At 32.0% G+C, this 72,089-nt stretch overlaps 3 protein-coding genes across 4 annotated transcripts in view; 1 reads left to right on the forward strand and 2 right to left on the reverse strand.

Annotated features, from left to right (window-relative positions):
* Positions 1-54, forward strand: part of LOC107954884 (kanadaptin) — a 6,797-nt gene extending 6,743 nt beyond the window's left edge. For both annotated transcript variants that reach the window (XM_016890568.2, XM_016890569.2), the window contains exon 12: positions 1-54. This exon is cut by the window's left edge and continues 469 nt beyond it. The gene's annotated coding sequence lies outside the window, so the exon portion shown is untranslated.
* Positions 55-4,428: 4,374 nt separating this feature from the next.
* LOC107954885 (rhamnogalacturonan I rhamnosyltransferase 1) lies at positions 4,429-8,639 on the reverse strand. The gene is made up of 8 exons (XM_016890570.2): positions 7,401-8,639; positions 6,958-7,025; positions 6,745-6,833; positions 6,484-6,649; positions 6,096-6,385; positions 5,807-6,011; positions 5,574-5,731; positions 4,429-4,750 (listed from the first exon to the last, which is right to left on the reverse strand). Exons 1-8 carry the CDS (start codon positions 7,720-7,722, stop codon positions 4,510-4,512), a joined length of 1,539 nt encoding a protein of 512 aa, XP_016746059.1. The 5' UTR covers positions 7,723-8,639; the 3' UTR covers positions 4,429-4,509.
* Positions 8,640-33,131: 24,492 nt separating this feature from the next.
* On the reverse strand, positions 33,132-38,756 carry LOC121219498 (uncharacterized). Its single transcript, XM_041097767.1, has 2 exons — positions 38,512-38,756; positions 33,132-37,957 (listed from the first exon to the last, which is right to left on the reverse strand). Exon 2 carries the CDS (start codon positions 37,917-37,919, stop codon positions 36,507-36,509), a length of 1,413 nt encoding a protein of 470 aa, XP_040953701.1. The 5' UTR covers positions 37,920-37,957; positions 38,512-38,756; the 3' UTR covers positions 33,132-36,506.
* Between the last annotated feature and the right edge of the window lie 33,333 nt (positions 38,757-72,089).

Genomic DNA, 72,089 nt, shown 5'->3' on the forward strand with positions numbered 1-72,089 from the left:
CTTGCCAATTTTCTAATGATATTGATATATTAATATAAATACCCAAATTTGTTATGATACTGGTATATCTATATAAATAGGCAATAGTTGTGGGTTTATTGATTTTTTTTAAAATTTTTATATACATTTATAGTTTATTTTATTTTTAAATAAAGTACATATTATACGCAAATGAGTTATATGTATACAAGTGTGCTTATATAAAAAAAGTAAAAAAATTTAATATTTACTATTAAGAAAGTTGTAAATTTTGAACATTAAATGAGTAAATAAAAAATTACTGTATTGAATTTTGGTGCAAGACCTTTTGGCATTTAGTATTCAGAGTTGAATTTAGTGATTATATTTCATATTATAAATTATTCCCTCGAGCATGTGAATGATTTGATAAGCAAGCAGGTGTTGGGTGATGAGTTATTTGCGGTAGAAGTTATGAAATTGAATGAGCATTGTCCTTCAAAAGCTACCTTGCTTTGTCTGTTTGGAGTTGCATGAGCTGGAAATTTAGATTCCCGACTTCCAACACTAAATGGCCGCATAGTCATTATGATGATGTGAACATTTGGTAACACAGCGTAGCTCATGCTCTTTTCTTCACTCTAATCCCCATATCTCCAATTTTGCTCCATTTACTTTTTCATCATGTTCTATGTTATATTAATTTCTAAAACTAAGATCAACAAATTGTAACTAAAATTTACAAATATATATATTGACAGGTTTGGAATATATCTTATACATTATTAATTATAAAAACCGAACCCTGACCTCGAAACCCACCTAAGTCCAAAATTTCAAGAACTTGGTTATCTATTAAAAATAGAGATATATTCTGAAAAAATTACCTTCCTAAAACGAAGAGATGCAGCTTTGGGTTAAGAATGTTTTAGCATAAAAATCACTTTACCTAATCATAATTACAAAGTTAGTATTGAGAAAAACGAGGAAAAGCGAATGAGAACTAAATTCTGTACTTACCCCGTCTTACCTTCTCTTCTATATTTTACCCAAACTGCTCCGATTTTTAGGATTACAAATTACTAATGACTTATCCTTTTAACATTATAAAAAATTATCTTTATCTTTTTTATTTAATTTTTCATCCTTTTTAGTTCTTAAAATTATATCTTTTGTCAAATCACGCTAAAAAGTTAACTCTTGTTAATTTTGCTGACGTGACACACATGTAGATTTCACGTAGATGACATGTCAACATTTAATTAATTTCTTAAAATTTAAAAAAAATATTTTTTATAATCTTTAATAATTTTAATGGATATTAATTTTTAAAAATAATTTTTTGAATTTTTTAAATTTTAAAAAATTAATTAAAACTTGATGTGTTATCTATCCACGTGGAAATCCACATGTATGTAATATTTGTAAAGTAAAAAAACGTTAACTTTTCCATTTATTTTAAATTAATTTGACAAAAATACAAATTTAACGATTAAAAAAATAAAAAAATTAAATAAAGAGCTAAAACAACTTTCTTTCTTTCTTTTTATAAAATTGAAGGGCTAAATAAATAGTTATGCAAAAATTGCTACAATGGTAGAAAAATAACATAATAAAAGTTTCTGATGGGGCACTTTCGAGGGTTTAAGATAAGACTAATAAGCATCACATGACACAATTTTAAACATCATTATTATTTTAATTAGTTATATCTAATTATAGATTGTATTCGTGTTTAAAAATTATTATATTTAAGGTTAATATGTAAATTTGTCAAATTTACCGCTATACTTTATTTTCATTGATATTTGCCATTGTTCTTATGAATTAGAGATAAATTTACCACTATACTTTTAACTCTATATTAAATTTTGTGAATTTTCTTTTATTTGATTGAATTTTGTGACTAGAGTTAATTTTTTTATTAAAATTTTCTATTCAATTTTAATTTTATTAATTTGAAGAAAAAATTTAATAAGTTTACTTTAATATTTAACAATAATAAGTTAACTAATAGAATCTTAAATTTAAATAAAAATGGTTATTTATAAAAATAAACTTAATTCTTTTCTTTTATGATATATGTATTTTTATTTTTGAAGTTTTTATTTTATTAAATAGATATTCTAATTTACTTTATTATTTTTTAATATTTATAAGTTAAATTATTATTACTATTAAAATAAAATATTTGAAATAATTTTTCTTACCTTTTCAAATCATCAAAATTAATTTTAAATGATAAATTTTAATTTAAAAAATCAAAGTTGGTAGCAAAATTTAATAAAATTTAAATTTTAGTGGTAAAATTCAATCACATAAAAATTGAATGACAAATTTACTCATAATTTAAAAATATAAAATATCAATGAAAACAAAATATAATAACTAAATTTACAATTTAATTCTTATATTTAAGTCTACTAAGGGTGGGTTTGGATTAGACCTGTTCATGGGCCGGGCGGCCCGGCCCGGCCCGACGGCCCGCCCGAAATATGGGAGGGTTTGGGTAAAAATATAGGCCCGAAATATGGGCTTGGGCAAAATTTTAGGCCCGTTTAAAAAATGGGCCAGGCCTCGGGCAAAATTTTTTTGGCCCGGGCCCGGCCCGAAAAATATTAAATATATATTTTTTATTTTTAAAATATAATAGTTTTTTATTTTAAGTTTATTTACTTTCATTTCCTTGACTAGTGTTACAAAATAATAATAATAAAACATCAAGTTTGTTTTACTAATCAAATGTTAGATTTTGTTACAACAATTAATACAATTAATACAATTAATACAATTAATAATTTGATAAATTTACTAATCAAATGTTAGATTTTGTTACAACAATTAATACAATTAATACAATTAATAATTTGATAAATTTACTAATCAAATGTTAGATTTTATTACAACAATTAATACAATTAACAATTAATAATTTGATAATTTTACTAACAATTAATTTTAATAACAATTATTTTTAATTTTATTAAAAAAATAATTTTAATTTTAATTTTAATTAAAAACGGGCCGGGCCGGGCTGGGCTCGGGCCCCATATTTTTTCTTCGGGCCGGGCCTGGGAAAAATCTCAAGCCCATATTTTGGGCCGGGCCGGGCTCGGGCCTAGTAAATGGGCTGAAAATTTTTGTGGGCCCGGCCCGGCCCATGGACAGGTCTAGTTTGGATGGGTAGTGCATTACATGCAATTAATGTAAAAACAGTGGTGGCGGTGAGATTAGATACTGTAGCGTGAGACAAAAAGTAAGTTAAACACACCGCACCGCACCTAATCGCCCATCCAAAGCCACCCTAAATATTAATTCAACCCACATTAATATTATTAATAAATTGATGGAAGATGTGGATTTGAAAAGGATTTTGATATATAATTTCCATTTTAAAGAGTTGGTGAGATTATGAATTATTAAAAAAATATATTAAATACTTTATGTTAGGTTCTTATTTTTGGTGATTGACCAGAAAAAACCCTACCATTTAAGAATTCATTGGGCTGCTAACTATGAAACAATCATTTTCATTTTCATCTTTATCTTTATCTTTATCTTTTCCATCATTAAACCTTGAAAAAGAATGAGAGATGTAAGAGGTTAGAGATGGAGGAGATTCTGGTCTAGAAATAGAGAAGAAGTCGATTCATCCTCTTAGGATTTCTATAGAATTTTATTATATAAGGTTGGACCCTAAGTCAAATTCCAAGTCAAGCCATTTAAATTATAATTATATAACAAAACCCAAGGTAAAAATAGGAATAGTAACCATCTCTTATTTGCATATTAATTTTAATTTATGGGTGGTTGGATATTGATGAGAAGTTTGAAAGTTTATAGAAAAATAGGGCACTTTATTGGCATGGAATATATAAATGGTTTAGTGTGGGGAGAGAAAGGTACATTAAGGGGATAGAACTGCCACACTTATTTAGGTAAGTGGTGCAAAATCAAATATTTAGTAGCTATATGACACTTGAGTGGAAAGTGGGTGATTTCTTGGATCACCCCCCACATTATGCCATTTTTCTCCCCTTGGATCACTCCCCACCTCTATTTCCTCAACTCAAACCCCATTTTCTTATTTGCTGCTTCTAGGGATCCAATATGGAATTTCTTGGTGCATGAGTCATTTTTTGGATTTCTTTTCTTAATGGGAGATTAAGTTTGACCAATGTATTATTATTATTATTTTATTAGTCACATTTATTTTTAATCATTTTATTCACTAATAATGGGATATAAAAAGTTGATGTATTCACACGTGCCTTTTAAAATAAAATTTTGTCATAATTGAATTGGTCATGGGATGAATCTGATGAGATAAAACGAATTGAGACAAAAAAACCAATTGAGCTGGCTTTTATAATTTTTTAAAAATTTTAATAATTTATTTACTTGAACCGCCGGATAAAAAATCTCATTGATTTAATTTTCAATTCATTTAAAAGAAAAGAAAAATATAAATTGGGATTTGAATATTTCCATTATTTTGGAATTATGACTAATAATAAAATATGTATTTTAAGTACAGAGTGTAATTGAAGATCAACTCAAAGGTTCATCCAACAGTTGTACACATTCATGTGGATTAGAATAAAAATAATCTTCTTCTTTTGGTCTATCCGGAATGACCACCCGTTTCTTCGGGTTTCCCATTCTATCCGAATGTACTTCCTTCACGGTTTCTGAGAACTCGTCCCAGCTTAACGACCCGCTCTGGTATTCATCTATTAACTTAACCAGAAGTTTTCTGTCTAATAAGATCGTTTTCTTGAACCCCAAGAATCTGGAACGTGTTAAACAAGCAATTATCGATATAAATCAAATTCAAGTTCGAACAGCTACAGAAGAGAATTGACGCGAGTGTCAGATATGTTTACCTCCGATGGCCTTCGACAACCTTGGCCATGTTTATTATTTTAAATTTTAAATTTTTGTACATTAAATAAAAAAATTTTAAATTTTAGCAAAGGATCATATTTACTTTAAATTATAAAAATATTATTAGAGTAAAATAAACATAAACATAAATTATAAAAATATTATTAGAGTAAAAATTTAAAATTTTTTTATTTCATAAACTATTCTCATCAAATTCACATAAACATAAAATGCGAATTAGTTTATACTTTTTTAAATAGCTTTATTTTAAGTAAAATATATTTACTTTAATAATAAAATAAAAGGCTTTTATGAGTAAAAATCATAGATTAAGAGCTTATTTAACTACAAAAATAGGTTGAGGGCTTGTTTATTAAATAAAAAAGTGAGTTGAAGGGGAATAAAAAGAAAATAATAAATAAGGATGGCTTAGAAGGCAATTAGCCACTTTTCAAGTTTAGTGCCGGAGCGGCACCATTTCACTTTCTTTTCTCAAAATGGTAAATTTGCGTATCAGGTCCTTGAATACTTTAGATCATTACATTTCAGTCCTGTGCCGCCTGTGGCAGGCCCTCCACCAGGCTATCATGTTTTTTTTTTGTATTATTTTGGTAAATAAAAAAAATTAATATTCTTTTGGTATTTTTTTTTATTTTTTTTGTAATATTTTTGTAAAAGATCCGAATTGTAAGTACAAGAATTGATGCGAGAGTGTCAGATGTGTTTACCTCCGATGGCCTTCGACAACCTTGGCCATGTTTCCGTCATATGTAGGAACGAATATATCACTTTCTAAGGAAACTAGATAATCCAACGCTGCCATTTGGGATGAGTGGTTTTGGAAGAACTTCAAGTCCGATCGAACTAGCAGAGTCTCCTTTCTGACCTGTTGTGCAAGAAAAGCCGACTGTTAGATCACATATAACATGCATTGTAGATGCCGAACATACATCTTACTGACCAAATTAGGAAATGCTTCTGCCAACGGAGCCATCCGTCTCTCTCCACCATATATTTCTCCAGCGGCAATGTAAATTTGAACATTGCGGTCAATACCGAGCGCTCTTAATACTAGAGCAGTTTCTTCGGGTGTCAAAGGGCACAAACCTTCTTTCCTTTTCATTTCTGAATTTATTACTTTTTCCTTCCACCAGGGATAAGCATACCTAATAATACCGGATTTGCTGTAATTAGTAAAGAGATGACATAATTTATTGTTGTGGGAATGACAAAAAAGGCTTACAGCATACCTCATCCTTGTAAGTTCTTCCTCTTCATCGCTGTTGCAACCATGAGTGCAGCCGGAAAAAGCCAACATGTCCATTTCATATCGGAGATGAAGCACGAGAAAAGGGCCTTTTTCCCTCAAAATCTTGACAACCCTTCTACCCAATTCCTCGATTTGAGAAGTAAATTTAAGCGCATTGAAATTTACACGGCAGCGCAACTTCTGAATCTCGGGTGGTAGGTTATTATTTGCAAGCCGAGCATCAGTTTTATTCAACTGTACAACTTTGTGCTTTTGCACAAGAGGAAGAATCTGGTAACAATGACTCCAGAATTAGATGCAATACAACGAATTGCAAACAATACCAGGACAGCAAAGCTTATTCCATCTTTAATCGATAGGCAACTAACCTGATGAGCATAATAAGAAATATCGGACCAACTAATCGGTTGCATAGAGAGGAACATTCCTTGGTCAACTCGATGCTGAACTCGGGGTGGTAATTCCTTCAATATCCGAACCTCATCTCTCAAGGAAGTAATGAAGTGATCAACATCGAAAATGTCCTTAAACTCACTGATCATAATTTATAAACAATCAATTTGAGGATCATCTTGAATTGCAGCTCATAATTCGAATCCAAAAACAAAGATTAAATAGATAGTATGTACCTAGGGTCATTCCAGAAAGAGGTTTTATCTAGTTCAGGAACAATAAGTGTGACATTTAGGTATCTGGCAATGGCAACCATGTCGCAAATCTGCAGAACAGAAGCCGGAAAAGACATGAAATGGTTAGCATCTGAACAGGAAAGTTATGAGCTAAAAAACAGACAGTGAAACAAGGAAATTCCAAATGATGCTGAGATGAAAAAATCAACTTACCGCAGCTCGCATTTGGTTGAGTCCTCCATTGCAGGAAACCATAAGATAACCATTATTCTTATATAACCCTGTAAAAAAAAACAGTCATCAAATAAGAACAGTAGTCATAGACAACTTGATTGGGGGGGGGGGGGGTTCTTCAATTTCCATCAAAGGGAAAAAGCAGAAAGCCCCATAAAGGCTTTAATAGCTGATAAGGCAAGCAAAAGATTCACAGGTTAATTGACATAAGAAAAAGGGGGAAAAAAGATGATAAAAAGCAAAGTCTTTGTTAAGGACTTAAGAAGGCATCTTTGACAGAAAAAATTGCCTGTTCACAAGAAATACATACAAACAAACAAACAAACAAACACCAAATATTGAAGAAATGGCGATTAATTAAAATCAATCATTGCATACTCAAGAAATCGCAAATAAAAAGAAAGGAACTTTTGAGAACTTACTTTTCGGTGGAAGAATGAGTTTTGGTGGAATAGAAGACAATTCAGGAGCAACCAAAGGCAACTCAGAAGTAGAATGAGTGAAACAAGAAGGCCAGCCTTTGAGCAACTTGGGACCAAAAAATTCGCCTAATGTCATCAAATGAGCAAAGCATGTCCATATCAAAATTGTGGTTAATGCCCTTATCATCCATAGCTTCATTCTAGACCTTGAAACCATTGAATTCTTTAACTTCTCCACTTTCCCTTCCCCAAACATCTTAATTTTCATTTCCCACTGTTTCCTGTAATCACACTTTCCACTTGTCTCTTCTACTCTGCACATTGTAAATTACCCCTTTTCACCTCAAACTTCACCCCCACTTGATCCAAATCTTCAGGCTTTTTTAATCAATTATAATGCAAAAAAAAAAAAACCTCTGAAATTTTGGGTTTTCTTTTCCCAAGATATGGTGATTTCTGAAAATTTTAATAAACTTAACCACCAACTCCTTGAACTCTAAACTTCCCTTGTAACCAAACTTTTGAATTAAGATAATAACAAAAACCTTAGCTAGAAACAACAGCTCCACCAAGCTTACCAAAAGCAAAACTAAAGCTTAAAAAAGACAAACCCAGATTTAAAAAACTTACTTATTTTGGCCAAAACCCCGTAAACTCTCAACATACATTATCCAAATATGCAAAACCCAGAATTCTTATGATTCGGTTTCAGCTAAATCTCCACTAACTACTCCCCAGAAAAGCCTTCTTTTCAAAATGATCCAAAAAAAAAAGAAAAAAGAACCAAGTTCCTTTAGCTTATAAACAGAATGCTGAAAAGGGAAAAGCCTCAATTGAGGTTCATTCTCTTTTTCCGGTGAAACTTCCCGACCAGATCCCGGCGAGGTCGACGCCGGTGAACTGCTCAGAAAAGAAAACCAAAGTTGTGAGCTTGAGAGAGAGAGAGAGAGAGAGGGGGACAGGGACAGGGACAAAAGAGGTGAGAGCTTTGAGTTGTGGTTTGATAGAAGGGAAAGAAAAAGGTTAAAAGCCTGCAATTAAGGCATTAATGTGTTGGGATTTCTTTTGCTGTTAAGGAGTTGGAGGATCTTCACTGCAGCTGTTGATAATTGAGGAAACTATAAAACCTTGTAATTCTGTCAATTATAATTTTTCGTCATAAAGAAAGGAAAATAATTAGCTGTAACATTAAACAAAGATAACAAAACGAGTATTTTCAGTTCCTTTTAGTTTTCTTTCTTCCTTTTTATTAATTAAATTTTCTATTATTAAAATAACAAAATCATCCGCGAAATCAAACCCTTTTTTGTTTCAAAATGTCGGCGTATTTTACACTTCATAGATGTTATAAAAGTTAGGGTTAATTGCACTACAGCTCCCCAAATTATGACCTAAATTATAAATTAATTTTTAAACTTCAAAATATAACATCATATTAGCCTATCCATTAGTTTGGATGTTGTTGATATAATTCCAAGTAATGAATCCAATTTTAACCACGTCACGTGAACAACTTTCATCAATGTGTTAAAAAATTATTACTACTAAATTTTAATGATATTGTGTTTTTTTAGGGATATTAAATTCTTTTAGCCTTCCAACTTTATAAAATATATATTAATTAGTCCTTCATTTAATTTTTCACCTATTTTAACCCTTAAACTTATATTGTTTGTCAAATCACCTTAAAATGTATGAAAAAATTAATATTTGTTAACTTTGTTAACGTGACATACACGTGGATCACTACATGTATGCCATGTAAGTTAAAAAATTAAAAATATTATTTTTAATTTTTAAAATTTTTTTTTTTACATTTTTCAAATTTAAAAAAATTTATTAATGGTTGATATGACATCTACGTTTATCCCACGATAGCTAACTTTTCATCTATTTTGGGGTGATTTGACAAACAACACAAATTTAAAAGCTAAAAAAATGAAAAATTAAATGGAGAGTTAAAATGATTTTTTTTTGTAAAGTTGGAATGACAAATAAATCATTCTGTTTTCTTTTTTTTTAATATGCTAAATTCAAACTACCTTTACAGTTAGCGGTGTTCAAACGGTCAGTTCGATTATTAATCGAATTACCCGAAATGTAAAAATCTTTAATTGCTAATCGAACTAATTTTTTTTCAAATATATTAACCGGACCGAAATATTTTGGTTAATTCAGTCGGTTAATCAAATTAATTGAAATTTATATGTTTTTATCTTTTGGTTAAAATAAGTATAAAACATATAAAAAAATACATTGTTAATGTTCATTTTTTTTAATAGTTCAAAAAATATATTATATGTTATATATTATTTATTTTGATTAATATAAAAAATAATAGTTCGAAAAATACATTGCTAATATAAAAAATATATTATATAATATATTATTTATTTTGATTAATTCGGTTAATTACCCGATTTCGAACCGAAATAACTGATAATCAAAATTTTAAAAAATCATTAACCGATTTTCGACCGAATTAATTCAGCCATCGACCGATTAACCGAATTAAATCGGTTCGGTCAATTAATTCAATTTTAACCGAACAATGAACATCCCTGCCTACAGTAGATATATAAGTACTTAAAATTTGATCCATGTGTTTTAAATATGTTTCATATTAGTCCTAAAGTAGCATTTAACGTCAAAATTGAAGAATCTAATTGATAAGAAAATGATACTTTAAAAACTCAATTACAATGTTTTAAAATCTAAATAATAATTTACAAACGTTTGCTACCATAAACCCTAGAAGTTAATTTTGCATATGGCTTGCATAGACACATTAATTCAAATTAAATCGAATTTAAGATAATTTTTTAATATTTAGAGTTAATTCAGTACGATTCAATTTACTATTTAGATAATAAAAATTATTTAAATTTAATTATTAAAATTTATAAATATCAAAATAAAAAATAATATTCTTGAACTTAAATAAATGCTAGTTTTTTTATTTTGTTCTAACATATTTTTGAAGAGAAGAGATTGTATGAAACCATGATTCCATGTCATCCCTATCCCTTTCCAATAGGAGAATGACAAATTAACTTTTTCTTCTTGATTTTTAGCACTTTTAGTTGGATCTGAATTTTTTCAAGAGGAAAATTTTAATTTGTCATTCTCTTATTAGAAAGGGATAGAGATGCTATGGAATCATAGTTTCATATAATCTTTTCTCATTTTTGAAAGTTTATATACATAAAAGAAAATTAATTTTTTTAATTTTTATAATTGAATGTAAGACTTGGAGTTATTTGAGATTAAACCCAAACCTTTATACCTACAACCTAATACTTTTAACACTAAATCAACAAACTTTTATTTTTCATTAAAATTTTCTCGGTTTAAGTTTTCTTAGTATACCAACTAATTAGGGAGTCCTTTTTCTTTCTTAACTATCATTCAAAACTTAAAATATAACATGATTAAACCATTATTCACAACATCAACTAGATATTTTTTTATATAGTCTAATTATAGATATACATATTATTAGTTACTTTGAGTTAGTTGTTGAGTTAATTTTTCAATTTAGTGTTTATAATGGTCATTTTTAATTGTATATATCATAAAAACAATTATATATATATATATTAGATTACGGTACATTTACAAGTTGAGTGAAAAGTTTATGTAAAAAATATATTTATAAAAAAAACATGTAAAAAATAGATGAGTCTTTCTGCTAAAATGGTAAAATTGAAGCTTTAGAGGTTATGATATTTTAGGTTTAAATCTTACCATATATTTTATTTTTTTAAATTTATTTTGAGTTTAAATTAATTTTTTATAAATTTTATATAAAAATAAAAAAATAATAACAAAAATAAGTACCCTATAATAATATTCATACTTTATAAAAAGAAATATCATTTACCAATTAAATTTATATTTAATTAACTCGAGATATTAACTTAACCAAAATATATTATCTTAATGAAATTTGTGCGTACAATATAAACTCTATCCAATCTAAGTCAAAAGATAAAATATTTTTCAAATATTGCATAGTTGATCGTATAAAATGTAATCTAAGGTTTTTATATACTAGATTTTTTTTTCTTATTATTTCTATTTTGTTTTGAAGTATTAAAGAAATGTTGAAATTTTCATCATAGTTAAATTTAATAATGAGGTAGATTGAGTCTTAACTCGATTGGTATAGATATTGTTGACAATACAGGAGGATGTGAGTTCGAGTGCGTGTTGAAATGCATTATCCTCTTATTTATGAGTTGGGGTGACAAAATTTTCAAAACTGAATTAGTGGTCAAATTGATTAGCTAATATATTTTCAATTCAATAAATTTTTAACCTGATTTAACTTTTTCATACTAATCCAATCCATTTTTGGTCCGTTAAACAGTCAGCTTAACTCATCAATGATATTTTTTACATCATAAATCGTTAATAAACTTCTTTCTTTTTCACTCTACTATTCAACAGTTGACAAAATTAGGAGAAAGATTATATTGTTACATGATATATTTGTATTTTATCTAATTTTTTATTGATTTCATTTTTCTTAATGAATAAACTATTTTTATTTTATTTATAGTTTTACCGAATAACTTGTAATCCAATTTAATAAAAACGTCCATTTTATTTTTTAAGTATGAAATAAGTTTGAACATTCTACGGCCCTTTTCTTTATTAAATTTGTCAGCCACTATTTTATTTTACATTTATACCAACAATTCCAATTGAACCGAATAGAGACTTCTTCTTGTAAAAACCTTGATTTCTTTTTATTAAATTATGTTGAAAATTGTGGATAGTAAATTTAGATATTATTAATGTATCAATTAGTGTGATTCATGAGTACTTATTCAGGTTAAAAAATGATGATTCATTCATCTGATGGATACATTTAATTTTCATTGAACATATTTCTTTTCAAAAGTATGTCCAATACAAAGAGTTATCTCTTCAATAGTGTCCACTGAATGCATATAAATAGAAGAACTATGACACTCAAAATATAATTATTACATTCAATTCAATTTCAGAAATTAAAGTAAAAATTAAGAAATAACTTGATTTTGCTAATCAAAGGAAATCAAAAAACTTAGTTGTATCTTGGGAAGACCTTTGTCTTAACCCTCTAGCAATTTTGTGTAGAGACAAATTGTTCTCTTTAAAAAGCATCACGCACCTCGAAATTTATTGTTTTAATTCCATATCGTCTCCGCTCAAATTCTCCACCAAATTATTCTTCAGAATACATGATTTCTATTAGATAAATATGATTTTCTATCTTCTTAATACCAACCTCCAACTAAATTGATGAGTTTCGAATTGTATATTTTTTCGTGATTTTTTTAAGGTCGGTAGTAAGTTCCCACCTTCATTCTATATATACTTTTTGCTTGTTTTATTTTTTTAATTACATTTAATTGCAAACTATATATTTATATATTTAAAAATATCAAGACAGTAAAAAAATAAAATGAAGATAGAAACTTGTTTTATTAGATTGACGATTGAATTGATCAGCTGCAAATTTCGAAATATTTATAATAAAAAATCATAATTCAAGATTCTTCATCATTAATAAGAGTTAATATTGAGTCAATCACGACAGTGTTTTTTTTTAAGAGTTCATTGGTACAATTATAGGTAAAATCTATAAATTAAAAGTGATACATGTTCAATTAAAATTATAATAATTTTTGAAAAAAATTAATAGACATAAAAATTAAAATATATTTAGATTTAAATTATAATAAATTTAGATAAAATCCAATTAAATCCAAAATTATCTAAAAGAAAATCTATCCATAATAAAACTTGAACAAGATCACAATTTTTTCCTTTATTCGAAATAGTCTTAGTTAAGGTCTAAAAACACTTGAGTTGAAAAATAGACATTGGAACAATAACATCCTAAAACTCATTTTTCTCTCGTTTTGCTCTCTCGAGGTTGGTCTCCATCTAGTGCCTTTGTCGTGTGTGCGGCTAGCAACTAAGTCAACCACTACGCCTTGTCCTTCCCTCATGGTGCCTATTTCTCTTGTCCTAGTCGCCATGGCTGGCGACCTATTGGGGAGATAATCATATTGTTTTGGCATTCTTCCTTGGATTTTCGACGACATCAGAGGCGGGTGCCAATGTTGATGGCTTGTCCTCCTTGGTGCCTTATTCAACAAACTGCAATTTTGGTCTTATGAGAAATAAATGAAGACTTCAAGGTATGTATTAATACTACTTTTTTTAAGGTTTTATTTGCCCCCCCATATTTTGGTGTGCAAAAGAGTTATTAACAAATAAGCCTCGAGGATACAATGAAGCCTAATGACGAAAACAATCTATTAAGCATTAAGTGGAACATAGCAAGAATATCAATTTCTAATAAGCATGGCTCCTATTTTCAGTCGAATTTGAGAAATAATCTTCTAATTAAACTCTGTTTATTTGTTTCAGTCAAACACTGATTAGTTTAGATTATTTTATTATTATTTGACATATGAATTTAGCCTATAAATAGGCTCTTTTACAACCTTAGTAAACACACCCCATTTAGATATTAGAACTCATAACACATTTAGAGAATTTTGTGTTTACGTTTTGAGGGTTCTTTATTTTCGGGGTTTGGGGTTTAATTTTATCTCCATCTTTTGTACTCTTCGTTCTTTTGCCATTATAGTAAAATTATCTTTGTCCGTAGTTTTTTATCCTCTTTGGAGAGATTTTTCCACGTTAAATTTGGGTGTTCAATTTCTCAATTTATTCCGCTATTTTTGTTACTTGTTGCTTAATCGGGTCGATCACTAACAAGTTTTGAAATTGAAAAGTTCGATGGTGAGACAAATTTCAATCTATGGCAAGTTCGGATGATGGCAAGTCTAGTTCAATCCGGTTTGAAAAAGGTTGTTATCGGGAAAAAAACCTGAGAATCTAAATAAACAAGAATGAGAAGAGCTTGATGAAATGGCCTTGTCTACAATCCAGCTATGCCTCGTGAATACGGTATTGCAGGAGGTATTGATGGAGAAGACCTCATCCGCCTTGTGGAAAAGGTTAGAAACTCTTTATGCGACTAAGTCTCTGGCTAACCGTTTAGTGTTGAAACAACGTCTATTTACGTTTTGCATGAACGAATGTGAGCTTCTTAGAGATCACATCAGTCAATTCATTCCTCTTATAAATGATTTAAAGAACGTTGAGGTTCATATTGATGATGAAGATCAAGCTATGCTATTATTGTGCTCTTTAACCCCTTTATATAAGTCTTTCAGGGAGACCCTGATTTATGGCAAAGACAAACTCTCGTTCGAAGATGTGAAGCATCATTTGTTGAGTAGAGACAAACTCGACAATGAGCTTCATTTGGATAGCAAGGTAATGATACGACCTTAGCCCGGGAAATTACTACCAAATCCATTGAGCTGCTACGAGGACCAATAACTCGATCACGAGTTAAGAAATTTTGAAATGCAATAGCAAGCTATGTGGAACGAGCTTGGGGAGAGCAAGTAGCCGAATTCGATAGTCGTGCTTCAAACCGTTTAATAGGCGTCACTTGCAATTTAGTGCAAGCTGAATTTGTTTCTTTTAATTAAACTTATCTTAGTTTAATAAATGAGTTGCTGATCATTTAATTCAACTCATCTTAAGTTTTAATAAATGAGTTAATTATTGAACTTTATTAAATAAGATGCTTCTTAATTGATCTAGTTCCTATGATTATTTATTGATGCATGAATTAAGTTCATTTAATTATGCTTCTTTAATTAAACTAGTTGCTGGAATAATTATTGCATATATGCTTTAGTTCATTTATTTAAGTAAGTCATAATGTGTGTTATGATTAATAAGTGTTTTCATGTGTTTAATAAACTCATTTTAATGTGTTTATTGCAGGTGACTTTTTAGCTCATAGTTGTTACAATTCAAGGCTGTTATACATTGAATTAAGTGGCTGTTCAAGTTATTTTCAGTTACAATGAAAGGGGCTGTTATAAAGGAAGATTAAACATCATTAAAGAAGTTTTTAAAGAGCATTTTATGCCCTTTAAAATTCGGCAGCAACCCTTCTTCTTCCAACAGTTTTTGGAGCTTTCAAGAGAATTTAATCAAGCTTTTAAAATGTCATTAAGGAGCTGGTTAAAAGATGGTGTCTATTCAGCTGGCCAAGGACAACTCAAGAGTCATTTTTAAGCAATTAAAGACATTCGAATCAGCTGAATTGAAGTGATTTTATGGAAGGAGTTATTTGGTTCAAGCATAAGAAAAGACATGAGTTTTTATGGCACAATAAGTTGGATGTTCTTGACCATTCGGTTACCTTGTTCTAGCATTATAAATAGATGTAATCAGCCTTAGAAAAGAGACTTTTTGCTGAATATAGATGAAAAATTTGAATTGTGAGTTATCCAATTCTTTTTGTTCTTTCGGAATTGATTTGACTTATCAAGCATAGCTTGTGGCGTCTACCTTTTCTTTGTTTGCTGAACTTATCACCTTTTGGTGTGGCGTTCAATATACCTTTGGTTCCTATCATAGTTGATAGTGGGTCAAGGTTTCTTGCTGTTTCTTTAAACCGATAAACACCTAAGAACCATTTTGAGACTCGGGTCAACAATCCATTATTTGTTGGTTCATTCTCGGTCTTAGCCAATTAATTCGTTATTGTTTTCTTATCTATTTTGTCTATTACATTTGTTTGAAGCCATTAACTTTATTTTGTTTCTTTTAAACCGAAACGAATCTATCCTATTCAATTCACGATCGAGCAACTCAAATACGACTCGACTCAACACCAAGGCGGTTTATATCAGGCAGATAGGCAAGCTTCCGTTTTGATGGCATCAAAGAAACGAGACAAAAGATGTCGCTATTGTAAAAAGTTAGGTCACATCAAAGCAGATTGTTATAAACTGCGAAATAAAAGAGCTGCTGAAAGTAACGAGGAAGATGTAGCTGGTGCTAATTTGATCGATGAAAGCAGTGATGATTTCTTGTTAGTGTCAACGAGCGATAACTCCAAGCTCATGTCTGAGTGGATCCTAGATTTAGGATGTTCTTTCCACATGTGTCCCAATAGAGAATGGTTCTCCACATACAGTTCGGTTGAAGGTGGAGTTGTGCGCATGGGAAACAATTCATCTAGTAAGGTAATTGGTATTGGTACTGTTAAATTAGGATACACGATGGGACGATTAGGACACTCTCAGATGTTAGGTATGTACCTGATTTACGAAAGAATCTCATCTCCTTGAGTATTTTAGACTTGAAAGGATGCAGAATCAACATCGAGTCGAGCGGTATTAAAGTATCTCGTGGAGCTCTCGCTTTGTTAAAAGGTAAAAGAACTGGCAGTCTTTATATTCTGGAAGGTTCTACAGTGACCGGTGAAATCGGACGTCCCTTATACGTTACAGAGTCGAAGTCAACTCGTTTGGAGCGGAGACAACTTGGTCATAGGAGGGAAAAATGTATGACCGTTTCGTTAAAGAGAGGTTCTCTTTTGGATGCAGGTTTTGAAAAGTTAGGGCACTATGTTCGTGAAAATCAGACCTAGGTTAGTTTTGATTTGACAGTGTACAAGTCGAAGGTTAGAAGTCTTCCAGTTTCTAAGTACAGATTCGACTCAGTTAATTTCTTGCATAGTTCAAGATAGGCTCGTGGCGGGCTTTGGCAAAGATGACGTTGTAGAAATATGAGTCAATGTGGAGATTTGTTAAGTATGACTCCTATTTTCAGTCAAATTTGAGAAATAATCTTTTAGTTAAACTCTGTTTATTTGTTTCGATCAAACACTGATTAGTTTAGATTATTTTATTATTATTTGACATATGAATTTAACCTATAAATAGACTTTATTACAACCTTAGTAAACACACCTCATTTAGAGATTAGAACTCATAACACATTTAGAGAATTTTGTATTTACGTTTTGAGGGTTCTTTATTTTTAGGGTTTGGGGTTTAGTTTTATCTCCATCTTTTGTACTCTTTGTTCTTTTGCCATTATAGTAAAATTATCTTTATCCGTGGTTTTTTATCCTCTTTGGAGGGATTTTTCCACGTTAAATTTGTGTGTTCAATTTCTCAATTTATTCTTTATAGAACAATTTCTATAAAGAATTTATTCTTTATAGAACAATTTAGGAACGTGAAAGATGGCAGGAGAATAGAAAGAAACTTTGTTTCTGTGTTTTTTGGTGTATCATGTAAATGAAATTTCACTCATATTCATAGGAGGCCTCATGTCTCTTTATAGGGACATAACTAATCAAATGGATAACTATATATTTAACAATAAACATAATTATTCAATATATATCTACTTCAATAATTATAACTATTTGTTAATAATCAAATGACATAACTTTTGAATTTAAGAGACATAATTTATCACTATAAATAGTGACAACTTCTGGTTAATAACCAACTACAAAGTTAACTATTCAATTTGGTGTTTATAATTACCGTTTTTAATTGTACTTGTTGATATAGTTGTATTATAAAAAAATATATTTATATATTAGATTATGACACATTCACAAGTTGGGTGAAAAGTTTATATAAAAAATATATTTATAAAAAACATGTAAAAAATAAATGAGTCTTTTGTTGAAATGGTAAAATTGAAGCTTCGAAGACTATGATATTTTATGTTTAATCCCACCATTTTAAACATTTATTTTGGATTTAAATTGATTTTTTTTTATAGATTTTATATAAAAGTATAAAGAAAATAACAAAAATACCCTATACTAATATTTATTCTTTAAAAAAATATATTTTTAATCATTTACCAATTGAATTTATGTTTAATTAACTCGAAACATTAATTTAATCAAAATATATTATCTTAATCAAATTTATACATAGAATATAAACCCTATCCAATTCAAGTCAAATATCAAATAAAATAATTTTGAAATATTGCATAGTTCATCATATCAAATATAATCCAAATTTTTTATGTACTGAATTTTTTTCTTATTATTTCTAATTATTGTTTTGAAGTATGAAAGAAGAAATGTTGAAATTTTATCATAGCTAACATTTAATAATAAGGTGATGTTAAGGGAATGTTTTCAAAATTAAATTGATGGTTGAATTGGTTAGATAATTAATTTTGTTCGATTAATTTATTCAGTTTAATTAAATAAAATATTAAAATACATTAAAAATAAAAAAATCAATTAATAACTTTTTAGCCCGATTTTAAATTTATCTAACTTCTCCATACTAGTACTCCAATCAATTTTTGGTCCAACTAATTTAATTAGTCGCTAGTCCAAATTAAACATAAATCATCAAAGATTCTTTTTATAACTAAAAAAATTAAAAAAAATGGCACATAACTTACATAAATGAGAATCAAATTTAAAATCTCAAAATTTTAATGTCATCATTAAACTAAAACTTTGAAAGAATTTATTTACTCCAAAAAGACGAGGCTGATTATTTAATAAACTTCTTTCTTTTTCACTCTACTATTCAACAGTTGACAAAATTACGAGAAATATAATTTTCTTTTATCTAATATTTTTATTGATTTCATTTTTCTTGATGAATACAATATTTTTATTTTAATTATATATATTTTACAGAATAACTTGTAATTTAATTTAATAAAAATGACCTTTTTATATTTTAAGGCATTCAAAAATACTATGAAATAAGTTTTAACATTCTACGTCATTCTTTTATTAATTTGTCAGCCTCTATTTTATTTACAGCTCGAAAAACTCCAATTAAACCGAATAGAGACCTTTTTTCTATAAAAATTTCAAATTCTTTTTATTTATTGAATTACTATTGGTTAAGAATAGACAGTAGCCCAAATGGTTAAACACACTCGTTTCCCTCTCTCTTGCCCAAGTTTGAACCATCCATTTCCCAATCTCATATCTTTAACTATGGGAGTTAGGTGAGATGACAATAGTTTCTCTTACATTAACTACTAATCGAGAATTTGATTTTCGCCTTAAGTATAGAGCAACTTTAAAACTCGTGACCAACATTTATCCATTAATGAGTCTACAGAATAAACTATGATTTTTATGAGATAAACTATGGTTTTCATCTTCTTAATACCAACCTCCAACTAAATTGATGAGTTTCGAATTATATATTTTTTTCTTAATTTTTTGAAGGTGGGTAGAAAGTTCCCACCTTCATTCTATATATTTTTTACTTGTTTTATTTTTTAATTACATTTAATTGTAGACTATATATTTATTTTATATTTAAAAAATCAAGATAAACCTTAAATAAAAAAAATTAAACGAAAATAGAAAATCGTTTTAATGGATTGACGAATAAATTGATGAGCTCCTGTAACTTTTTATAAAAAAAAAAATCATAATCCAGGATTCACCATCATTGATAAGAGTGACTATTGATAAATAATACTGAATCACCCATGGTGATGTTTTTTCAAGAGTTCATTGGTAGAATCATAGGTAAAAACTACAAATTAAAAGTGATACATGTATGATTAACTAAAATTATAATAAACTTAAAATAAATTATAATATACATAAAAATTAAAATATATTTGGATCTAAATTATAATAAATTTAGATAGAGTACGGTCAAAGTCAAAATAATTTAAAAGATATCGATAGTAAAACTTGAACAAGATCACAATTTTTCCCTTTATTCAAAATGGTCTTAGTTAAGGTCTAAAAATACTTGACTAGAAAAATAGACATCGGAATAATAACATCTTTTATTCTCCCAAGGTTGGTCTCCTTTTGGTGTCTTTGCCGCGTGTGCAACCAGCAACTAAGTCGGCCACTGTGCCTTGTCATTTGCTCATGGTGCCTGTTTCTCTTGTTTAGTCCCCATGGCTGGCGACCTATTTTTATTTTCTTTTTTGTTGCGAAGATAAGCCTACTGTTTTGGCCTTCTTCCTTGGGTGTTTGACGACATCGGAGGCGGGTGCCAATGTTAATGGCTTGTCCTCCTCGATGCCTTGTTCAATAACTGCAATTTTGGTCTTCCCAGTGGAGTTCTTCTCATAGTGAATAGCTTTGAATTTCTAGATCTTTCTTTGTACCTTTTCTAGCTTTTCTTTAGGTCTTTGTATGGTACGAGGTTTTGATCCTGTTAGTGTAGACATATATAATGGATTCACACACACTGAATCATATCCATATTATGGATAAGACTAATTTTTATTTAAAATAAAAAATAAATTACCTAAGGCAGTTACATGTTAACCACTTGAAATGACTTACTCTTAATATTTTGAGAGAGAGTGAATCCACATTCTATACAAAGAAATCCATATTCTTTTGGTTGACACTAAAGAAAATAACAATGGTCATTATTACTATTCTTCTTTAATTTTAAGCATTTGTTAGTTCTATTTTTTGAGAAGATTAATGCTGTGATATGCGAATAATTTTCGCTTGTGATCTTGTTCTTGATCAATATATTGAATGTTGTTACACGACGATCCGATATATACGGTTCCTCTATTATTTGCTCTATTATTACTCGTAATATATATTTACATTAATTATCGTTGATATCAAAGTTAAGTTTGAATTCAATTACTAATTTTGTAACCTGTTTTTTTTTCATGCATTGAAGTATGTTTTTATTATGATGTGTTTTTTCTAATACTTAATTTTTTTTTTAAAAAAAATGACTTTCCAAAATAGGAGTTTGACTTCTTTTTTTAAATGACTCTCGACCATGATTAAAATAGAAAAGAAATGGAGAATTGGCTTATGGCCAATTTTTATGCAAATGGAGATAACCATGTTGAATTAAGAGATGACTTTTATGCCATCGTTAATGGCACGATTTATGTAACAACATATTATTCGGATAATATGTATAAACAATGAATTTAATCGTAGAAATATAAGATTTTTTTGAATATTTATTGTTTTTATTTTATTTATATTTGTTACATATCAGTATAGTGATAACCATCCATACTTTAAGAGTGATTACAATCGAGGAGGACTTAGATCGAATAATAAGTTTGATTGATGATTTGACTCCTTTTTTTAGATGGATCCATCAGATGATTTTATTACCCATGTCATGAAAGTCAATAGCAAAATACAGAAGTTGCTTTGGATGGGTAGTATAACGATGAGAGCTGATGACATGAAAATTCAGGGTTTGACCGACACATTGATGATAACTGATGTTAAAAAAGGTCTCTTAGACGAAATCTGGTTCCCCATGAAGATAAGCCATACGCTGAACTGGTTAAATAGTTTATAAAAAAATAGTGTACGAGTGGGAGCTAGGCGAGCTTCGATTTTCGCCACGAGTTCCACCATTCGTCGAAGGAATCATAGCATGCTCGTCACTTCGTGGATTGCCACGGTAGACATTCAACTTTGGGATTTTATGGATTCCATCCCGGTTATGAGACAAGTGCTTGAGGGTTCTCTAGACATATATTATTATGATGATGATTATGAGATCAAGTATGTGGAGCTCGATGATTAGTGTTTGTTTTAGGTGTTGGTCTTTTTTGATGACTTGTGTTTGTTTTTAGGTGTTGGCTTTTCTATAACTCGTGTTTATTTTATTTTATTGTTATATATTGCACTAGTAACATGTATGGGTACTTTTTTTTGTAAATATGTTATATTTTTCATTCGTATAGTTTGGTTGTTTATTTATTTTATTCTTTATCGTTGGTGTAATATATCAAAAGTGGGCGTTCTACTATTACTAATAACTAAATTTGTAACAACTAGCATATTAATATAAAATTTGACTGTAAATATTGGTTTACACACCACACAAAAATAGGTTTTTAGCGGCGTTTTTTTAGGCTTTTAGCGGCGCTTTTTAGCGCCATTAAAAGTATTTGCGGCACTTACCCCACAAACGCCGCTATAGATCATGACCTTTAGCAGCGCTTTTCCCACAAACGCCGCTATAGATCATGACTTTTAGCGGTACTTTTCCCGCAAATGCTGCTATAGATCATGACTTTTAGCGGCGCTTTTCCCACAAACGCCGCTAAAGGTCATGACTTTTAACGGCGCTTTCCCCAAACGCCGCTATAGATCATGACTTTTAGCGGCGCTTTTTCTATAAACTCCGTTAAATTTAGTGGCATTTTTAAAGAAAAACGCCACTAATTTTGGGATTTTTGTAAAATAAAATTTTTCATATTTTCAGTCCTCCTGTAGCAACAAATCAAAAGCAACCAAATCTAAACTAGCCAAAAGCAATAAATCTATATAATATTTCAAATTAAACGAATAAAATAATATAAATATCAATAAATAAAATATAATTCATATTATTTTTACAAAAATGTTAAAAGTTAAAATGATAAATTTTTTTATACAATACACTATGACGATGGATGTTGCGACTGCTGAAACATCTTCATCATATTCTGAAGCTGCTGTTGGAGTTCGTCGTACTTTCTGCTCTGCTCTGCTTCCCTCGCTGCCGCCCCTGCTTTAAGTTGTAGCTGGAGTTCTTCATATTTCCTTTGAACCTCAACTGTGGTCGCTTGCATCTGAGCCATCTGGTCTTTTAACCTCTGAACTTTAGCTTGAGTCTGACTCCTCGAAGGCATGTATTGCTGCGAGCTGGATCCAAAATATTGGGTTGGGTTAACAAAAGATCCTTGAAATCGAACCTGACCATACCTTTCAGGACCCAAAACATCAGTAATAATCCGATTATCAATGTCTTCAAGATGAACAGAACTATCACTGGAAGCAATCGCTTCATACTCCTCCTTTTTATCCTTTAGTTTTTCCTAATAAATAAATCACATAGTTAGGAACGCAATATATATTAAAAAAACAAATGCAACATAACTTAACAATAGTTGCATTACAAGCAATGAATTAAACCATTAGAAAATAAACACTATAAATAAATAAAACAAGTCAAATTGTATTAAGTAAACGTACCATAATTTCTGCAGCTTCAGGGGTCATAGGAGATCCATATTTCTTCCTATGTGTAATTTCAAAAAGTTGAAGGCGTCCAACTTTTTGACCGGACGACAGTTCCTACAATATAGTAGTAAAAATATTATTTAATGGATAGTAATACATATTTGACAGTATTAAAAAATTAAAAATACCTCGGCCTCAGCTACACAAGCAAAACTTTTCGACCTTGCTGTGTGAGTGAATTTTTGTTTCTGCTTGCTACTTTTTCCAACTCGTTCACGATCCTACGTTATATATTATTAGTACGTAAATAGTAAATACTATAAACCAAAATAATTACAAGAGTTTGGAAGTACGTCATACCTCGCCTTTCTTCGAATGCCAAAATCTAACCGCATCTTCCCATTGGTACCTCAGCATACCCGGCGGGACATTTTGCAATTTCTCTTCAAAGGTTGTTTTTGTCTTATAATAATCTTTCTTTAAAGTACTTTTATGGTCTCTCCATCTTTTTCCCAATGCCTTCTTTACATAAGTATCCGAGACCTCTAAAGCAAACCTCGCCTACAAAAAACACAAGTTAAGAAAGTAAATATAAATGAAACTTAAACCCAAGTATTATAGATGACATAAACGTTTTGTTACCTTAATATTATCGAGGGCTTGATTTTTGTTACTATTGAGCATTTGATGCCATGACTCATAGTTGATAGGCAACATATTTGCATTTCGTGCTAAAATGCCCAAGTATCCTGCTAAAAATCGAGTTTCTGATCCAACAGGCTGACCAAAACTGTTTCTGGATACTTTGACACGCTTGACTGGATCTAACTCGTATAAATCTCTAAGTAGCGTACGTCCTCGACCTCTGCGCGTCCAATCATTTTCAGCTGAAAAATGGTATATTATAATATAAGAATTTGAAAATGTAACAGCCTAATTTTGACCCTAATGGGAATAGTGGTTTCGGGACCACAAATTCGAGTCTGAAAAATATTTTAATATTATTTTGTGTGTTTATGATGTGTGAATTTAAATGCGTGAAAGTTTCGTGAATTAATTTTGTTGTTTATGTGTTTAATTTGGCAAAAGTATCTAATTGCATAAAATGTGAAATTTGCTTATTAAGGTGTGAAGTGTTTATTTGATAGTGGCTTTTAAATATGAGGTTCTTAAAGGGCAATTAGCCCATTTTAAAGGATAGTGGACGGCATGATTGTTAAAATATATAGTTTTTATATATTAAATATAAAATTTAAAATAATAATATTATAATATTAAGTTATTATATCATAAAACATTAAAGAAATAAGCCATGTTCTTCATTTTTTTATCATCGAAACTAGAAAAGAAAATTAGGTTTGAAGCTTTGAAATATTCGGCCATTGAAGACTTTGATTAAGGTATGTTTCTGTTTCGATTTTTGATAATTTTTACGTTTTTGAGATCGTTGTTTTAAATACTTCAAAACCCATGTCTTAATTTTGTGAATTGTTGATGATTTTGAAATGTGCCATTGATGAATGTTTAAGTTTCATGATGTTAGTTGATGAAATATGAAATATAAGTGTTAGATAAACATGTTTTGTCTTTGAATTTTTGGTGAATTTGAGTAATTAGGGATAAATTGAGAAAATAAATTTTTGAGGGACTAAAATGCGAAATAAATGACATGCATAGACTTATATGAGCTTAGTGCATATTCGGCCAAGCTATTTTGCAATGAAAATTTAATTATTTTGTATTTTGTGAAATATGGACTAAATTGTGAAAAATGTGAAATGTCAGGGGCAAAAATGTAATTTTCCCATTTATGTGTTCTTAGACTAAATTAAATGAAAATATGTTTAAATGAGATTTATTTGAATATGTTTAGATCAAGAAACCAAGAAATCAGATTTAGATAGGGGGAAATCGAAAGTAGTTGAGTAGCCAATCTATTAGTCGACGACACCGAGGTAAGTTATTAAGCATATATTTTGTATCGTTTTAAATCATCTTAGTATCTATGTAATTATGCTGAATTGAATGGTATATATGTACATGTAGTGAAAAAAATTTATTGAAATAAGATGGATTGAATTGTTGACTGTTGGCACTAATTGTGCGGGTATAAAAAAATTATGATAATGAGATTAACACTAAGTGTGCAAGTTTAATTGTAAAGCACTAAGTGTGCGAGATTGATTATTAAGCACTAAGTGTGCAAGATTGATTATTAAGCACTAAGTGTGCGAACTTATTAAATATTTTCGAATAACTATTAGTATTGACTGTTCGACTTATTGAGTAATCATGATTAGTATAATGAGTAAATAATTGGAGTTCTTGAGTAATAACCGTTGTGGTTGTATCCAAGGTTGAGCTTTTTAAGTATTAAACTTATGTGGTGATTATATTTGGAATCAAATATATAAGATGATTCTTTATATCACATGATGATGAAATGCATAATGTATTTGGCCTTGTATTTAAATTTGAAGAAATGTTTATGGTTGAGTAATTATATTGATTTTAGTTAAATCATAGTAATAAGTTAATAATTATCTTAAGATACGGTAAGTTAAAGGTAAGATGATTTAGTAGTATGAATTGGTTAAATATTATTCGAGATATCAAGTTAAATTGTAAAGTTTATTGCTTGTAACTTACTAAGCTAAATTAGCTTACAATGTGTTGGATAATTGTTTTGATGTATAGATTTTGGTGATCGCTACGTGTTCGTGGATCATTTGTGAAGCTTGTCACACTATCGTCTATATTTTGGTACTTTACTAAGTTTTTTTTCGAATAAATGGCATGTATAGCGCAGTGGAAATGTTGATTTTGGAACCAATGTATATAGGTCTAATTAATAGCCATGAGAAAATGACTTATCTCTTTTGGTTTGAATTAATGGTCTAAAATGTAGTATATGTTCATGTTATTTTGATGCTTAAATGCTGCCCAATTCGTTGTATTTATGCTGCCTAAATTGTTGTATATATGCTATCCAATTTTGATGTAAAAATGTTGCTCAATTTGGTATATATATGCTGCCTAAATTTTTTTATATATGCTGTCCAATTTTGATGTAAAAATGTTACTCTATTTGGTATATATATACTGCCTAAATTGTTGTATATATGCTGTCCAATTTTGATGTAAAAATGTTGCTCAATTTGTTATATATATGCTGCCTAAATTGTTGTATATATGCTGTCCAGTTTTGATGTAAAAATGTTGCTCAATTTGTTATATATATGCTGCCTAAATTGTTGTATATATGCTGTCCAATTTTGATGTAAAAATGTTGCTCAATTTGGTATATATATGCTGCCCAATTTGTTGTATATATGCTATCCAATTTTTGGTGTAAAAATGCTGTTCAATTTTGTTGTATATATGCTGCCCAAATTGTTGTATATATGCTGTCCAAATTTTGGTGTGAAAATGCTGTCTAGTTTAGTATATAAATGTTGTCCAAATTGATGTATAAGGGTTGTCCAAACAGGGTAGATTACCTATGTTGTAATATGTAGTATAGTTAGTAAATTGAAATGAAATATGTGTACAAATAAATGTTTGGATATATGCTTGGTTTATGATATATAATCATATATGTTTGGAAATGTTTTAAGAATTTGAATGATATTAAATTTTGATTAGGTAAATGATAATGATATGGTTGAATTTTTGAAACATGGTTAGTTTCTGAAATTTGATTAATGATGCATGTTGATTTTAATTGGTTATGTGATTAAACATATATATATGTAATGAAATTTTGTGGTTGAGTTGGTATAATTTGTGAAAAAAAATTTTGAGTTGGGTTTTTGATCGGTAATGCCTCATAACTTTAATCCGGCGACGGACACGGGTCGGGGTGTTACAGAAAAATAAATCAGTTATAAGTCAACACACATGTAAATTAAATGTAAAATCACTTTGAACTTCTGTAGGATCCTCAGGTGTAATCGGAACATTCAAAAATCCAATAGCTGTCTGTTGTTCACTATTTGTTTCTACCGAGTTTGGAGCATTTTGAACAATGCTTAGATCTCGCATTTATCTTCTAGGCATTTTATTTGCAATACACATAAAATAGTTGAAAACTTAGTAACTAATTACAACAATAACAACACATATAAAATAGTTGAAATATATAATAAGACCAAGATTTAAATTATGATATTACATATAATTAAACAATCGTAAAATCTTACTACATCATAATTCGTAAAGATCATCATCCATATCCTGGCGAACCCATTGAAATTGTGTACTAGTACTAGGGATATTTTCATTTAAGTTTTGTTCTGGAAAGGGAAAAGTTTCTAATCTGTCGTCGATGTTATCTCTATTTCCACTGCCCATGTCAAACAAGTCTCTAGGGATGTTACGGAGTACAATGTACCAACCCTCATCAGTTGGATCTTCTGAGTAAAAACTTGTTTGATTTGAGATGAGAATACATACGGCTCATCTATAAGTTGTTTTCCTATGTGAATCAATTGAGCGAAGTTCACCATTGTAAAACCAAATTGATCTTGCTTAATTCCACGAGCAGTATTAACATCGGCCCAATCACCTCGAAATAAGACAACTTTCCATTTGCCGTAGTAATCCAACTCAATTATGTTAGTAAGAAGTTTGAAATATTCCACATTTCCCTCGACAGGATTATTGTCCCTAGCACTAGCATAACTTGTAATTGAGGAATTAACAACTATTCCACAATTTTGCGTTCTCCTCAATCTCTAGCGATATTTTGTATGAAATCTGAATCCGTTGATGAGGAACGCACTATATCTTTTAACCACTCGATTTGGACCTTGAGAAAGCCAGTTAATTCGTCATTGACGTTCTTCCCACTCCAAACCTATTGAATGGAAAGTAAACCGAGTAATTAAAAATGTTATGAGAAGACATTATTATTTGTCAATCTAATTTTGCAATTACATATCGTTTGGCTTAACCATTCATGAAAAGATTCTGTGAACAACTTATTGATATCTCGATGTTGTGTTCTTCGGGAGCGCGAACGAGATCTCAATATTTGTTTGTACTCACTATGTTAAAAAAATGTTCACTTTGTTAGAAGATAAACAATTTTTAACTGATGAATATTTATCAAATTTCTAAAACTTACTTCCGTAATGGTTCCATTGATTCATGGTGAAACAGAACATATCGATGTGCTTGTACCCACGATAAATCATCTAATTCTATAATTTCAACTTTGCCGATTGGTTCTCCAAAACTTTGGAATAAATAAGTATCGGCGAAGTTATGATCCGTGAGTCCAGCATTTCTACTTGGTTTGCTCAACCTTTTTTCAACATCTTTCAAATATCTTGAATAGAAGGTCATACATTCCTCTGCCAAGTAGCCTTCCACAATCGATCCTTCTGGATAACGCTTGTTGCGGCAGTAAAACTTTAATTTGGATAGGAACCTAAACACGATATACAACATTATCAAAAGTTATAACTAAAGGCATATAGGTGAAAGAAGGAAAATTTTAAAAATAAATTAACACTTTTCTATGGGACACAACCATCGATAGAAAACGGATCCGCCAAGAATTGCTTCATGCGGGAGATGGATTATCAAGTGAACCATAATAGTGAAGAAGAAAGGTGGGAAGATTTTCTCCAAGTTGCATAAAGTCAAAGCAGCTCGATCCTGTACCTTCTAAAGTTCTTGAACATCCAAAACTTTGCCACAAATGGCTTTCATTATATTGGATAGTTCAATTATACAAGACGTCACCTTCTTCGACATACAACATCGTAGAGCAACTGGCAGTAAATCTTGCATCAAGATGTGACAGTCATGTGATTTTAGCGAATATAGTCTTCGATATTTAACACTAACACATCGAGATAAATTTGATGCATACACATCTGAAACCTTTATATCCTTCAACACCATGCAGAACACTTCTTTCTCCGTCTTCGACATTGAAAAAATAGAAGGTGACAATAGATATTTCCCATTCGGAAGTGGATTGGGATGAAGATCAGGCCGAATTCCCATGAGGACTAAATCAAGTCGACTCTGAAGACTGTCTTTTGATTTTTCGTTGATATTCAAAATTGTATTGACAATGTTCTCGCAAACACTTTTCTCAATGTGCATAACATCAAGATTGTGTCGTAAAGGTGATGCTCCCAATAAGGCAACTAAAAAAAATACCTCTTTTTTTTCACAAGTCTGCCTCATTAGGATCATCCTCTTCATCAGAGTCATCATCAGCCTCATCATTTGATCTTCTATTTCTTTGCGTGTTTGGCGGTTGATTCATCTTCCCATAACTAAAATTCATATCTTCCAACATGAACAAGATTTCAGATCCACTGGTCTACGAATGAGCTTTTCTGAACTCTTTAGTACTGTCAAATATAGAACTCTGAAATCTAAATCTATGATTTTCCGATAACCACCGATGATGCCCCATGTAAGAGAACTTTTTCCCATTGTATAACCATTGCGAACATGTTTGCGCAGCACAACAAGGACAAGCATAACAACCCTTGGTACTCCAACCAGATAAATTGGCATAAGCGAGGAAGTCATTAATGGTCCACATCAAAGCCGTGCGTAAATTAAAGTTCTCATTTCTCAGTACATCGTATGTCTCAACACCAACCCATAATTGTTTTAACTCTTCAATAAGTGGCTGTAAATAAATGTCGATATCATTCCCGGGCCCTTTCTCTCCAGGGATAATCATAGATAAGATAAGGGAAGATTGCTTCATGCAAATCCACGGAGGTAGATTGTAAGGAACAAGCACTACTGGCCAAGTACTGTAAGCAGTGCTCATGATCTTGTAAGGATTAAATCCATCAGATGCTAGCCCAAGCCTCACACTCCTAGGATCGCTTGCAAAGCTTGGAAATTTACTGTCAAATGATTTCCAAGCTAAAGAATCTACCGGATGCCTTAGTAATCCATCATCGGTTCGTCCATCATGGTGCCACGTCATAGACTCCGCTGTCTTCGATGACATGAAAAGCCTTTGGAGCCTTGGTATCAGCGAAAAATATCGCAAAATCTTGGCTGGCTTCTTCCTTGACTATGTATCATTTTCATCGTCATTCCCATCTTCTGTGTTTCTATTTATCCAACGGGATTGGCCGCATACATGACAGCACTGTTGGTTTTTTCGATCGCCGTAATACAAAATGCAGTCATTCGGGCAACTATGAATTTTGTTATACCCAAGACCTAAATCTTTTATCATTTTCTTCATATCTTTGCATGAGTGAGGGATTTTTGCAAACGGAAACATCTCTCTCAAAAACTCTAACAGCATTGTCAAAGAGCTTCCGGTCCACCCTCCCAAACATTTTAACTGAAAAAGACGAATACAGAAAGACATTTTTGAGAATTTTGATCCCTCATAAAGTTCTTCGTTCATGTCATTAAGTAGGGCGTATAACTTCGCCGCTTCTCCAGTCGGCTCTTCATGAGGTACACTTGTTCCCGGTTAGGTAAAAGCATTTTCACCAGCATTACAGTCATCAGATGCCACAAAGTCGGCTAGGAATGACTGTAAACCATGATTGTGCATATTAAATGCATCCCGCAACATACCTTCCATGTCATCCCCTCTAACGGATTGATGGTAAGTTGTACCAGGATAAGATACATCCATCGTTGAAGAGGAAGTACTAGGCGGACATTCTCCATGAAAAAACCATTTTTTATAACCCCGAACAAACCCATCAACAATTAGATGCTCGTATACAACTTCACGATAATGCCAGTTTATGTTGACACAGTTCTTACACGGGCAAAGAATCATGTTCTCTTGGCTTGCATATTGAAATGCAAAATTTAGAAAAGTCTGTACTCCATTTCGATAACCGTTGCTTAACCTTGACAAATTCATCCAAGACCGGTCCATTTCTTAATTCTTGAAGTCTAAAGTTGACAAAAAATTAGACAAGTAAGTTATTTATTTATAGGTATAAATAAGTTATGTAAGTTATGATATATGTGATATATATTTATTTATGCAAGTTATGTATTATGTAAGTAATGTAAGTTGTGTATTATGTAAGTTATGTAAGTTGTGTAAGTTCTGTATGATGTAAGTTTTGTAAGTTGTGAATACTGTAATTTACGTAATTTGTGTATTATGGAAGTTATGTAAGTAATGTATTATGTAAGTTATGTATTATATAAGTCTTGTAACTTATGTAAGTTATGTAAATTATGTAAGTTATGAAATTTGATCTTTAAATTATGTAAGTTATGTATTATGTAAATTATGTAAATTATGTAAGTTAAAATATTTGATGTTTGAATTATGTAAGTTATATAAATTATGTAAGTTATGAAATTTTATCTTTAAATTATGTAAGTTGTGTATTAAGCGAAGTTATGTAAATATTTTTCGTTATTAAAATAGCATAAAATAAATAGAAGATACAGAAGAAGGAAAACATAAATACGTATGTATTATATTTAAATTATGTAATTTATGAAATTTGAACCGTAAATTATGTAAGTTATGTAAATTTGAACTTTAAAATAAATAAAAATATTGAAGAGGTTTTCCGTGATTAAAATTAAATAAAATATATAACATATAACTTTAAATACATGAAATTAGGTGTTGTAATTAAAATAAAAGAGAAGTAAACAATATATTTTTCGTGATTAAAATAGCATAAAATAAAAAAAGGTAAATAATTAAGAAGGAAAACCTACAAATAGTTTTGTAAAGTTTGGTCCCATTTAACCAAATGTTAATATTATTTACACATTTAAAATTGAGATTTTGGAAATGAATTACTTGACAAATTTTTTACTTGAGAAATGTTAATATTATTTACACATTTATAAGATTATGTAAATAAATTATTTATTATATTTAGGTCCTTAGAATCTTATGCAGTATTTGATGCTGTAATTAACAGCAATGGTGATGGTCGGACATGTGATAACGTTATATTTTAAATTGGTTTCGTAATTTTTAACTAACGTATAATCATTAACTCCCAAATTGTTAAATAAAAAACAAATTATAATCGAAATCCCACTACAATTTATGAATTTGGTTCTATTTTAGTCAACATTTTAGTTACTTAGTGTATGGCTGCTATATTGTCTTTGATTTATGAAGGACGTCGAATCTCAATATAAATAAAAATACATACAAACTGGATGCCAGTTACAGCAGAAAACACAAGGCAGCAGATTAGTAGATGGCAAATTTTAAATCATACAGAATTGTTAAAAAAACTATCAAAATGAATATTTCAATGCTGTTAATAAAAAAAATAAAAAAAATTAAACTTTGAAACTAAAAATGAAATTACAGGGAAAAGATTTCGTTTAAATCTTTGAATGTGATGGGAAAAAGAAACAAAAGCAAATACCTTTACGAAGGGGGAAAAACAAACATGTTAAATGAATATTAATGCAACCATTATAAGCAAAACCCTTTGAAGATTGTCTTTATAAAAACATTCGATTTCTGTAATTCTACAATATCTAGAAAATAGGAATGAAAAACAACCATTATCTCTAGTCTGTACCAGGTATTAAAAAGGATAACGCACAACTTGCATTGGAACAATATTGTTATCTGCCAACTAATGCTGATAACTTAAATGTTTCCACAAACCAAGACCTTGCAAGAAAAGAAAGCAACATTCATAAACCCAGTACAATAGATACACACATAGACTGATAGCAAATATTTACCTAAACCAGCTTACAAATAGAAAACAAAATTAAATAACCTTAACCTCGACGACATAAGAACTGAATTATCACCCACGAACACCACCAAAGTTATTGATAGGACCTAAAAAAAGATCAAGGAAAGAAAACAGAGAAGAAGAAGATCCGAAGAAGAAGAGAAGAGACTGCAATTTTCTTCTAATTCGATAACTGCCAAAAACCATGCAGTACATGCAAATATTAAAGAAAAATAACAAAACAACTGACGTGGCACATTTCAGTTATCACCAAAACGCACCGTTCCACTAATTCCCCAAAACTCTCCGTTTCACTAAAATTATTTTAATTGATTTCTTCCTGCTAACATTTTGGCTCGTAACAGTATTTCCCTCCCGCAAAGGCTTCCTTGTCCTCAAGGAAGAATCCAAGAAAATTGGTCTGAATTACAGGAAGTGGTTCCCACGTTGCATCCTCTGGAAAAGAATTAACCCACTCTACTAACACTTCTGTTACAGCATGATTTCCTCTCTTGACCATCCTTCTATCTAAAATGCGAACTGGTTCTTTTGGCAAGACACCTTGATCATCCACCAAGGGCAATTGATCTTGTGTAGGAGCCGAACCAACATGTTTCTTAAGTTGAGAAACATGAAAAGTAGGATGAATCTGCGAATTTGGCGGCAGTCGGAGAGTATAAGCCACAGCTCCTACCTTCCCAATAACCGGAAAAGGGCCATAGTACTTGGGAGATAGTTTCTGATTAATAACCCTTCGAAGAGACTGCTGTCTATAGGGTTGCAGCCTTAGGTAAAATAAATCACCAATTTGGAAGCTTCTTTCTGAGCGGCGCTTGTCAGCAAAATGTTTCATGCGGTTCTGAGCTTTTTTGAGACAAGAATGAAGCAACTTTCGTGCGGCCTCCCTAGCTTGTAGGCTGCGATCTACCACGGCCACAAAAGATGCACCTACTAGATAAGGCACGTGTGTAGGTGGAGGTTGCCGTACAAGGCCTCATACGGGGAGAGTTGGATAGAAGAATGGAATGACGAGTTGTACCACCATTCAGTAAGTGGCAACCAGTAGGACCATTGAGTTGGTGTTTCCCTCGACATGCAACGTAAATAATTTTTAAGACACCAGTTTAAGACTTCCGTCTGGTCATCGGTTTGGGGGTGATAGGCCGTTGAAAGGAGGAGTCGAGTCCCTGATTGTTTGAAGAGCTCTTGCCAAAAATGGTTGACAAAAATCTTGTCTCTATCTGATATAATGGACTCGGGCATACCATGGAGTTTGTATATATGCACCATATACTCGTTAGCGACATCCTTGGCCGTATATGGATGAGACAAAGGTAGAAAATGGCCGTATTTGGTAAGGTGATCAACCACTACTAAAATGAAGTTCTTTTTGTTGCAAGAGGGAAGTCCTTCGATAAAATCCATGCTGATTACCAACCAAGCACGATTCGGAACAGGTAACGGTTGTAACAACCCAGGAGAAGTTACTGTTTCTCCTTTACATCTTTGACAAACAACACATTCCCGAATCCATTTCTTAACGTCAGTGGTGAGACCCTTCCAATATATTAGACTAGAAAGCCGCTTCCTAGTGACCTGAACCCCCGAATGGCCCCCTATCACACTGTCATGAAAATGAGAAAACAATTCCTGACGCAGAGACGGAACCTGTCCAACCACAATCTTTCCTCTCTGAATCAAGAACCGACCATCCCAAGAGTATTTCTGGTCCTGACCTGGGAACTGTTGAATCCTCAGAATGATCTTCCTTAATCTTTTATCCCCAGCATAAGATTGCTGCACTCTTTCAAGGAGGCTTGAAATCACCGAACTAGCTGTAAGCTGGAAATGCTGACCAGCTTCTAGCTGAGGTTGTCGAGAGAGAGCATCCGCAACTCTATTATTTATTCCCCTCTTATATACCACGTCGAAGTCATAGCCCAACATTTTAGCCACCCAACGCTGCTGGAACGGGGTAATCGCCACTTGGTCAGATAAGAATCTCAAACTCTGATGATCCGTACGAATTGTGAAATGTCGCCCTATCAAATAAGAGTGCCATTTCTGAATAGCTAGCAGAACCGCTAACATTTCCTTTTCATAAATCGACAGAGCCTGATGACGCACACCCAGGGCCTTACTAAAGAAGGCGAGAGGCCGACCTTGTTGCTGTAATACCTCCCCAACTCTAAATCCACTAGCATCCGTATCCACTGTGAATTCCGACTGAAAATTTGGGAGCGCCAGTACTGGTGCTGAACACAGAGCTTTTTTAAGTGCTTGGAAAGCCTCTGTAGCCCGTTCTGACCAACCCATAACCTCGAATGAACCTCCTATAATAGCCTGTGAGACCGAGGAAACTATGCAACTCCTTAATCGAATTCGGGGTTGGCCAAGATGATATGCAATCGATCTTGGCAGGGTCCATGGAAACCGTACCCTCATGTAATATGTGTCCCAAATAGTGTATTTGAGAGGAACCAAAACAACATTTCGACTTCTTGGCATATAATTGTTGCTCTCGGAGAATGAGAAAAACATCTCTCAAATGTTGCAAGTGCTCCTGCCATGAAGTGGAATACACTAATATGTCATCAAAGAACTAGTACGAACCTCCTCAACCATGGCTTAAAAATGGAGTTCATAAGAGCTTGAAAGCTGGAGGGGGCATTCGTGAGGCCAAAAGGCATCAGGAGGAACTCATAATGCCCCTCGTGTGTCCAGAATGCCGTTTTGTGCACATCAGGTTCCCACATGCGAATTTGATGATATCCTGACCTCAAATCTAGCTTAGAAAAAACCTTAGCTTCCCTTAACTCATCTAATAACTTCTCGATGATAGGAATAGAAAACTTGTCCTTAATTGTTTGCTGGTTTAATTGGCGATAATCCACGCATAATCGCCAACTTCTATCTTTTTTCTTAACCATGACGATCGGAGAAGCAAAAGAGCTTGTGCTGTCATGGATCACTCCAGCTTGAAGCTTTCCTGAATTAACTTCTCCATCTCGATCTTTTGAAAAATTGGATAACGATAGGGTCAGATTTTAACCACTGTCCCTTCATCCAACAAAGGGATTTTATGGTCATGCACCTTTTTCGGTGGTAACCCCTTTGGAATCTGAAAAATATCATCGAATTCTACTAACAATTTTTGAAGTTGGTCATCCTGATCCTCAACCCCTAAAGATGAAAGTTGTAATTGCTCAAGCGAACTCAGAATAGCAGTAAAGGGTCCCAATGACTGCCCCATAGTAGCGAAACATTTTGAATCATTGTTACTCCCTGCCAAAGATCCAGGAATAATGCCTTGAATAATGCAGGACCGTCCATTGAGGTAGAATTGCATGGTTAAGGAATTAAAATTCCAAATGATATCCCCCAAAGATAGTAACCATTGCACCCCAATACCATATCACACCCCTTTAGTGCTAAGACCAAGAAATCAGTCTCGAACATATGCTCCTGCACTTCCCATTTAACTCATTTACATAGCCCCCGAGTAAACAAGCAACTACCATTGGCTACTGAAACTTTAAGTTACTCTTGACTTATCAATGGAATGGATAGTCTATTAACGAATTTTGAGTTAATAAAGTTATGAGTACTGCCCGAATCGACTAATATAATAGCCCAACATAACCCCAATCGGGCCGCCACCCTCATCGTGTTGTGTCCTTGAAGACCGATCAACGCATGCAACGAAATAACCGGAGCTTTAGAATCCTCTCCTTCAGTAACATTTTCGTCTAACTTTTCAGGACACTCTTGAAATTCCTCAGCTTCACTATCGGAAGAAGGTTCCAATAAAAACTGATACAGTTGGGATTTCATACATTTATGACCCACATGATATTTGGCTGCACACCAGAAACAAAGCCCCTTTTGTTTTCTCTCAGCCATCAACGCGGGTGATATAGTTTTGAACCCTGATCTATTTGGTGGCATATTATTGACAGATTGTACACCAGACCCTGATCTAGTTGGTGGCATATTGTTGACAGATTGTACACTAGAAACAATTCTTATAGGTGAAGAAGAATACCTCGAAGCGATCGTCGTGGCTGATAGGGATTTGGGTGTACCCGCCCCCATCACTGTTAATCCCTTTCCAGAATAAGAAATAAGTACCTCTATTTTTCTGGCTAACTGGAATGCTTCCAACAAAGTAGAAGGTTCAAACAAATCCAAATAGTGACCTATCTCGGGATTCAAGTTACTGATGAAGATGCTGAGAACATAAGTTTCAGGGAGATGCAATTGATTCAATACTCCCACAAATAGGTCATGATACTGTTCCACCGTACCTAGCTGTTTCAGATGGACCAGCTCCCTCATCGAATTCCCAAACTGACCAAACCCGAATCGATCTTGCAAACTCTTCAAATACGCCGGCCAAGACAACATGTGTAATCCCCCGTTTCCTTGCGAATAAAAATGATGCCATTCTAAAGCACGCCCCTCCAGGTTCAACATTACCAATCGAACCTTGTTATTATCAAGAGTTCCATCGGCCTCAAAAAAGTGTTCCAACTTGGTCCACCATCCTCTAAAACTTGAACCATCGAACTTGGGGCATTCTAACTGGTTACACTTTCCCGAAGCTCCCGAAACAACTTGTTGCTCACTCAAATGCACACTACCTCCTTCTGCAAAAGATGGATCCGTCTGTACCTGAGGTGGAACGGAGTCTTTAAGAGGAAACGCAGGAGGAGTCCCTAAGACTCCCTTCCCTTTTTCAACTGTACCCGCAACCGGTGGGCTCTTTGGAGGTGGCCCAAAATATTGACTCAAAAGAGTTTGTAAGTCTCCCCAAAACTCTTCTTTGAACTCCTTAAGCCGATTTTCCATCTTAGTTTCTAGGTGAGCCATTTCCTCATGAATTTTGGAAATTTCCTGTTGCATACCCCCAACCTCTTTCTGTAAACGAGTAGATACGCCGTCACCCGCCATTGAAGGAATCGTTGGAGCTCTGATACCTTTGATAGGACCTAAAAAAAGAGCAAGGAAAGAAAATAGAGAAGAAGAAGATCCGAAGAAGAATAGAAGAGACTACAATTTTCTTCTAATTCGATAACTGCCAAAAACCATGCAGGTCATGCAAATATTAAAGAAAAATAACAAAACAACTGACGTGGCACATTTCAGTTATCACCAAAATGCACTGTTCCACTAATTCCCAAAAACTCTATGTTTCACTAAAATTATTTTAATTGATTTCTTCTTGCTAACATTTTGGCTCGTAACAGTTATCACCCAAACAATACCCACATACACCACCAAAATTAAATTACCCCAATAGCAACAGATTGGGAACAAAATCAAGAAAAGAACAAAGTAATTGAAACCCAATTTCCGCATACTCCACACGAAAAAGAAAGAAGAAAACAATAGAATAGGAGAATGGAAAATAGTGCAATGTCGGAACAAATTTTAACAAAAATGCCAACCAAATTGCAAACAAATTTTAACAAGCAGAATAGGATAAAGAAAATGCCAAAACCTAAATCTAACAAAATTCAATTTTGCAAATGGCGAACCTGACCGTCAAATGATTTTCACAAAGGAAGGATGCGGGCGACAGAGGAAGCGTCTGACAGAAGAAGCCGAAGTGGAGACGACTGCGACGGCACTGACGTTGGACACCTCAGTTTGGAATTTGGGGAAATGATATCGGGGAAATTAGGGGAAAAGGAATTGCGAAATTGGGTATTTGAAATCGAGGAAATTGGGAGAATATGAAATGGGAAATTAGGGAAATCAATTTGGGGAAATCTGAGTTGAGGGGAACTAAAGAAAATCAGGGTTAAGTAAACTACGTCGTTTAGAGTGATTTTACTTAAAATTTGCAGCGTTTATAAAGAGTGCCACTAACGCAGCTAAATTTGCAGATATAAACGACAGCGTTTAGAAAACAATTAAAACATAATTGCGGCGTTTATAGAGCAAACGCCACTAATCATGCCCTTTTGCGGCGTTTAAGTAAAAATGCCACTAAGAAATGCAGATAAAACGGCACCGTTAAGCACTATTTTAATTTATTTTTGCGGCGTTTTGGGCGAAAACGCCACTATTGCTTAAGCTTAAAATTATTTTAAAATTATTTAAAATAATTGTATTTTAAATTTTTTTCATCTTTAACATATATTTCCTATGTTTTTAGCTAAACCATAAACATTAAACCCTAAAATATAAAATTTAAACCCTAAAACATATGCCTATAGCACTTAAACCATAATCCCCTAACCCCTAAACCCTAAACACTTAACCATAAACATACACCCTAAACTGTAAACCCTAAACTCTTAAAACTATATCTTAAACCTTAATCTTTAAACCGTAAATGTACACCTTAAATCGTAAACACTATATACAAAGATCCAATAACCCCTAGACCCTAAGCCATAAACCCTAAACCCTAAACATTAAAACCCTTAAACTTCTATACCATATACACTAAACCCTAAACCCTTAAACCCGTAACCTTAAACCACTAACCCTTAGACCCTAAGCCTATAACCCCTAAACCTTAAGCCCTCACCCCTAAACACTCAACATGTAAATTAAAAACATACACCATAAACACTAAACCATAAACCTACACCATAAACCGTAAACACTAAAGTAAATTGAAAATGAATCTTATTGCTTACCTAAAAACTAAAATAAATTAATTTTTTATTATTGTATCAATAACCCTAACCCTTAAACCATAATAACCTAACATGTTAAACCATGAATAGTAACTAAGACCTTAACTATAAAATAATTAACTCCAAACCACAAGCTATAAATTAAACCATAAACCCTAAATTCAAAACACTAATCAAAATATAATAAGCATTATATCGTAAACCCTAAAATCCCAAACTATAGACATTAAACCTCACATACTAAACACTAAACCCAAAAATAAAATTTTTTTATTTGTGGTTTTTTTCAAAAAGTGCCACTAATTCTAGACCTACAGTGGCGTTTATTATAAAGCGCCGCTAATGCCATTAAAGTTCAACTCCAAACGATGCTGTTCAGCCAAGCTTATTTGCGGCGTTTTTATACAAACGCCGCTATAGTTGAGCAATTACGACGTTTTCTAAAAAAGTGCCACTAAAACTAAAGCTCAACAAAGAACGACGACGTTCTGCTTTTTCTTTTGCGGCGCTTATCAAAAAACACCGTTAAAGATTGAGGATTAGTGGTGTTTTTTGATAAAAGCCGCAAATCCTAGATCTTTACCGACGTTTCCATATAAACGCCGCTAGTGTCACTCTAGGTCAAAGTTAAACGACGGCGTTCTGCTTAATTATTTACGGAGCAATAGTGGCGTTTTTATTCTAGCGCCGCTAATGTACCGATCTTTAGCGGCGTTTCTTGATAAGTACCGCAAATACTAGATCTTTACCGGCGTTTTCATATAAACCTGCTACTGCCACTAATATTATCAAAGTTAAACGACGGCGTTCTGCTTAATTATTTGCGGAGCATTAGTGGCGTTTTTTGATAAGCGCCACAAATTCTAGATATTTACCGGCGTTTTCAGATAAACACCGCTAGTGCCACTATAGGTCAAAGTTAAACGACGGCGTTCTGCTTAATTAGTTGCGGTGCTTTTTGAAAAGCGCCGCTAATGACCGGTCTATAGTGGCATTTTTCTAAATGCACCGCGAATGCTCGATCTTTAGCGGAGTTTTTAGGGTAGCGCCGCTAATGCTCCATCTTTAGCGGTGTCTCTTATTCAAACGCCAGAAAAAACGCCGCTAAAAGTCAATATTGGTGTAATGGCAGTTGGTTTTGTGTACCATGATAATTATCACTAATTTTCTTTTATTCTAATAATGTAATAAAATGAAAACGGTATATACTAGACATTAATGTGTGCATGCCTTATTGTAGAGAATATTTTGAAATGATATCTCCGTTAAAAAACATTGTTGCTAAGCTTAAAAAAGGTGAAAAGCCCAATGAAGACAATTTTGAGATCTGGAGTATGAAAATCGAGTATGTTTTGGAGGAACAAAAGGTTCATGAAGTTTTAAATAATGTCATGAAAGAGCCTAAAGAGGGAAATAAATCCCAAAATAGAAGGGGCCGAGAGAATTATGATGTTTGGAAAAAGAAAAATTCCATAGCTCGCATAGCGTTGTTGAACAATATGGACAATGAAATTATGTGTGAATTAAAAAAGCATAAGGTTGCAAATGATACATAGATTGCTCTTGAGAAAAATTTGGTAGCACTTCAGTCACTAAACTTAGACAGTTCACTATCAAGTTTGATGCTTATAAGAAATGACCCAATCATAACATGAAATAGTATGTAAGAGAAATGTCAAACATGATTAGTGAACTGAAAGACGCAGGTCACACTTTTTTTGATGAGCAACATGTTTAGGCACTTATTCGGTCTTTGCCCATAGTTGGGAGCATATAAAAGTGCACCTTACTCACAATGAGAGCATCAAGACTCTAAATGATGCCACTCGATATCTTCAGCTAGAAGAAGATCATATTGAGACAGCTAAGCCCAATACTTATGTATATATGGTATGAATGAGTTCCAAAGCAGCTTATGGCTCCAAGAAGTGCAAACCATGTGGTGGGTACAAGGGAAAATCTTTTAAGAAGAAAAAGTCTAACTCCCAAGTCAAAGGGAAAGCTCTCCTGTCATTTAAAAAGAAGAAGAAAAATAAAGCTCAAACTGTATTTCAACTGTGCCAAGAAAGGTCACTTTGCTCGTGAGTGCACTGACCCATAAAGCACTTTTAAGTGCAATAAATGTAACCGATAGTACTACATTTGTTTCTAGTACTATATTACTAAATGAATCTCATCCATTTTGGATTTTAGACACAGGGGCCACATATATGTAGCTAGACACTGAAATGTGTTTGTGGATTTTCGTTGGATTCCATTGAGAACCAAATTGATATATGTAGGCAACAACAAAAGAGTTGAATTTAAAAGAATTGGAACCTGTAAGTTGAGTTTGCATGGTGGAAGACCCCTGATCCTACATGATGTGTTATTTGCTCTCGAGATACTGCGAAATTTGGTCTCAATTGTAGTTCTTCTTAGTCATGATTACAATTTGAAATTTTCTAACACTAGTGTGGATATTTATAAGATAAACTTAATATGGATCTGCTTATTTACTAAATAGTTTTATTGTATTGAATGTGTGTCACACCTTGATTCCTTTAAACTTGGAAATTTAGAACATTTAGGGGTTAAATTGAAAAAGACCGCAAGTTGGTGGTCTCTATAGGAAAAATAGGAAAATTTAGAAATGTCGTTGGATAAGGTTGAAATCTAATTCTAGTTCAGTTAGATTAGAATTAGTAGGCCTTTTAGTGGGAGACAAAATGATTAAGAACGGGTGGATTTTACATGGTTGAAGACCATACGAGAATGACTATAAATAGCTGAAGAGTGACTTCCCGAGGGGGACTTCTCCAATCTAGTTCATTCTTCATCTTCTTCTTTGGTTTCTTCGAGGAAAAAATGATTAAAGAAAGTTATGGATGGAGCAATTATTGTGAGGTTTAAGTTAGAAAAATGGAGAATCCAATAATTTGGTTAGGTTTTGAATCCTTCAATATACGTAAGAATTAGGAACCAAATTTAAGGTCTTCTAGAAACCATTTTAAAGATTCTGCATGTTTCTGGAAAACTAAGTCTAAACTAGGATTACTGAGTTTATCCCCTAAATCGATTGTTTTGCTTAGTTGCCAGGAGAATAGAAGTTTTGATGTTCAGGAAGGCCAAGCAGACAAGGCAAATAAGTATCAGGCGAGTTTCTACACTTCAAACCTGAAATGCTATGTTGATAGTCAGGCAAATGAGTATTCGCCATTTTAGTTCAGTATGCATGACCCCATGATCCTTTATTTATAAACATGTGTATTGCATATGGAACTATGCAATGGGATCAATGATGGGATAGATGAAGTTAGGAATGGGGAAAAGAGAGAAATTCTATTAGATACTATCATACGATGTTGATGGGTGCACCCGTGATGTATGAAGCTTTAGGCCTTGCTGAGGGGACACTATAGTGTTAAAGCATCAATGTATAGGAATGGTGATTTAGGGGAATGAAAGGATTGGGATGGGGTAAGTGAGAAGAAAGATCACAGTTAGGACATGGGATCGATTGAAAGCTATACACCTAAAATGAGTAAGACCATAGCTGAGAGATGTTATGGTATCGGGATAAAATGAGTAAGACCATAGCTGAAAGATATTATGGCATCGGGATAAAATGAGTAAGACCGTAACTGAAAGATGTTATGACATCATGATTGAAATGAGTAAGACCATGGTTGAAAGATGTTCTGGCATAATGAGAAAGCACGCTCGAAGGGTTAAGTAGGACTAAGATCATAATTGAAAGACGTTATGACATCATTCACTAGTCTACCGGAACGGTAGACACGGGGTCATATGGTGTAAGACCATAGCTGAAAAATGCTATGACATCATAGTTAATTCATTGTGATGGTAAACACGGGGTTATATGGTGTAAGACCATAGCTAAAAGACATTATGACATCATATTTAGTCCAATGGGACGTTAAAAACGAGATAGCTCAAGGGGACATTAAACACGAGATAGTCTAACGGGACACTAAAGGGGTAGTTCACCGGGACAATAACTACGATAATTATGTTGGTAAGACCATAGCTTGGCTGTGGCAACATAGAGAGTCTGCCCAAACAATAATCATGGGGGGAAATCAAGACAGTAATTGTGGGAAAAATCCCACCATTAAGGAAAAAAGGGTTGGAAGAAAAGGTAAGCAATGACAAATGATAGTGAAACAACAAACTAACCAATTAAATATAGAAAAAAAAGTACAAAAGGGAAACAGTCCACTAAAATAGAAATCATGGAAGCCAAAGAGACATAAGGACGGTAACGCGACGAGAATCAAATGTGTGAATTGCAGCACTAGTAGTGTTGGGTATATAAGCAAGCAGAAGAAAGAGTAAATATGGGATCTCAGTAAAAATTTGTCGTTAAGAACTGCTGAAATATGACATCAGTGTTAGGTATGCCTGTCAAGACTATTTCTCTTTGAGGGGGAAACACTAAGAAAGTATTAGCCAAATGGCAAGTTATGTGTGGATGCATTATGAAAGAGATATCGTGAAATTAGATGGCCACACAAGAACATTCAGTTGAGTACTAAAAGCTATATTGGGCCGTAGCAGAAGGGCGTGCTATGCTTAAGGGTATGGTATTTCGACTAAAGCAGATTACAAGAAGTAATCCAGCCATTACTTGTCCCAATAGGGGCTTAAACTGTCAAGGGACGAGAATCCCACTAGAGATTGTAAAAGCTGGGATAACAGCAAGTCTTTCGGGACTAGGGTAATAGTAAGAGTCCGCCATAACCGATTTAAATTGGGAATGATCGCTATAGGAAATATACTTAATGGTCTTTAGGAAATGGGCAGAAGGGTTGCATTAATAGGGCATGTTGATAGGAAGAACAAATTTACTTTGAGGATGAGTGGAAGAAAGGAAATAAGTAAAAGAAAAGATTGAGTCTGTGGAGATGTTGAGACATTTGGAGAAGTTGTCAAGGAAGGCTGATAGAATGGTCAGTAATAAATTGCTCAATGATCTATCCACGAGAGGTTAGGAATGAGAATTAAATAAAGACTACTTCGATGGAATAAGAAAAATTTTCCCAAAACGAGCAGGGATTTTATTGTGTTTAGTTCTATTTATTTAAACCCCGGCAAGATGGGGACTAATTACGTTTAAATTAGAAACTCACTAAGTTGATCCGAACTTACAAGGTTTTGACCTATGGTCATAGGATTCGCAGGATAGGAGACTTTAGGAGGGACCAAGCGAAAACGGGATGTGTCAAGTAGCATTGAAAGGAAGTGTCATGCACATAGGACGGTGGTACCTTTAGGAACTTCACCAAGAGGGTGAATATGTTGTAATTATGTAGTTCCTTAAAGAGTGCATTAGAGACATGGAACATTTTTTAAAAATTTATGTCTTTGATGTAAGTTAACTTATAAATAGGTAATACAACTTGATTTTAAAATAGTAAGATCTTAGTATGTACAATAACTCGGTCTAGTTGTGACGGCTGCACTCGGATCCGATTAACGAGTTAGGCAAGGGTGTTACAATGTGGACTACACATCGTAAAGTAGTAATAATAATTATAATTATTCATTTGTTTCATCTTCCCATAATTCAAATGTGGATGTGAATATTTGACATATCAGAATTTGTCACACCAGACTCCACAAAATGCATAGTTTAGCTAAAAGGATATTATTAGGCCTTATCAATAAAGTTAATCTACCCATATGTGAAAATTGTCTGGTTGGAAAAATGACAAGAAAACCATTTTGTAAAGGAACTAGAGCTAAATTTCCATTGCAATTACTACATTCAGATATTTGTGATCCAATTAATGTTAGAGCACAAATCAGAGGTATATACTTTATTACTTTTATAGATGATAGCCTCCTGTTGCTAGACCACCATCGGCCACTTGTCGGTTTGGCTGGGACGGGTTTGCGTCATCTCGATTGTTTTGGATGCGTCTCAATTCTTCGGGTTCCACTGGGAAAAATATTACAAAATTCCTATAATCGTTTCTGGCTTATATATTTTATTCTAAATAAATAATAAAATAAACCCTGCGTAAAGATGATAGTCTACGATCTAAAATATGCATGCCCAAGAAAATAATAAGTTACATTTAATTTTCTATGAATCACAACTTTGACAAAATTACTTATCATACTTAATAATAAAATATATATCATACATTCATTTGCATACATTCCCCTAAACATGCATACAATTACAAGAATGTCATATCTATAGCAATAAACCATAAACTGAATTGCACCTATGTTTTTGGATAGATAGATCCATGTCATTTCTAGCTTTCAACCAAATGGTCTTTTCTGTTATTCTCAAACAATGAATTGATTCGATTTTGGGTTCTAACAATTTGAATTAAAACACAGAACTAGAAATAGTTTTATTTTCTCTAAGTGTGAAAATGAAAAATCTCTACTCAAATAGAAACCAAGAAAATTGTTAATTCGAAAAATAGATTTAATAGTTGAGAATAAATTTTCTCTATTTTTGGGCGAAGTAACAATATGTTTTAGTTGTGTTTTAGCTCTATCGGTGTCATCTATTTCAACTAGAAAAATGAACTCCTAGTCTAACTAGATGTATAAGTGGCAGCAACCCTAGTTAATATTACTAGGGTTTGTTGTCTACCCCTTTAACATAAGGGGCTTTTGGTCCTCTCCCATATCGGGTCCAATTACAAGTACTTCCTGGGTTTTTAACCCAATACTTTATAATTCAATGCAACTCAATATTTGTTTTTCTATTTCCCAAAATAAACTTCTCAATGTATTTCCAATTAAATAATCTTCTCAACTCAATTCTAATTTTGTTAAAATCATGACGACTTTACCATAAAAAAATCTATAAGAAAATATATTTAAATTTTTGTATTAAACGATTCACTATAATCAAATGATTTATTTTCATATTCAAAATTCATTTAATTCGAAAAAATAAATTCATTTTTTAGGTCATTTTCATTTTCGTTTTGGAGAAAACCACATTCATTTTCAAATGTTTCTACTTCTCCATTATCATTTTCATTTTTGAGAAAACCATAATCATTTTCAAATGATTCCATTTCTCCATTTTTATTTTCATTTTGGACAAAACCATAATTATTTCCAAATGATTTCTCATTTCTCCATTTTCACTATTTCTATTCATTTGATTCAACATGCAATTTAATTCTAGTTTCAATGAGCTAGCAAATGGACTGATTGGACATATGCAATTGAGACTCAAATGATTTATAATTCAGTTCCAACTTTTTACCTAGTAATTATAAACTCATACGAAGTCATTCCACTATAGTATCATAACTGAGCTCTCCCTAACAGCGTACCCTCACGAAAGCAACACGATCAGTACTCGTCCAATTACCTTTTCATAAGTGTGTTACCCTTATAGGATATCCTTAATCTCTTTGGGATAATATCCGTTCTCCCAATATAATCCTATTTTATCTCATGGTAACCATTACATCTTCTTTTATGAAAATTCATTTACTATCAAATAGTAATAAAGTAATTCATCATAAAGACGAATGACCCATGACCACGTTTACTTTTCATCAATCATTTAATGCCAATAAGAGGATATCATTTACCCATGTCTCTGGCTATGAATTTCATATTTGTGAATGACGCTACATACTATAGAAGTCGTATGCCCAACACACCAGCTTTCGGTTCCTTATTTATTTGAATTTAGACTTTTACTTGCATCAAAATATACAAGTCACGCATACATAGTAAATTCACTTAGGATTTAGGGATTCTACACTATGAATGTCACAAATGAATAAATCCTCCATAAAGAGATTCAGGATCTATTCTTCTTGGGTCCTATCCAATGTACTATTAGTCTAGTCAGTTACATCTATGCATTTATCTTCTAGGAGTTATCCGTTCTGATGCCTAGGATAAAGCATATTCCCAATTGGACTTGATAAACAACATATTAGTCTTTCAATCGGTTTGCTCATTTCCCGTTAGACTAAAGATATGTTTAGGTTCGTCTATTAATATAACCTGTCTTTTCGTATTACGATCCGACAACGTAATACTGTTTAATATTAGTTAAACATTAGACAACCAATGAACAACATTTGCTTCTATTTTTCTTTGCGTGCAAAAAACATATGAGGAAAATTATACAAAGTATGTTAATGTAATCAATGAATTTGTTTTATTAACCAATTTTTTCGAAAATAATTACAAGTGTACATAGAGAAAAATACTACACTTAGGGCACCAGATCCAACACACCACATCAAGTTGCTCGTCCAAACTGAATTTATATCAGGTTACCCGTCTGGGTTAAACCTATAGCACATCACATCAAGTAGGGGTGAGTGTTCAGTCGAATAGAGTGAAAAAATTTCGAGTTAATTGAGTTGACGAGTCCTATTTTGTCATCCTAACTCAATTTTAAATTTTTTCGAATCGAGTCAAGTGAAATAAAATTTGAGTTGAATCGAATCGAGTGAAATTTTTCGAGTTAAATTAAAATATTATTACAGTATAAAAATTCCATGTTAGAACACATAAATTTGAAACCATATATATTTGAAAAATTTTTCAAAGTAAAATAATAAAAAAGATACTTTAGTACAATAAACTTGAATCATTAATTAACTTATTTAGGTTTTCAAAATTTTTATTTTAGAAAAAAATTAAAATTTTAACTTTCTTTATATATTCTTTAAAATTTCTTTTAAATTATTATGATTTTTTAAAAATATAAATATTGAAATTTTTATAAATATTTTAATTTTTAATTTTTTTTGAATTTTTGAAAATTATTATGAATTATTTTGTAATTTTTGTTGTGAGAGAGACCAATTTGCTCATTTTCAAAATTAGTAGGAACCAAATAGGTATTTACACCAATCTGTTATTCGAATTGTAAAATTCAACTCAATTCAAAATTGAAAATTGAATTACTTATTCGAGTTGACTCAAATAACTTGAAATTTGATTTTGTTTTTCGATTTTTTAAATTGAATCGAGTTTTGCTCACCCTTAACATCAGGTTACTCATCTGAGCTAAACTTGTGTATATAATACCTGAGGATCCACAAAAAATGTTGGATCTTGTTAAAATCTGTAATAATCTACATAGAAGCGTGCATATGACCCTATTGGCATATTAATCTTATCCTAACCTTTTACTAAGTTCACATGGACATGAATTTCACATATTTCATTATCATCCCTATAATTATTCACATTTACATATCATACCCTGTAAATGGTCACATCTTTCATTTTGATATCAAGTAACCATTTGTATTTTCACATTTGTGCCATGTACTATTACTTAATAATCAATCATCACACAATATTTCAATTCAATCCATTACTAGCCATATATGCAAAATTCAATAGTATTTCAACTAAAATTAAACATACATAGATCAAATTAAACACAAGCATACATATAACAAAAAGTGAGATAGTAAGTTTCATATGAACTTACCTATTCAAAATATGAAATGAGTGGATACTTCAAGGACTAATATGAAAATTTAGATTTTCCCTTATTAGCTCCACTTTGATCAAAATCTTGATCTATGCAATTATTTTATATAACCAATCAATACCAAACATTTTCATACTATGCCATGATATGCATGATCCTATACAAATCCATTTTTTCAATTCTCCTCATATTTTATATTTTATTCAATTTAGCCTCTGGAATCGGGATAAACATAACTTTCGATTCCTAGATTTAGATTAAAAATTTGTTTCGTATATTCTCATTAGGGACATTATATTTGTCATTTCTAACATAATTTCATGAAATCTGTTACATTTATTAAATTTGGTCCTTAATGTCACAAAGTTTAACAATTAAGCTAAAACTTTAACAATGGTAAATTCCTAAAACTTTAACAATTTATTAACTAGGTACATAGGCTAGCTAAATCAAGCACCAATGACCTCAAATCTACAAAAAAAATTACAAGAAAATGACTTAAATTTCATACCCAAGCAAGTGGCCAAATGTTCGAGCTAAAATCTTAGGTTTTCTATATTTAATGGATGACAAGGAAAAATGGAGGAAGAAGATGGTGCTTTCCGCCCATTAACTTGGCATATATACCATGTTTAAGGCTTAATTAATCTAACTTAATTAATCTAATCATGATTTAATTTACTTAAAATATTTGTTAAACACACATAATGGAGAATGTCATCATCCACCACTAATTCGTGATGTAAAATGGTTTATTCACCATTTTGGACCTTTGGTTAATTGCTATTCAAGTCCTCAAGCCTTTGATCAATTAAAACTCTATGGTGATTAGACTTTACAATTTAGTCCCTAAGCCTTATTAACTATTAATTCGACAAAATTACTTGACCAATCTTTAATATATTTTTTATATTAACTCCAAAAATTTTCATATTTAATATTTATGGATTCAGTTTACGGAAATGGGGTCCCAAAGCTGCATTTTTTAGTACCACTAAAAATTGAACTGTTACAACTATTCTTTTTTTAATTTCAAGGATTCTTTCTACTTTTTGGGAAGATTAATGTTGTGATACGCGAACAATGTCTGCATGTGATCTTGTTCCTGATCAGTATATTGAATTGTTATTACATGATGATTTAGTATGTGCACTTCCTCTATTATTTATTATGTTATTACTTGTAATATATATATATTTGCATCAGTTATTAGATCCGATATGCATATCTATTTTTGGATGTGCTTATGTTCTTTAATCCTTGGCTTTGCTCCCAAATTCTTATTAACCAGTTGAAATAGAGGATCCCGAGTTGAGTAAATGGATGAAACCTTATTGTATGGTGATAATCTCTCCACCATTTCTGCTGCTTTAAAAGGTTAATAAGACTTATTTTATTCTCTAGGGTCATCTTCGTATTATTGTAATATCCAAATTTTTTTAAATATTTTGCCACATCCCGAAAACTGGGTTAGAAGAAATTGAGTTAGTGAAATCAAGAGTGGTCATTCCTGATTTTTAGTTAAGATTGTGAAATTTTGTCAAGTGAACTAATTTGATTCAGTGGTTAAGTGTTGTGTTTGGGCGTGAGAGGTTCTAAGTTCAAATATTATGTCTTGCATTTTTGTTATTTTTTCCTAAATCCTTATCTTTGAACATCTGATTTATATATCATTTTCGTTCAATTGATGACAGAATGAGCTTGTTGGTTCAATGATAAGGTGTTAGCTTACACAGAAATTTTGTGTTCGAAACCTTATGTGTGCAAACAGAAAAAATTATTTTTGTTTTGAATTCTGGAGAATCTAATAGGTGGTTAGTTATCAAATTTTAGTGGAAGTGTTGGGGTTGTGGGTAGTTTTTGAAAATAGGAAAAATTATCCCCAAAAAAAAAACTCCCCACTTTCCCCATTTAGCATCCATTTTTTTTTAATCCTCCTATTTTGGTTTCTTATTTTCTTTTCTTTCTTTTTCCTTTGGGTTTTTTCTTCTCTTTTTGCTAACTCTTGTTTGCTGCCATAATTTCATGCGTGTTTTTGCTTTCGGTTTGCAATTCGTTTGTAGTGTAAGTTTTATTTAGTTGCTTTTTCTGAAGTTCCACTATTAGTACATTCTTTAGATCAAGATGGGGTTGTGTTAATATTGTTTTGTTCTATATTGTAATTAGTATGTTTGTGGTTCTTTATTAAGCGAAAGGGGTGAGAATCGAATTCCTCTAGCAGAGTAGTTCTTGTTTTGGATGTTTTTTTTGAGTAGTAAGTTTATGAACCTCATTTTGGGACTAAAATTTTGAAAAAAGAATGCTTTTCTTGGATGATTTTTCGATGTTTAATCAGTGCAATTTTATGGTTCTTATAGGATTCGTGAGTTCCCAGTTGTATGGTTAATCAATTTCATCATCAGGTGTGTGATTCTAACCCGAAATGTCGTTTGAAACTTGGAAAAACTTTAAAACAAAGGCAGTTTTTGAAATTGTTCTACATTACACGACTGTGTGGATCACACAGTTTGGGCTATTTGGGCAGTTTGGGCCACATAGGTTGGCCAGTTGGGTCATGTGGGCTCATTTTCAAAAAATTTCACTTAGGCTCATTTTACTCAAAAATGCATAATTAGACCATTTGTAGGGCCCGTTAGGCTTATATAAGACTCGAAATGTGACATATGTCAGTATTTGATATGGCTAAAGTAAGTGAAAAACTTATAAACGATCTGTGTTTTGATAACTTTGAAAGCAAATTTATGTGTATAAACGTGTATGTCATCTGTATGTAGAATAATTGTTAGTATAAGCAATTTGATATGTATGATATGTAAGAAATATGATTAGGTATGCATGCCATACCATTTATGTGATATGTACGTATGTTGTTATGAGTGTGCATGTGCATTGGGGTGGGTTTTGGATATAATGGAGGAAGTGTTTTCTGATAGTTTTATTGCAATTTTGGCGGTTAAACCGCAATATTTGTCTTGTAGTTTAGCTGCACTACTATGAGTAGCATACCACCACGACCCGATGTGATTGGTTGGATGGAGCTGGTGTGTAGTGGATGGGGGTAGGATATGTGATTGCATTTATATCAGAATTTGTGTTTGCATTTGTATCTGAATTTGATTATGTGTCTGAATCTGAATATGCATCTGTATCCGATTATGAAATACATCTGATTCTGTATAAGAGAACATCTTGAGATTTTTTATTCTGAAATTATAAATTTCGTTCTAATATATGATTATGAAAATATGATATTTTGATCTAACATATGTTTCTAGTAGTGTGTACATTATAAGTAAAATTTTTGTGATGGTATTTACATTTATGTTTGTTATAAGTATATACTATTTGTGGGCAGAGTCACACACTGGGCTTCTAGCTCACCCATTTATTTAATATGTTTCAGGTAACCTTCAGACTTAGGACTTGGAGGCAATTTCGGAGCTCAGTTCACACAATTTGGTGTAAGTATGTTTTGGATTTTGATTTCGAACTTTACAGTCTTTCAGATTTTAATTTGTTTTGGAACATTAAATTTTGGTTTTGATATTTATTTTCGCGGACGTACTATTTATAACTTGTAAACACACCCAAAATGATATCATTGATGGAACGCTATGATTTTAAGAGATAATAATTTTTAAAGTATTTTTACGTTGCAAGGGTTTGAATTAATTGTAATGTTTTACAACTCAATTGGTTAAACATTTGGGATTGTTTTTATAAAATTAATAAAACAAGGTTTGTGTTAAAGTGTTCACACGTGATCTTTTCAATACTTGTGTTTTTGATAAATTAATAACTTTATTACTTTGAAAATAAAACTAAGTTTTCATGTAAGTTAATCGACAATATTTTTATGAACGTTGTAACTTTCATAATCTGACTTTTAATGTTTATGTCGGGTTTGGGGTGTTACATATTTTGTAATCTAACATTTTAGGATATTTCTTATTTCTTATGAAATAAAATTTTATTTCTAATTTAACAAAAAGAAAAGAAAAGAAAAAAACGTAATAAACTAGGAGACTTCCCTTAAGAAAAAAGAACCAGGAGACTTAATCAAGGTAACTAATAAGCATAAATAATGCCTTTAAAGTAGGTCCAATTAAATTTTGATCCATTTTTTTTATCATCAATGACACCAAAATTGAACATCAACAGTGACCCGACTAAAACATTTATTCTTTTTCATCTATTAATGAAATAATAATAGAAGAATCATAAAAGTTTTGATTTATTATTTCTCATTTGAAAATGAAAAAGGGTTGGGCAGTCAGGCTCATGGTAGTCTAGTGGGACAAAATCCACCAATAACTAGAAAGAGGAAGACAAAGACACAAAATATGCAATATAGGCTGCATTATAGAGTCCTACAAATAAATGTAAGGTAAAATTATTGGTGGCTATTAGCGTAAAAAAAAAAGACTAAATTTGTGTAAGTAAAAAGACGAGTTTTGGGTTTAAATTAGGAACTAAGAAAAAGTTAGATATAGTTTGCAGATAATAAATATGGATGATGGACCATCCAATTAAATTATTCCCAATTCCCAACTCAATAGCTTAGCTCATAATGCAATTAATCACGTCTCGAAACTAGGCTTTTTCTTCCTTTCCTTATGTTATTTAATTATTGACACAACATACCAACAATAATAAGGCAAGCTTCACTATCCCACCAAACATCCCCTATTTAAGTCAAGACGTCATTGATTAATGTATCATATTTAAAACATATTATATTTCATTTACCATATGCTTTCATGCTTATTACTATTCATGTTTTGAGAATTTTGACAACTCCTACTCCATTTCTAGAAGTAGAGGATGGAAGTATTATAATTCGAACTTGTGTCAAGTAAATGTTTGACAAAAACTTTAACCATCACTCCATGCAAGTAAAGACTATAATAATTGACTTTGATTGTAGTAATTTGGAAATTGTATTATAATTATACTTGTAATTATATATACTATCATTTAAATCATTAACTGAGTTGTATGTCAATAAAACACTAATTTAATTAAAAAATTATTTAAAAATTATATTTTTATAAAATAAGTTACATTATTATAAAAAAGTTTGGTGTGGAAAATAAAAAAATAATGCTGCATGCACTAATCGCTATAATATTAGATAACGTTACTTGTGATTACCAAAAGAAAATTTTTTAAAAAAAGATAGGCCAATGGTAGATAATGGGATTTTTAAACAAGATTACGCTACTAGTTAAAGTAATATAATATATAAATAAGATTGAAGAAATTTTGAACAAAAGAAAATAAGTTTTACTGACGATTATATTAATATTAGATTTATTTTGAAGCTATGCCTGGGCCCGGCCTGAAAAATGGGCATAAAATTTTACTTAAGCCCGACCTAGATAAAAATACTAAAACTTGAGCCCGGTTTGGTCCATCAGTATTAATTTTTTATATTATTTTTTGTATAATTTTTAAATATATATAATACATCAAAAATACTAAAAACATCAAAATAAATATTTCCCAATAAATTGAAAATAAATTTTTAAAAATATGTATACTTAAATAACACTAAGATGCAACTTAACAAGCAAATGTCTCTAAAATAATAACAAAATTAGCAAATGCATCTAAAATAATAACAAAATTAACAAATGCCTTTAAAATAATAACAAAATTAACAATAAAGTAAGTTTTATACAATATCCAAACAATAACAACAAAATAGTAGCAACATAATAGTAAAATGGTAGCAACATATGGAGAAAACAATAAGAAAATAACATTAAAAAATATTTTTTTATCCTTTAGTGAATTTGGGTCGGGCCGGGCCCGAGCCAAAAATGCCTTACCCGAGGCTTGACCCATTTTTGGGCCTATATTTTTGCCCAAACCCTCCCACATTTCGAGCGGGCCTTCGGGCCGGATCGGGTGGCCCGACCCATGAACAGGTCTACATTAAACACAACCACTCCCACAAGTCTATTATCATTCATTCCATCACCAAATCACATAACTAACTTAAGGAAAGATCTACACAGAATGACAATCCATCAATTAAGAGAGGACACATGATCTGTGAGTGTCTTCCTTAAATATTGCTCTATATCCCGCAATTGGGGATGAACACAACATGACTAACCTTAACTGCCTCTCCTAAAACACCTTCTCTCTTTCCAACTCTCTACAATCTCTCTTCCTATTCCACCATTTACGACTCTCAACTCTCTAATTGAACCTCTACATCAGTATCCTACAACTTTTACCCCTAAACAATTGGTGCAATGAGTGTGAAACACATGGCTCATTCCAACTTAATTATTTTCACAAATAGAAATAAGTAAGAACAAAATTCACAAACCTAGCCATAACCATATACAACCCAGAACCAACTCGGTCATCCTACCAACAATTACAACATCAGACTTAGCTAGTTGTCATTATGATCCATATAACCCATACGATCCATATTACACAATCTATACATAACACCTACCACCCAAATATTATACTCACTACCAAAATCAACAACTTTGTCCCCCACCTTTCCAAAATTTCCCTTACTCCACTCTTGGGGAGCAAACCTCTCAAAACTTCAACATCACCTTACAACAATTTATGAAAATATAAGAGAATAATAATAATAATAATACTAAAAGAACAACTTTTCGTGCACCAACGACTTTACTAGCAACAAAAATGAACTTGTGTAATGAGAAGATCATCAACGAATTAAAACCAAACAGAAATCCTTGATTCCAAAATCCACAACCAAATGTATAATAAGAGGAAACCATTTGATCTATTCCTCACAAGCAAGAGAACCTAATAGCAAACCCATTATACTAGCCGTAAATGCAAAACTCCTAGTAACATGTTAACTTCTATGGGGAGCAAATACAAGCTTTGAAGAAAGAAATGTGTTCTTTTGCAAGTCAAATCAATAAAGCTTGAACAAGATTATTCTAATGAGACCTTGGCTCCAAAAATTGTGATAGAGTATATATCACTAATTTTTAAACTACCTAAGAAGACATATAATGACCAAGGTGACTATAACACCCCTCACTCATCCCAATGACCAATATGGATGAGAGATGCCATCAGGACACTTTCGTGACAAAAATCTTAAATTTATTTAAGAAATCAAATATTAAAACATTTTTATAAAATCATAAAAAGATAGAAAGTCAATTTTAGAATTTTAAAATCTTGTTTAAACCATTTTAAATAAATTTATAGGTCTTCAGAGTTGTCCAAGACCAAAATATGAGCCTTGAGAGATCGTTTTTAACAAAATAGTGGAGGAGCACCATTAAGGGCCTAGGTATAGGTACCTAAGGCCCTAGGTAACGATACCTAGTTCAGGAGTACCAACCCTTAGCACTTGGGATGGATTTTCAACCAATTTAAAGCTAAGAACCAATACCTACACCATGAGTATCGAACCCTAGGAGCAATGGACCAAAATTTTGAGTTCTAAGCACCAAAAACTCATACCAAAACACCTCCAAACAAGACACCCATGAAACATGCTTCAAGAATAGCCATGTACATGTAAAACTCCTCATAAAACTTACTCATAAAACTTACTCAAAATAAACCAATATTCATCTAACCATTATAATTAAAGCAATGATGATAAAAACATTCGCAAACCATTCAAAACAAGTTTCATCTTTTACTAATGTAAGCTCATAACAAGGTGAGCCATGTGCATGCATGCAACCTATGAAAAATCTATAACATTAATGGCTCAAGGCAAACCAAAACATGTCTAAAATAGAATTAGTTACCACATCCTTTACAAGTTTAAATTAGGATGAAACTAATATATATGCATACCCTAGGTGACTCTCTAGTATGCCACTAGCAGCCAAACATACAAATACAAAAAAAATTATACTCTTGCAAATTGACAATTGTGCAAAGATGTGAATCGCAAAATGAGCCGACCCCTGGACATCAAGTTAACCTATGCGCAAAAACAACAATGCATTAAACATAAAGCTTATTAAAAACTAATGGAATTTGAAATAGAAACTTACCTTGCTCAAATTAAAGATTTGGCATAAAGAAATAAAAATGGAGTTACAAGCTATCTATCCATCAAACACAAATCAATTTAGTGAGTTACTATTATGAAACATAAGCAACACAACATTGAAAGACCCATTTACATGAATACACATATTTATTAACACTTTATCATTATCATTATCAAAATTCCAATGGTTCACCCTTGGTAATCTTAATGAAATACGCTTCGGACACTTAGGTTCCAACTTGACACCAATGCATTGAATGACACTGAAGAGCATCCAACCAAACTCCAATTCACTTAGGACCTTCACTATGCACATGAGTGCCTTGCCAAAAAGGCAAGTTTCATTGTCTTCTCATTGAACTTCATTACTATGCGTGCTCACTAACCTTATTGGTAGGCAAACGCATCATTGCTCTTTCCCTAAGCTTACAAGGGCAAAATTTCATATTAAAGAATTTAGTCACTTCATACTTTTCTAAGGATACATGCAATCACACTACACTTTTCAACAAGCATTTAACATTCACTTTATATGCAAACAAATAATCAATCTTAGCCAATATTTTAACAATAAGTATGAAACATGATACATTTCCACTTGGTCACTTAATTTCATCTCATTAAACACCATTCATATATTCAACAATTTACTACCATTATTCTAAAATAGCTCAATAATTAGTTACACATTCAATAACATAACAAAATAAACATAAAAAGTTCCAAAAGAACTTACCAATCAAAATAAGCAAAAATAGACTAATTTCTTCTTTCTCCTTCAATCTACAAGCTTCCCTATTCCTTTGCTTGTAGCTCCTCTTTCTATCTCTTCTATTTTTATGACAATAATTATTACCCAAATCATTAATATCATTAATATTACCAAAAACCTGACTTTCTCACTCTAATCCATAAACCTAGATGGTGATGGAAATGATAAAAAGAAGGTTCAAATGTGATTTTTAGATGCTAATTTTGCAAGAAAATATTGTTGTATTAGAAGATAGAAATGAAAAAGAGATGGGGAAAAGAAGAAAATGGAGGGCTTCCCTTTCTTCTCAATGCCTGGAGATATATTGAGAAAGTAGGGGGTTTTCCTCATTTTATTCATTTAAATAATATAATCACTTGTTAACAAGTCAAGATTGTAGCACATGTGGCCATAGTTTATTTTTATGTTAACATTTTGTTTTAATATTTAAAAAGTAATTTCATCACCACACACATCTATAAACACTAATATTTAACCAGAATTACACCTTAATTAACTAAAACACCCTTGATGGAAAAATTATCATTTTGCCCTTCAACTCTCATTTTCACTTGATTAAGCTCGAAACTTAAAAAATGGCACAAAATAGTTCCTAACGACTTCCCAGTATTCCAAAAAACTACTAGATCCATAATAATTAAATTCCTTGCGAAATTTACGAATAAAGTCATCAGTAAGAATCTTGTACGATATGTTAAAAAATTTTGGGGCATTACAGTGACCCTCAAGACCACTTAGCTCAATATAACAACCACATGAACATACTAGGGATTTTTTATGCCTTGAAAGGTTGAGCTTTCTTAATGACCCAAAGGGATCATGCAAAGACCTCATACTTATCCTTGCTAAAGGGTTTCATCCTCTCCTTTTGTGAGTTGGAAAATCTATTCATAATTAGGTTCCTTGTTTATAAGAAAACTTCAACAAAGGCCAACACATGTACTCTCTATCAACTAGAAAGATGGTGAGCCATTGAGGGAATTTGTGGGCAGTTTCAGTGCAACAATGATGAGAACCACATGTTTGGAAGATGAATGATCTGTTTAAGCATTTATTGTAGGAGTAAGTCATGAATATCTTAAATTTGCCTTAATAAATGACCAACTAGATAGACTATCCTCCCTCTATGAAAAAGCTCATTGATACATAGAAAAAAAAATGCTATAGAGATCCATGTACAATCATTTAAGTCTTCTCCCAAATCTCCTCAACATAGATTTAGTATCTCGCATAGAAGGCATTTCCATCCATGAATATTATAGGAGAAACCTCAATTTTAATACACACTTGGGGGGATAATCTTTACTTACCTTACTCCATACCCATATTCGACGACCGGTCGGGTAACGGTGTTAAAACATATCTTAACCCCTTCTCTATAAAGGCACCAGAGATGTTCGCAAGTTAAAAGATTGGAAGGCTCATTGTAAACAATTGGTTGGAGAAGGAATGTGTATTTAAGGAGTGTTATGTCTGTTGATGATTTGGTTAAGAAACCTCGTTTTAAATAGAGGTGGAAAGTTAATTTTAATGAAAAAGATGAAGAGAATGTTCTTAAAATAGCTGGAAATTACCTCCTAGTAGCCACAACAATGATTGTGAGTTTTTAGGTGCAAAGAATATTGGTTCAAATAAGAAGCATAGAGGAAGTATTGCACTAGGAAGTGTTCAAGTAGATGGACTTTAAACAGTCAATGTGAAGGATGACGAGCCCCACCCATGGCATTACCAATTAACCTATATAGTTAAACTGCTCCATTCTAATGCCAATTACAACTTGTGACAAGCAACACACAACTAAAGAAATGGTGAAATTTCTAGCAGAAAATAATTCATATGTGTATAACTTTATTTTTTATAGGATTATTATATACTATTACGAAAGCAACTTAATAAGTGCATGCCAATGAACTTGTCATAAGTGTGTTAACCTTATTGAATAGCATTAATCTCTTTAGGTTAAATCCGTTCACCCAATATGACCCTATTTTGTCTCAGGGTAACCATTACATCTTCATAAAACAGTCAATTACTAATAAATCATAATTTATATTTGTCCTAGAAAAATTACCCATTTCCATCTATCAATTAATGGAAATGAGACAACATTATTTTCCCTTTATTTGGGCTATGAATTCCACTATTGCAATGAAGCTATGTCATACAAAAGTCGTATGTCTAACATACCATCTTTTGACTCTTTATTTATTTGAACTCAATCTTTCAATACTTCAAAGTATATGAGTCTCACACATAATCGTTCACTTACTTAGGATGGTGTTAGTCACACTATGAACATCACAAGTGAATTAATCCATAAACGAATCTAAGATTAATTCAAATTGGGTCTTGTCCGATGTATTTTCAATCCAAGCAATCATATCTATGTCTTTATCTTCTAAGAGTAAACCATTACGATCCTTAAGATAAGATATATTCCTATTTAGACTTAATAGATAAAATAATAGTCCTTTAATCGATTTGCTCATTTTCAATTCATCTATTTAAATTACCTACTAATACAAGTTGTCTTCTCGTAGTATGATCCAACCACGTAATGCAACTTAGTATTAGTTAAACATTAGGTAATCAATGAGCTAATATTTGCTTACATTTTTTTTTGCATGCAAAAGATATTGTGGAAAAATACAAACAATATTTAATGTTAATAATGAAATTTTAATTAAATCAATCTATTCAAAAAATTATAAGTAGAAATGACGAACAAACTATATTTAAGGCATTATATCCTAACAGAGGTGGTTTTAAGTTTATCTCATCAAACTAATAACCTTATCATACAAAATGATTCCCGACATATACATGAGACATCCTCGAAGGAATTATCAATGACACTAACTAATAGAGATGAGATTGATGTTGGGGAAGAATTATGATATGACTCATTAATGCTAGTTTGAAAAGATAAGATAGGGAAAGATTCTAATATGAAAAGACAAGGGTCTTGCTAGCATCAAACTTTGGAGAAAAAATCACAAGACTTTGAAATGCCAAAGTTAAAGAAAAATAATTTGGGGCTTAAAAAAGCTAAAAGTTCAACTTTTAAGCCAAGATATGAAACGAAAAAATTTATTGGGAAGAGTGACATGTTGAAACATGAAAGCTATATTAGTGTCCACTTAGTAGAGTCCCCCGTGTTAATAAAGACAATGGACAAATAAGTCTTTCCAATCTTACTACCTTTTATATAGTAATAAACCATTGCCTATATTTGCATATACAAATAAGATTTTCAGAAGAAAGTAACCTAAAGCTTTTTATTTTGAAGAAAGTTAAACTGATGCTATTTAGGTTGTTTCAAATTTTTAACTCATTCACCCACCAATTTACACTTGTTTTCTCTCCCATTTAACCTCTATTTTGAATTTAAATCTATAGTCTCTACAAAACCAAACTCGATCTCACCTCTTAGAGAAATAATAGCATCGGAGAGGCATGCTCAAGGAGGAGTTTGACTCTAGGCGAAAGGAGAGGATAACACTACACAACATAATTACTAAGAAAAGCTTCAACACCATCTCCCCCAAAGAGAACTCTATAAAGTCAACTGGTTGTACAAGGATAAAGATGCTAATCTCACAACATCAATTGAATAGGACTTTTCAAAGTCTATGAGAAAGTTGCGATCATCTCTCTAAGAAAAAGGTTATCCAAATCAGGTAAAAAGTTTTAACTACAACCATGGCATAATAGAGGTCAATCAACAATGCTTGTGCTATCTAATCCTATGTCAACATTTCCAAGTCCGCACTCCTCACCATTAAGGGGCTTAGATTTTTGGAGGATTAATTATGTAGACAAGTTGAAGTGGGTACAAGAAATTCTATCGTGGGAAGGTTTCGACGATGCCTTAGCTTACCAATATTTTAGGGGATACATGAATTACTCTACAAGTTTGTGATGATGCCGGTAAATGAAATCAATATTACTTTATATGTAGATCAATTCAAAAAATCCTTGAGTTTACCCCTTATCAGAAACCTATAATAGTCATCATACGAAATTGTAAGGGTGCTTAACACTCAGACTTTGTTCAAATAGTTTGATTTATGGCCAGACAATAAAATCTACAAATCATTGCGATTACAAAAACTAAGGTATAGGTGAGTGACATACCCGATATAGTGGATAGAATTTTATTTGTCTATTAGGTTGGCACTAACATGATCGGCTAGAAAAGAGGTATTTGGCTATTATTGAATTCCTTCGCAGTAATATTTAACTGTACATATGACCTTTAAGAGGAGACTCATGCCATGGTCAAGGTACACCCTTCAAATTAACTTGGTTGCTATCAATTATTTATTCAAGCCCTAGGTTTAAAGAATGTAGACATTTATGGAAAAACTCGAAAACTATTACAAATAAACATAATCTACCACGACTCATCACCAAAGAATTCAATGACGTATTATCTTATGTTGATAAATGAGTATGTCACCCTCATCACAAACATAACTTTGAGAATCCCACAGTTTTCTAAATCACTTAATTATTCGACTTAGGGTTCAAAGGTCTGGGGTTCACCTAGTCGAATATTTGTGATCGTACTTTTCTTATCTAAGAATTAATCATGAGATCAAATCATTGTGCAATTAAAATTTCCCTAGACAACCCCCAATAGCATAATAGGAATAGTCCATTTTGATTCGAACAGATATGGATGGATTGTCCAACTTTTTCTAGTATCATTGAATAGTATTGAGTTAACAATAAATGGTCTCTCAAATAGATGTTGATGAATTCACAAGTTATGTTCGAGATTGGAACATTCCATTCTTTGAAATGTTTTTTAAGAAAAATAAGAAATTGCTTATGAGAATTGTCGAGGTTGAGAAAGCTTTTTCAAGTGATATAAATGATTTCCTTATATGGTTGCAACAATCTCTCTCAACTAAATACCAAGAAATCTTAAACATAAGATGAAATTGTTTAGACTCTAAAATTAAGTCAAATAGACTTTTGAAGTGGAAGAGACAGAAGATTCTTTAGGATTAGGAGGATTTGCAACAAAATCTTAGGTCTTAAGGACTACGTGAACAATTGGGTCAAAGAAAAATGAGCTATTGAAGAATCTGTACAATTTTACTTTATTGATCTTTTTATGACCTCGATGACAATGAGTACATGATAACACCCATTCTCAAAGTTAAGATGGCCCGCCCTATTGGATTTGGAAAGGTTGACTTTGGTGCCCTAATATTAGATATTGAAATTGCTAAAGTAGTTTAGGTACTAAAGCCCAAGAAAGCCCTAGGCGCAAATGGTATTCACCCAACTTTGATTCTTAAGATGTAAAAGGCTACCAGATTGCAACAATTTCACCATATAAGCTTGTGTAACATGGCCAATAAAATCATTACTAAATTAATGGAAATGTGAATCATGCCATTGCTGCAAAACTTAAATCACCATATAAGATTTGTTCACCCACTTAGACGCTTAAAGAAACAAAAAAGGGCAATGGTCATCAAATTGGATTTGGACAAAGTGTACGATAAATTGGAATGGAGATTCATACTAAAGTTCTACTTATCTTCAAATTTCCCAAAGAATAGATTGATCTAATAATCAAATATGTAACCAAAATCTTCATAATAGTCCTTTTAATTGGCTTGAAACTTAATAAATTCTTATCATCATACGATATCAAATATGGGGACCCACTTTCCACATACTTTTTCATCTAATGCACGGAGTTAATAAGTTATCAAATTCTTAAAGCTGTGGAGGAAAAAAGCTAATAGTTTATTCGATCTTTTAGGGGAGGACTTGTATTGTCTTATCTTTTTTTTCATAGATGATGTCATATTATTCATGAAAGTGGATAGCAAGGCTACATCAAGCATTAAAACAATCCTCAAATGTTTCATGGAAAAATCGAGGCAATGAATTAATTACCCAAAATCTAAAATTTTATTTTCATCGATAATTTAGAATAGTCGTAAATTTCAGGTCTTGGAAACCCTAGGTATGCGGGAAAAAATGACATCAGTAGATACATTAACTTTTTAATTCATTTTGTAAAGAACACCTAGAAGAACTACGAATTAATCATTGCTAGAACTTATAGTAAACTAAGTTTGTGGAAAGCCAACCTCGTCTTTCTAGTTGGGAGACTTGTTTTAATTCGAGCCACAATAGTGGCCATGGTGAATTTCCATATACATTATCTTCTAGTTTCGACAAGCACTTGGGTGGAATTGGATAGAATCAATAGGAATTTCCTCTAGGGAAGTACCCAAGAAGCTAAAGATATTTACGTAGTCCATAACGAAGAAATAGAAATATTTATAGAGTTATTATAAAATATATTAAAATCCAGTTAAGTAATATAGCCGAGAAAAAAGTTAATTAAGGTTCAGGGATTAAATCGTAAATGTCCAATCTCTATAGGGTTTTAATTAGAAAAAGGCTTGGGGGCTTAGATAGCAATTATCTAAGGGACTAAAATGGCTAATAAACCAATTTAAATTAGATGTTAGTAGATGATGATGGTGGATACCATTAAGATTGATTAATGGATTATTAGTGTAATTAAATTATGATTAACTAATTAATTAAAGTTTAATTATAATTAACTTAAGTATATAAACTAAATTTAGTAAAAAAAGATGAAATAAAGTCATCATCTTCCCAAAGTTCCACCGCCCACCATGGTTGTGAAGAAAGAAAAACTTTAAAACCCTTAGGCATTCAATAATTGATTCAAGTAAGTCCCTAAGCCATTTTTCTTTGATTTTTATAGATTTATGATCATGAGAGCTTGATTTAGCTAGCACATGTATCAATCTTTCCAATTGTTGATATTTTAGTACGTTACCATTGTTGAGAAATTGGAGAATTAGGCTTGAAATTGATGGAAATTAAGCTAAGATTATAAACATGACTAAATTGTATAACTTAATAAGCTTAGTTGTTAACTTTGATACATTAGTGACCAAATTAAATAAAATAAAAACCTATCATGAAATTATGCTAGGAGTAGAAAGTATAAAGTCCTTAATGTTTGAATGTGAATTGGATGGGAATTTATATTTTTTTTATCTGTTGCATGATTGTATGTAGCTAAAACAACATTGAGCCAGCAAGAGGGAAAAGAAAAGTGAGGGTCATCGACGAGTAACACGAGATCCCGGTTTGTACTTTTATAGTTCGAGATCATTCCATTTATATGCATACATATACATGTTTATTATATATCAACTATTAAGGTAAGACTATTACTTTTTTTTAATTGAATTGTGTGACGATATTGAATATCGAGATTGTGAATTGGACTAAGCATAGTAGAATAAGTATGAGAAGAACTGCTAATTGACATGTGATATGTGTTATGATTTGTTGATGGTAACGGTATGGAACTATGATATTGATTTATTTGTATATGATGACTTTGAATTGTTGAGTATTGAATTGGATTGAATGTAATATATACGAGATTGATATAAATCATGAGATGTGGATGTGATGTATAGTTATTCAATGGTTACCCTACTAATGGTTATGTGTAGAATCAAATTAGTTGACATGCCTTAGGATGAAAACCATCGTTGTTAAGCCATCCGTGATGGTAGAATATGCAAATAGTGGAAACCATCGTTGCTAGGCCACCAAGGATGGTAAAACGTGAAAATAGTGAAAACCCATCATTTTTGAGCCATCAGGATGGTAGGATATGAAAATACTGGAAACCATTGTTTCTGGGCCACCTGGGATGATAAAACATTCAAACTCTAAAAGTAATTATGGCTGGGCAACCCAAGATGACTAGGGTAAAATAAAGGCTATGGAATGTTGATGAAATTAGTATATTATGTATTCATACATACGAAATGTGCATATGATTCATAGAAATAAGGTCGTGAATAATATTTGGCATTTGATACATGAATGGTAATCCAAATGGTTGTAGTTTGATCATATGTTGATTGCATCTTTACTATGTTATTACTTTTGTATTATTTAATTAAATAATGCAAATACCATTGAGCTTTATCACTCAATGTATGGTTTGTTTATTTTGTGCAAATGTATAGGTAATTCTTGAAGTCCCAAAAGGTGAATTCAACATCCAAACGACAGCTCTTGACTCAGCAAATTTTGTATAGTTCTTTTCATTTTGATAAATGGCATGTACCTAAGGTTGAATCAGTTATTAGGTTATAAATGGTCAAATGGTCTAAATAAGTATATGAAATGTAATAGTTTTTGAATGGTCAAATGGTCACCAAACTCGACCAGGATGGTCCGAACCAAACTTATAATGTCACATGAGCCACCAAAGTGACTCTCCATTTAAACCACCACAAAACACACCAACCGACCAAAAACACCACACAATTAATCATGGAATATTTAATAAAAACCTAATATCATGCTTCCGTTGCACTACTCTGATTAACAATCAACAACAAGACTAATTCACAATTTAATATTTAACAAACAATTACCTCAAAAACTTTAGTTAAACATACATACATGCAGTAAGGTATTTAAAAAAAAAGCTATATTTGTAGAGACTTGGAAAAACCATTTAGTTTTAAAACATATAGTTAGATTTAAAACGTAATATATAGTAATATGTTGGAAAAAAACTCCAGTTCACAAAGTTTAATATTAGTATTGTAAGATTAAATGTATAAGTCTTATTTTGGAAAATTTATTAAAGCATCTCACACAACCTCATAACATTATTAATTAATTAGTTAGCAGACATTTAACAGTTTACATGACCTGACCAAATTCTGTGTTACATCTTATGCATACCAAGCACATGTTTGTATCCAAATCACACATAAAAAATCTAAGACTTACCTCGATGACCAGCGACTCTTCAATCTGTACTTACAAGTTAGTCGAATAGTTATTCAAACCAATTATCAAACAATCATAATCCATCATTCAATCGTCTATCTAGCGCAATGATAAAAGTTTTAAGCCAAACAATTAAATAGTTCATAGTGTCCAATTACAACCCAAAAATTATAAGTCTAATACTAAATCCCATAACTTGGTCCCACATTGCCTTCCTTGCTGGGTTTGGGAACACAATGGCATACCTAGGTATAGCCTCGATTTGGATCACTTGGATGACTCACTCCCACACCTCTTCACAAGATAAGTCACTGCAATATTATAAAAGAGTGGGAGAGTTTATGAAAGCTCAGTGAGTGCTCAAACATACTATAAATAAACACATCAGTTAGGTTAAAAGGTGACAAACAATAACGGTTCACATATTATTGCAGTCTACACAAAATAGTAACTCACACGACACAACAATTCTCATAAAATAAGTAGTGCATATATAATAAGTAATTTGCATAAAATGGGCAGATCATATAAATTATCAATTCGCACCAAACATCTATTCATATGAAATAACAGTTCTTACCAATGACAGTTCATTCCAACTAGCAGTTCATAACACATAACAGTTCATGCAAAATACCAATTCATACTCCACTATAACTCATATATTTCAAATAATGATAAATTGGCATTTTTGTGATTATGAAACTTATAGAGGACTCTATCACCACCTATAAGTGGACTCTATCACCACAGATTGGATAAACGGATCTTCAAAACAAACCACATGACTCATAAAGTTGTATGCTATCTCTATGTAAGTGTAGCACGTATGCTCACGCTCTCCAAACACACCACGCTATCTTAGGTGAATGGAGCTATGCTCAACATTCCCTTCTCTCCCCAACGCATCTCCGGGCAACAATGCCCATCGCAATAAAAACGGTGAGTACTCACAATCCTATGGCATGCCAACTATATCCAATGGTACCATAAGGTCATAATGCCAAAATATCTCTTTAGCGCATTCACAATACTCAGTATAATAGGGCTCGCAATTAAGCAAAGCTCACACATTATAACACAGTTCGCAATTCACAATTCGTAATAGAGCATGGTTCGCAAATAATATCACTTTCATGCAACATATATTGCACACATAACACAATTCACATATCATTTATGGCATAGCTCACATAAATCATTGTTCGCATATTTTATTTAGCATAGGGCACGCAATACCTTAGCTTACATACAATACAACTCAAAATCTCACAATATACAATTTGGAAATTAATACAGTTCGTCATATTATTACAAATCACTAAATTAACACAGTTCGCCATAATAATATAATTCACCAAGTTAACATGGTTCACAATATAACATAGTACGCAAATATAATTGGCTCAAACTACAATTGAGCGCGCACTTAGCATTTCACGATAATATAATTTTGCTCTAATGAAAGCTCACATCAAAAACTCATAGTTCACTTACAGGTTCGTGCATGCATAAATATGCATTATCAATAAAATTCATATGTTATAAAATCCATATTATAATATTTATTTGTATATCCGTTTGCAAACATTATATAACAATATACGAATATATATCACATATATATACATACCTATTTAGTGGCCTTTGTCTCTTCAAATTTTAACATACATTAAAAATCCCATATACATTTATATATACTAGATAATACAAAACCTATAAACGCATATATATTATATATAATAAAACCCATGCATATAACATATAGACAACCCCACACGCTTATATATATGTATGTTACCAAAACCCATTAATATATATACCATATATATAATTAAGCCCATGTATATATATTATAAGTTCATGCATTTTTTTACCATTAAAATCGCATAGTGTATATAGTCAATGATTCAACCAAAATTTTAAGGATTTGCGCAAGGAAGAAGTCAAGGTTCGCATATCATAAGTAAGGGTTCACATATGTTACCTTAGCCTGTGTACTGGAGTTTAAATGTAGTATATCAAACCACTCACCCTAGAAACCATTGTTTCAACTACCATACTTAAGTAAGCTTCTATTTGCCTTTGTCCATGGTTGTAGAGGCTCCCAAATGGATTGACACTTTTCATACACATCAAACACATTACAAAGGCATTACTAACATCAACAAACACCATTAAATCATTCAAAAATCATAGATCAAAGCCTCTTAACCTCTATACCGAAAACATAACTAGTTTTGCTGAAATATGTGTTTAACCACTCAAATCTCACTTATAAGCTTATATTTCAACTTCATACATCCTAAATATAATCTAATTACAAATCTAAACCATCAATTTTATCCAATTTAACCAATTTAATTTTTCTAGTAAAATCAAGCTTATGTGATCTTTTAAAAAGAGGAAAACATTCAATTTGCTTAAATTCATTAATGATTTGTTAAATTAAGATCAAATACCATTTAATTAGATCAAAATGAGTTACAAATCACTTTAAAACCAAATCTCAGCCTAGAAATATAAGATCTACTATTTTCAAGTAAAAAATCAAATTAAAATCAAGTGATATATTATATTGATTAAATCATTTAAATCTCGAATTGAAATAATAGCTCACTTAGTTTAATCGTAAAAAGTTAGAATCTCCCCTCAATTTTGTAAAATCGATGAGCTATGGAGCTAATTCAAGCTAAAATGTGTGAAGATCTCTTGAGGATTTTAAGGTTCAAAAAATGAGCGTTCTTCAAAATTCAAAAGATATTTTGTGTTTAGAGAGCTTAGGAATAAAAAATGATGAACTAATTTCGGGAGAAAAGCTTTGATTTGGTGTTTGGTAAATTTTTGAAGAAGATGAAGAATGAGAGGGAAGGAGATGTGGGGGTTGTTAAATAGGTAACCCATTTTTAAAAATTGGGCCATTGCCCATTTAACCACCTCTATTTTCTTCCCTTTTTTCAAATTGGTCCTTACTTTTCAATTAAAACCAATGTCAAAAATTATTTTCAAATCAAACCTCGTTTTTATAAATCCTTTTTCTCCAAATTAATTCTAGGACACCTAATTTTAATTTCTTAAACTAAATTATTAATTCTAATTATTCTAATATTTCATTTGATTAATTCCTAATTATATAATCTAATTACGGTTTTTGATGCACTAACCCCCGATTTACTTATCCGATTCTCCTAACTCAATTTTTAGGATGTTAAAATATGGTTTGAAATGTGGAATTGAACATATGTATATGGCATTGTTAATATTTTGAGTCCTAAGATGATTTATATTTGGTTAAATGGTATATTGAAATGAAAAGGAATTCGAATTATAATAATCTTCCTAAGAAATCGCGACATCACCCTTTGGATGTTGTGATGCTAGTCCTCATTGTTGCAACGTCAACTCGAAGAAGTTTTAGAAACCTTGCAATTTAGTCCTCAAGCTATGAAGCTTGCTTATTATCTTCAAGGTCACGACACCGAACCATGAGAGCCGCGACTCCAACGTAAGAAGCTTTAAAAATTTTCAATTTGATCCTTGTTTGACCCCAAGATAGCGATGAGCTTTCATAAGCTCGTATATGACTTAGAAATGATTGTGTATCATGTTATGTACGCGTAATATCCATATCAAAATGTTTAATGATTCAAATTGTGTAATTGATTATAGTTTCTTCGCCAACGAATGTGACATCCTGTAGCTCAGATCTGACAATCGGGTCGAGTATGGAGTGTTATAGGAACATAGTAACGCAACCTAAACCCAATGGAGGATTGGGAATTTGAGTCTATAAATTTAGAAATCAATCCCAGATCATGAAGTAGTCTTAGAGGCTTATACATGAATGAGTCTGTGGACTAAATTTCTCATTGGCAAGTACTTTAAAAAGGCGTATGAAGGATTTTAGAGGCTAAAATGTCTCCCCCACTTGGTCGAATCTTTGCAAGAGAAGCCCCCTTTCAAGAAGAGTGTGAGGTGGGTGGTGTAGAATGACTAATTTATTAATTTTGGACTAATGATTGGAGTGGATTGGGATCCCCACTGTCACTTGTCATAGGACTTATTAATTAATAGGAAATGCAGTATGAATGATCAAGCTACCTATTCTTACAAATACCAATTGAGCTCCATAAAGCTCTTATCAACACTTCTTTATCTATCAATCAAAAGATCGATGACATATTGTACTGAAACCACAAGAAGCCAGGAAGATCCACTTTGGTCAATACTTACAACATTGTTACCTCCAACCAAGGGTTTATTCCCTATAATTCGGATAATACTTGATAGCATCTTTGGAAAGAAAGAATTCCTCCAAAACTCAATTTTTTCATGTGGAAGTGTGTGATTCAAATTCACCGTATAGGGAACTTCCTTAACTTGAGGGTCTCAAATTCCTCAAATCCAACTAACATTCATTATTTATTGTGTAATTGGCAAGTGGTCAGGGAATGGTGGATACATTATCATAACCACAATAATCAACCGTCATCTCTAGATGGGGCATAAGAGTCTTAGATTCTCACCATTTTGAATTACAAAATCTAGTGTCAATCACCAAAATTATCATGGTAACTTGTGTTTACCGTCATGATATGGGAGATCTGGTTACTCCAAAATTCCATTGTGTTTGGAAGTATGTCTTTATAATGTTCAATAAGAGAGAAACCCATAATGGGCACTGATGAATTCTTTGCTCTTTTGGCAACTAGCAAAGTAAGATACCTCTTACCAACCATCGTTGTGATGTGGACAACCCCAATACGATGATAGTTGGAGCTAAATGCTGATAGATCCTCATTAGGTAACCTTTAGAAAATAGGAGCGAAGGCCATAATAAGGGACCACAGATGTCAATGGGTATTGGGATGTTTTTGTCACATTCTCCTCGCAGTAAGCATTGAAACTAAACTATGGGCATTGAGAGATGACCTTTAACTTAATAAAGACTTAGACACAATAACATTGAGATTGAAGTGGATGCCATTGTTGTTATTAATTTGATTATGAATGTTGCAAATAAGGATGGCAAAACCCAAACCGCCTAATAGATTTTGAATCGATCTGCTCTGCTCTGCCCTACCCTACCCTGATTTATTGCCATCCCTAACTGCAAATTTTAATGTTTTACATTAATATTTACTTTCACCTCTAATTGATGATGACATAATAATCTTGAGTCCTGGCTACTATTTGAACTACTAGGCTCAAAACATCTTTAGAGAAGGCAACCAAAATCCTAATACTTTAGGTAATCTAGGGAACAATTTTCAACTTCATGTCTCTTTGGAAAGTTTAAATCCTATGTCTTATTTTTTTTAGTGAATTACAATAACAGGATAAAGCCTGAACAACAAATGCGATTAGCGCAACT

Source organism: Gossypium hirsutum, chromosome D07 (genome assembly GCF_007990345.1).
Source record: "Gossypium hirsutum isolate 1008001.06 chromosome D07, Gossypium_hirsutum_v2.1, whole genome shotgun sequence".
Taxonomy (NCBI): domain Eukaryota; kingdom Viridiplantae; phylum Streptophyta; class Magnoliopsida; order Malvales; family Malvaceae; genus Gossypium; species Gossypium hirsutum.

Coding starts and splice junctions, on each gene's coding strand:
- LOC107954885 (XM_016890570.2), bottom strand. CDS start 7,722: ATGTGCAGAGTAGAAGAGACAAGTGGAAAGTGTGATTACAGGAAACAG. Junction 7,026..7,400: donor ACTCATTCTTCCACCGAAAA/GTAAGTTCTCAA, acceptor TTTTTTTTACAG/GGTTATATAAGAATAATGGT. Junction 6,834..6,957: donor TCAACCAAATGCGAGCTGCG/GTAAGTTGATTT, acceptor TCTGTTCTGCAG/ATTTGCGACATGGTTGCCAT.
- LOC121219498 (XM_041097767.1), bottom strand. CDS start 37,919: ATGGCGGGTGACGGCGTATCTACTCGTTTACAGAAAGAGGTTGGGGGT.